We start from the raw sequence: 72,089 nt of genomic DNA on the forward strand, positions 1-72,089 counted from the left end.
CGCAGTATATTAGCAGTTGTGAACATGTGAGGACGTTCGCTCAAACCGAAATTCGGACAGGGTAAGCAGTAGCAATAAAAGAAGGTAGAGCCTGCATTTACGCCACGCAGTAAAAATGATATAATGATTAATAAAAACTTTTTTCTGGAAATTTTTGCACGTTTTTTCCTGCCGCACCTAAGCACATCATTGTTCGCGGATGGCCCAGCAGAAGCATATACCGTGCACCGGACAACGGAACGTCCAAAAAGGAAACAGTGTCATGAGAGCTGCGATATGTGGTCAAACATTTGCCTATTCATATTTTTGCATCAGTGCACTTATTTGGAATGTGACAGGACATAACTATCTGCACACTAAAGTCCACATTTTCCAGCATAAAGTAACCATGAGAAAAATTAACACGATTAAAGTTGCATACAACGAAAACGGCCAGGGGATCCAATAAGAGACTATGGGGGAACGCAGAGTTGTGAGCAAACGGCACAACAAAAATGCAGACTTGCTTCCCTTTCCATCCCCTAAGGTAGTAGCAGAGCTACTGGTTTTATTCGAGGAACACGTTGTCCAGAGACTTTTGTCCCCAACTGTATACTCACCGTAGTGAGCTCCTTGAACGTATACGCAGGACGGACGGGGCACATTGTAAGGCGGGAAATCAGGGGCAAAATGGGAGCACAAAATGGCGTTCTCCGAAAGTGGCAGTAAATAAATAAATGATGTGGGAAGGAAGACAAAAAGAGAAGGAAGCGAAGATGCGAAAAAAAAGTGAAGGAAAGGAAAACAAATGAAGGAAAAAAGATGCGGTGGGGACTATAGTGTGAAGGAAGTGGGCACAAAAGGCTGCCAAAGACGAAGGAAAGTCAGGGCAGCATCTGGAAATTACAGCATGCATACAGGAAGAGGCAGCCGGAATACGGGAAAAAGGGGTAACGGGAGAAACGCCAGAAGCGGAAAGCCAGGAAGCGATGCTGTAGCAAAATGAAAAGTCATGTGTGACGAGGCTTGACGGCAAAAGCAGAGAAAGAAAAAAAGTTGACGCCGAGAGGAAATTAACAAGAACGAAAGATAACCCGCTGTAGGATGGTGTACAGGGGAGCTGGAGTCAATGTAAAACGCAAAGCGCTGTCGTTTTCCGGCGCGCATACTAAAAAATAGAAGAAAGTAGTGCAGAAGCACAAGCGAATAGGAAACACCGGCGTTCCTTCCTGAATTAACAGACGACTATGTAAACCAGGCACGGGCGAAACGAAAGAAACGATGGAAATAAACGAGTTATAGGACAGAGGCATCAAGTACCGCTCAGTAGAGAAGGCTAAAGGCACCGAAACAAAGCGAAAACATCAGGTAGGACAGAGTGGACGAAGAAAGGCAAACGAAGAGAACACAATCGCAACGGAGTGAAGAAATGATGCCAAGAGAAATGGGGAAGGGGAGCCGGCGCGGATTGGGAGGGAGGGAGCGAGCGAGCGGAGAAGAAAGGGAATTCAGTGGGGAAGCGGGGAAGAGGGAGGCAGCGGCGGGCAGCAAAGGAAAAATAGAGCGAGCGGGGAGCCTTCTCATCCGTCGGGGCGCTGTTTGCCGGGTGGCCTGGCGCTGTGTTCCGAGCGACCGGAGCATGAAACCCCAATTGTTTCCACGCACGATACTACCAGGAGGAAAGAGTCGTTGTGCAGGGCCACGCCATGCCCGCGTTTTCGCGACGCCATTGTTTGTTATTGTTGGCACCGCTGCGTATCCTGTACGGAGGAGGTCGCCTCTGCGGAACGTTGGTGCGTGTCTGTCCCATCCCCCCCCCCTCCCCTCATCATCCTCCTTTCCCGCGCGCTGCGCGGGTACTCGTGCTTTCGTGCCGCAGACGCTCGGAAGCGGTGCCAGCCGTCGAGTACCGGATCACAACTTCCTTCTCCCGCTCGGAGCACCTTGCTGCGGCTGCTGCTGCTTTTCTAACGGCGCTCTGGTTTGCTGGTCGCCCCCCCCCCCCTTTCTTCCAACCACCCCCCACCCCCTTGCCGGGAAGAAATGCTTTTGCTGCACGCCAGCACGAGCCCTCTCCGAGCGTCACATTATTGGGAAGAAGGCCTCCGACCTGGTTTTCTCTTATAGCTTTGCTTTGAATTGAATTCTGCTCCTTGTTGAATGCAGCGATGGTGTAATACGACATTCTTACATTTATTTTCTGCAATAGGTGACCGTGAAACCTATTTTGCGCCTCGTAAATATTTTTCAGTATCTTCAGAGGAAAACAATGCCAATATCGGGGCCTAAGCGCCGTAAGTGAATGAAACCAGCGTGCTCTTAACGCGAACTTGCTACTCCCTTGTCTTGAAAGCCTAACCCCATCGCTCAAATAGCTAATATAAAGTCGTGAGATAATGAGGACTTATTGAGCACAGAATCATATTAAGGTTTGGTAGGACGTACCCGATGAGCCGATATTTTTTTTTTCATCTGCATAGCAAACATATATTGGCATTCTCTCAGAACACTCCCCCCCCCCCTCCGCCCCACACCCCCATTGTTCCTCATCAAATCCAAGTGGTCTGTTTAGAAGACCTTTTTAAGACGAACAGCAGAGAGTGGATTTTGAGTTTTTGTAATTTGCACGATTAGGCTGCATTCCATTTAAATGACAAAGAGAATACATACATCTGCAGCCAAGGAGTTTCTTGCGAAGTTGTAATTTACTGTTATATCTAGAAATACCGCGAATGTTTACACGGAAGTGACGAAGATGATGTCAAAGCGACCGCGGAATTCTGAAGAAAGCGAAGGAAGAAAACATGGACCAGCTCGCAACGCGTTGCAGTTGTCTTCAGAACTACTCTCAGCAAATCGAAATTCTCCCTTCAAGCGTGCTGCTGTGAGATTGAACTAAGGCATGCTATGAACACTGTTTTGAATTGGACCACATGGGAACTAAACGTTATCTGGAACAGTAGCATGACATTAACCGGAAAAGTTGTTGGTACAACAAATGTTTATACTAATGGGTGTTTTACTTCGGGTATATTTACTGCTATCTTGTTTTTATTTACTTATTTGCACAATCAAGCATTGCGCTTTATACAGAGTTCTAAAATGGAAAAAAAATCTGGAAAAGTAAAAGATGTGCGGTGTTCATCTGGCACCTTGTTTCGTGTTTCCAGAAAACAAATAAGTGCTGTTGCATTACAGCAGGTGTGTATGCGCCCGTGTGTGTGCGTTGTCTGTGTTTGTGTGTGCGTGCTCGCGTAAACAGAAATAACCGACAAAATGAAAGGTCTTGACAAAGACCGGTCCCCGGTGTAAACATGGAATAAATGCACTAAGGTATTCTGTTGCGTTTTTCCCTCTTCAGTGATTTCTCTTTACATATATTAAAATATACTACATACTCTATATAACAGTTGATCCAGAGTTATATACTTATGAAGTAAAATGACACACGCTTCAAAACGTGACAAGGGTCTACTGCCGTTTCGGCTGGTCCCCAGGTAAACACTTGTGCTTTTGAGTGTGTGTCAGTCTACTTCATAAGGATATATATGTATATAAAGAAGAGGATGGTGATGGATTTTTATGGCGCAAGGGCATCTATGGCCAAAGAGCGCCATGACACAAGGCATTTTCGACTTCTCAAGGTGGGGTCAAAGACCCATTTCCTAAGCATTTCACCCTAAATAAGCCGAGCAGCAGGCTAGGGGAAGCTTTTACCCATTGTATCACAGGAGGGTGGCCGGCGGCACTGGGGATCGAACCCCGCACCTCCCGCGTGCTCAACCACTCGGCCACCGCTGCGGTGCATATAAATAAGAAGCGCTTCGAAACAACAACGCGTACGAAGAGAATGACCTATAACCCGCTTTGCAAACCGTGATGAACAAAGCAAAGTAGTGACAAGACAGATGCTTTAAAGTTTCTCCGTCATTCCGTGCACATACATCACCCAGAATTTTCAAGCGGTCTAGCTGAGTTTCTTTTTTATTGCGGGCCCGATTTCAATCGCGTGGGATTTATATTCATCCCTTAAACGACTGACTCCCGCGGGAAACGAACCTCTCCCTGAACAACGCTTGAAGCGCGCATGCAAGAATCACACGACCTAAAGAGACGTGTGAGACACACTGCACCAGAGGCGCGTGTTTGTCCAAACGAGAAAGCGCCCGAACTCCAGCCTGATGTTTCCCAGCCTTCAACTCTCATTAAACGAAACAAAGGTGCGACAGCCGGGCCTTAGATCCCTGGCTGTATAATCCCCCAAAATCCTCGCCTGTGTACGCCAGTCACTGTAAGGCTAATAACAACTTCGAACTCAAAACCAGATGGCAAGAAAACAGAAAGCAGGGAGAAGGAAGGTAAAATGGGAAAGGAGGACAACAGTCGTAAGCGGGGGAAGAAGAGGGCTGGATTCGGGAAGCGCAAGGCAGGAAAGGAAACAAAGCGCAGAGTGCGCCGGGATTTCTGGGTAAGCGCTTTTGTGAGGCCGCGTGGGAGGAAGGCGACGGGAACAATTTATCTGGCCGGATGAAGGAAAATCTCATTTAGCGCCGGCGCCCAGCGAGAGCACAGCGGAACCCGTGTCTTGATCCCCTCGTCGCGTCGTTTACCGCGGCGGCGACAGCGCGACGCCGAGGAGCGCTTCTCGACAGGCCGCAAGCCGCCGACACCGGCGCCGCAGGGCGCGGAGCCAGCAAGCCGTTGTCAAATGTTTTCGCCCTCTGCTAAAGGCCAACTGGGAACAACAAGCACGAAGACACAAAGAATTTCTCTGGGTTTATGTCCCGACTTTTTGTCTCCATCGCGTTATACTTCTGGCATCGCTTTGATGGCTCCTGTGTTATTGTTCGAGCTTCAGCGGTGACGCCTCCAAGGCGGTCGGCTGTTAAACGCAATTGATTCTTTGATCCGTGTCACTACGGAATCATATAACGCTGATGCTGATTGTGCAATGCGTGCGACGTGCTTTGTAATCTGAGAAAAAAAAGGAAGAGAGTGAGAAAAAATAAAAACCTCACGAGCAAATGTAAAATATTAATGTAAAAACAAGTCGCTTCGTGTTCGACATTTGAATTAAATATTTTTTAAGTCAAAGGTATTTAATCTCACGTTCGTACTTATTTTTGAATGAATATGATAAATTTTAATACAATATATTTGTATAAATATATGCTTTAAACTGGTGAGGCCCTATAGCGATGGCTTAGTGGCTTCCGCGTTCGGCTGCTGCAGTGGTGCCAACGTCGCGGGAATCGATGGAAGCAAACGCAAGCCCGTGTGTTGTGCGAAGCCACCACATGTTAACGTATGCCAGATATTCAAAGCTAATCCGTAGCCCTCCAGCTCATATGTCCCTTTGGGGCTCCATCTACGCAAAGTAGCACGCGAACGGGAATGGGACGGATGCAAGCTACGAGCGGAGCCGTCGCTCGTAGCTTGCATCCGTCTCATTCCCGAAGTCTTTCGCCCGTGTCGTGTTCCTCGTCACTCGGTTCTGCATCCACAGAAAATTTCGCTCGTCACCTTGAAGTCCCCCCGTGATTAGCCACTCAGAATAATAATAATAATAATAATAATAATAATAATAATAATAATAATAATAATAATAATAATAATAATAATAATAATAATAATAATAATAATAATAATAATATAAAATAATAATACTAATAATAATAATAATAATAATAATAATTGGATTTTGGGGAAAGGAAATGGCGCAGTATCTGTCTCATATATCGGCGGACAACTGAGCCGCGCCGTAAGGGAAGGGATAAAGGAGGGAGTGAAAGACGAAAGAAAGCGAGAGAGGTGCCGTAGTGGAGGGCTCCGGAATAATTTCGACCACCTGGGGATCTTTAACGTGCGCTGACATCACACAGCACACGGCGCCTTCGCGTTTTTCCTCCATAAAAACGCAGCCGCCGCGGTCGGGTTCGAACCCGGGAACTCCGGATCAGTAGCCGAGCACTCTAACCACTGAGCCACCGCGGCGGGTCCACTCAGAACACCGCTGACCTTTCCTGGTTGGTCGCATAGCAACTCCGCCGAGATCTGCCTTCGCCTCAACAACCCCGTTGTCTTGGTCATTGCCACTGCTGCAACACCACCGCCGTAGAAAAATATTTATTCATGAATGTATGAATGAATGAATGAAAAACATTTATTAAAACCCAGCAACGGAAAGCCTACAGCAAATGAAGCGGGCTACGCGCAGGCGTACTGCAAGACGAGATGCGTGTAGAACCGCGGTACGAGAGCTCGGTACCCAGTCCCTCCGCGCTCTAACCGTAGGTGCAGAACAACTCGCGTCGCATATACTCACCTGCATAGTTTACTCACTTACAAACAGGTTGAGGTGACAGTTTTGAGAGGCCTGAGTGTGCAGGCATCGAACGAAAGCACACTTCCCCCTCGAATCCGTGATCAGCATAGTCGCCGGCCTGGTCATCGTCGCTGCATCTGAACTGACGCCGTAGAGAAAATGTTTATCTTGCCCTGACATGCCCGCGAAATTTTGAATGAGAATTTGGAGAATAGGTTACGGGCGTGAACAGTAGACAGGGCGAGTTGGAATGTATTCATCTTTAAGCAGCGCAAAACACAGGACAAGAGGAAGAAACACGAAACGATACATAGTGCTCGTGTCGTCTCATGTTTCTTCCTCTGTCCTGTGTTTCGCGCTGCTTAAAGATGAGTTACGGGCGTGTTTACTAAGCTGGAGTCCACAAGCACCGAAATCCCTGTGCACGTCGCTGGAGCACGTCGCCTGCCGCCCTCGCTTGCTTGGAGGTTGCCCACTAAGCGACGGAGCGAACGACGGCGGTCTTCACAGCGTCGTCTTTTTCACGCACATAAAGCTTACTTTTAGAACCTACATTCCACATAGCATGTACCTGAAGTGGCGAAGAGAAAATTGTGCTGAAGTCGACTTCATAACACCATCGGCACTGCGTGAACACCTTCCGCTGATTCGTTCACCCTATTCACCATATATACGGTTAATGGATTTTTGTGTGTCAAAGAAACTCTGTGGGCTATTAGGCATGTCATATTGTGGAGCTCTCTGGGTTAGTTCCGGCCCCCTGGTGTTCCTCAACCGAAATATTTGAGTGCAACAGCTCCCTTTCATTTCGTGTCCATCAAAATGCAGCCGCGGGACCAAGATCGAACTCTCGAACTCGTTCTCAGCAACCGAACGCCACAACCACGGGGCCCTCAGAGCAGGTAGCCAGCACACAGTGCCGTGTTAACGGTGAACTGTTCACAGCGTGGCATTTCCGCTCTTAGCGCGAGTGTTACTAAATACTCTACTTTCAAGAAAAAGAGAACAAGATATTCACTATGGCATGCCTTGTATGCAAAGCTTTTCGGACTCCTCTGCATTGTGCCCCTCTGTGTCCGCCTCTGTTTGCTGCAGTTCCCGCTAGCTTGCCCTTCTGTTATCGTTCACTCGTTCTTGTAGATCGGCATATTCCTTCTAAGAATATACATATTGCCCCACAACACTAAAGAATAGATGGGATCTTTTATCCGGCTTTGTATTAAATATTCAAGTCACTGTAAGAAGAAGCGCCAGTACGTTTTCTAAGGACAAGAAGAAATGTTTTAAAGGGTCAGAAGAAGAACAACCAGAACTGTGATTTTGTGTGTTTGATCGTGATTTAGTTCTGAACTTTTCCCCCACTTGCCCTTTACTGGTTACTGGGAATACCACCGACTGTTTAGCATTCTGGAGCATAAGTTTCTCAACTATCATTTGCACCCACTGCTATCTTTAGTTGTTTTTTTTCCTGTCGGCTGGCTGGAACGAAGAAAAAACTAAACACTTACGAATGATTCCCGTACGTGCCCCGAAAACCAATTCTTTATCGCTCAGCGTAGTGAGGAGCATGAGACGTATAGTGAAATATGGCGCCTCAAAGTTTGCTCGCGTTCTCCACCTGAAACACGAAAGAAAAAAAAAGGCAGTTCTAACAAAGAGCAATGTTAATGTGCTAAGGAAAACTGGCAACGCCGTGTCGTCTGACAGAGATAGATATCCGCTGTAGCACGTGTTTCTGCTATGGCCCATCAAAAACAGTTTGAGGTTTTCGGCAATTTCTGAGTGAAAGCTTGCCTACAGTGGTAGAAAATACAACCGTTTTCTGTCTAAGTAGGCAGGGAAGTTGTGAAGCACCGAAACAATGGGCTATTTTTTTGCTGTTAACTCGCCGCGCATTTTCGCACCGTGAAGTGGCCGGTTGCGACTGGTGTGCAATTTAGGTTAAAAGGTATGCGCAATGTTTAAGAAACGTATGCAAAAGCGAGAACAAGTATGGTATAGTGAGGAACCTGAAGTTTTGAATGAAAAACGAAAAATATTAGGGGAAAAGAAGACGTGCTGTGTTAGTATTTTTTTCTCCCTAATTTGAGTGGAGAGAAATTGAAACGAAAATAAATAAATCACTGCACACTTTTTCTGCTCACGTATTTCGCTTTTCAACCAGTTTCGCAGCGAATAGCTGTCTTCAACAGTGTACACGGCTGATCAGCGCACTTAGCACATGATTCCTTATTCTTGCCCACATGATAAATAAAAAAAACCTGGTAATTTCAACGCCATCTTCAGAAATTTTGTTCTCCTGTAGCACAGTTTTTATTATTAACGCGAAAGCACTAACTCACAGATCGTGCAGAAAATCCCAGTCGTGGCAAGAAAAATATGGTGACGTCATCAAGCGGCCGTATGACGCACACAGCAAGCCGGGCACCATCACTTCAGACAATCTTATAGATATCTTTCGTCTATGTATGTATGCTCGCCACTCGCCAATCTCCAAGTATTGACGGCTTTCCCGACATTCGTACCAACACTGGGACGCAACTGTTTGCCGTGCAGCGTTCTGGGTGGTGTAGTACGATTTCTCGCTTTTTATAGCTGACATGTGCAAATCAACTTGGGGGCTAGCTTGCGACGTGGATTCGAACCGACGACATATGCACCTTCAATTGTATGCCTTCCCAGACTTTCATATCAAAATTGTGACGCAACCGTTTGTCGTACAGGGGTGGTGTCATACGACTTCTCGTCATATATAGCTTACAAGTAGCTAGTCAAGTTGGAGGCTAGCTTGCGACAGGGCTCGAACCGACGACATATGCACCTTCAGTTGTATGCCTTCCCAGACTTTCATATCAAAATTGTGACGCAACCGTTTGTCGTACAGGGGTGGTGTCATACGACTTCTCGTCGTATATAGCTTACAAGTAGCTAGTCAAGTTGGAGGCTAGCTTGCGACAGGGCTCGAACCGACGACATATGCACCTTCAGTTGTAGGCCTTCACATACTTTCGTACCAAAACTGTGACGCAACAGTTTGTCGTACAGCGTTTCCGGGTGGTATCATACGCGCGCGTTTGTGTGTGTGTGTGGGGGGGGGGGGGGGGGGCAGGAGGGGGAAGGAGTATCGGTGTACCCAAGAATAGTAATGTTTTCGCATTTCCACACGTAAGCACTCTTAATTGCCTCTGCCGAATTATTTTTTTTTGCACTGAAATCTCACAAGCTCGTCAGATTTGGAGGCTCTGTATTGTGACAAATACTGCGTCGAAGAGTACACCGTCACATTTTTATGCAATCCTGTACTTGCCTATTGTGTACTGTCTGCAATGTCTAGAATGCCAATGCGCCTGTATTCGGCCCCGCAAGGTCGATCGTGTCGCCGAAATGTTCGCGGACGCACCGGGCCGGAAAGTCACTCCTCAACTCGTTAAGACCGTTCGCGAGGACAGCCTCCGTAAGAAGACAGCAGCGCCAGGAACGGGCCGCAGTTCTTTCCAATCAGGACCCGTTCCGCAGAGCGCGGCCAACTAAGTGTCCGCTATAATGAGGCTCCCAACGGAAAAGGGAACGCGCGCGCCATCAATCGGGGATTGCCGCCGCCGCCATCGACCGACTCGGGCCGGACTGTCGGCCGGTAGCCTTCTACGGCCGGACTAACGCCCATGCTTCGCACACTGAGAGCAATTAGGCGCCACTGCATCCTAATTTGCCGGCGCTCCTGTCTGAGACGTCGCTCGAAAAAGGAAACTTCTTTTCGAAAGCTGTTCTCACTGTTCGCTCTTCTTTTTGTCTCAGGCCCTGCTTGCCTTCACGTGGTTTCCAACCCCTCCCTACTTCTGTCTTCGATCGTTTAATCAATTCGGCAATCAGTTCTTCCACTTGGGTTTCCGGTCAATCATTCATTCAATCGGTCAGTCAATCAGTGGTTGTATTACGGTGATTATAGAGGGATGTACAGCGTCCGCGTCATATGTCGTAACGAAAAACTCCCGCGTTGACGTGATGACCAATGAATACATCAACCAAGTGAGCCATCTTGGTGACGCCGGGGATGGAGAACGCAAGAGTGCGCACTCCACTAAGGTCTACAATGTATCTAACGTTGGCCCTTCTTCGGCCTGAGATGGCGAGGATTCTCGGTGTCTTCTAGCATTGCAACTGCAACAATTAATCGGATAATTTATGTACGAAGAGCTTCTTAGTACATCCCTGTTTTGACTGTTCTTACTGGTTTTACCTGTTTCTTCTGCAAGGATATCAATAAAGCGCAGAACGTTGTGCTTCAACAAAACGCTGTCTTTCAGAAACTACCCGGGAGTAGGAATTCCTTGTTTATACTCGAAGGAATATTACGTACAGCGACCTCTGTCCCTGCTCCGAACAGGTGCGATGAGTGAATCGTAAAGTCTGCGTTTTTATTTTTGTATGAGCTCGAAGCCACAGAGTTCTCGTCGCTATTCATACGGACGGGTCTCAATTGCTTTGAAGCTTTGGTACAAAGTTCACTTACCCGGAGATTAGACGGGAAAAGCGCTCAGCGACGGCACAGAATAAGATGGCGTCAATGGCACCCTTTCATTCAATGTCACGTCAAATGTCACGTGACACACCTCCGTTCACTACTTTCGCTCCTTCATCGAAAAGTGAGACCTGAAGTGGCTTTTCCCTCCGAGTCTCGCACATATATTGTTTCAGCCTACCTCACCCCGAGTGTTATTTCCTTTTGTATAGCAAAAAGGCCCTTAGCTAACCCTTCTGGCCCTGACGTTTTCTATTTCTTTTTTCTTCTCACGGGAGCCCAGCCCGCTGGTATTATTCCGTTTCTCCAACGAAAAGACGTTCTCGCAGCAGCTTATCGATTGTTTGCTGCTGTTCGTTTGAAGCTTACATCTGTCCTTTTGCTTCTCTTGACTGTTTCTCCTTTTCGTTCACTCTTTCGTTTTTATTCTTTCTTCGTTTTAGCGCCAGCAATATCCTCTCTCTCTCTCTCTATCTTCCTCCCTCGTTTCGGGATGCGTTAGCGCCACACTCGCCAGCACTTATTTCGGCTAGCGCGAACGGATTGTTAAAATGGAAGCGTAAAACAAGGATATGCCAGCTGGAATAGCAAAAGAAGCAGCGCGGAATCGACCTCTCTTTTGCTCTCTTTTTTTTATGCTTAAAATCGAGACTGAGAACGCAAGAAAGCCAAGCTCTCTCTCTTTCTCTCACTTGAGCAAAATAATGGCCCCCGAAATGCGAGGCGCCATTAGTGATAAAACGTGTCTGCCGGTCTGTTCTCCTGTTCTCATCTGCTATTCTCCGGTTTGGTGTACTATTCTCTCGTCTGGGCCACCGTCAAGTTTTATTCATGTTCTCAATAAAAAAAAAAGAAAGCTTATGTACCCCTGGCTTTTGTTAGAATTGCGTTTTAAACGCTATCTCACGCCGACTTGAGAGCAGTAGAAACAATAGCAATTTTTCTCTTCGCAGATTTTTGTGTGTGTGTGTGTGTGTGAATACGTTTCTCTTTTTTTCTCTCAAAGTAACAGTGATATACGCTAATTCGGACTCCAAAACAGACTCCGTCTAAAAGCGAGCCTTGGAAAACCTAATTTCTCAAAACTCACTGCCCCAAAGGCCCGCGCGCGGGTGAGCCAAGCACCTTTTCTGACTTCTTTCTCTCTAAAGTGTGGACTCATATCAGTACGGTGCCGTTACGTTAACGAAAAAAAAAACGCGAATGTAATTGCGTTCGTTTATGACCGCTCATTTCGGTCTCGTTGCAGCTACCTTCGCAATAGCTCTTGGTTCAGCTAAATAAACGCGGATTTTTGGAATGGCCGTATGCCTTAATGACACAAGTTTTCTCTTACCGCTTCTATTAGTTAAAGAAACTCCCGGGTGCACAAACGCGAAAATTATCAAGAATTTTAGAAATATAAAAACAAAGAAACATTTTCTGACTTTTCACGCACCCTTCTGTGCCGACTGCCCAGGACTACTTGTTCCATGTGGCTCCAGCTCTCCTAGCCACGTTATCATTGACCAGCTCAGACATTTTCTTTTGGGTAGGTTAGGTTTTGGGTTGGTTAGGCTAGTTTAGATTAGGTTAGGTTAGGTTAATGTTTGGTAGGGTATGGTAGCGTAGGGTAAGTTAGGTTTGGTTAGGTTAGGTCAGCTTAGGGTAGGTTAGGTTAGGTTAGGAGGGTGGGAATTTTCGGTTTGACTTACTACGACAGAGCATCACCATTCTCCCCACAGAAGGTCCGACATCAAAGCATTCGCGTGAAAATTGCGTACAGTGCCACATTTCTCGATATTCCGCGTAGAGAACGCGCATTATTCTGCACCACGCTGCAAAGCTCGTTTCTTGGTATTTTACTCGCGGCGGCTGCGTTTTTTTTGGAGGAAAAACGCTAAGGCGCCCGTGTGGTGTGCGATGTCAGTGCACGTTAAAGATCCCCAGGTGGTCGAAATTATTCCGGAGCCCTCCACTACGGCACCTCTCTCTTCCTTTCTTCTTTCATTCCATCCTTTACCGTTCTCTTACGGCGCGGTTCAGGTGTCCAACGATATATGAGACAGATACTGCGCCATTTCCTTTCCCCCCAAAACCAATTATTATTATTATTATTGGTATTTTACTCACTCACCCACTCTCCGAACCACTCTTTCGCGGTTTTACTGGCTTGGTTTCAGAACCCAATTTCGTGCCCTCATTATCACGCTAGCCACATGCAGAAACGAAAAAGTAAGCGAAAACAAAACAAAAAACATCTGACTTCGCTTGCATTCAAAAGCGAACAAAACAGAACTACAACCCGGGCAAAAGCCAACGAAGCAAAAAGCGTGGGCTATAGTCAAAGCGAAGCATCGACGAGGAGACCTATACGACACGAGCCGCCATAATGAATATCAACCCGGCCATGCATTCAATCTTTCTCAATATCCGCTTACGTGAGAGGAGGAAGCGAATGAAGGGGGAGAGGGGGCGTGGGCACACGAAGAAGAAAGGGCGAACGACGCACGGCTACACAGGAAGACAGAGCGGCAGCGGCGCCGGTGTGTGCGTTCGGGTCATTAGTCATCGCTTCGGCAGGCATAATGACGGAGCCCCCGAAGAAGCTCGGCAGCATGACGCCATATAGGTGCTGCGAAGCCGACTTATATGGGCCTCCCCAGCCCCGGCATGGCCTCCCCCTGTGTGGCTGGAGATGCGGTAATTAAAGGACACGGCGTTAATTGCAAAGGCGCACGCCGGCAAGAACCTGCTTTGTGCGCGCTATATACGGCTTCTTCGGTTGCCGCGGCAACCGAAGCTACCCCGCGCAACGTAGCTGCGTTTCTCATCATCGACGCACAAAAGACGTTCACCCATCCAGCCCACCCCATGCACTCAACCCAGTGCAGGTTGACGGAGTAATCACTACTTCCTTTGCACTCCGTCTGTGTGCATGTTCCTATACGTCTGTTTCATGCGTGATTGATTCAGCTCGCCGCCGGCACTATTCCCGCCGCGGCATCGCTATAGTTTCGCTTTTTGTTTTATTCCCTCATTTCTGGGCCCAAGCACAAATGTCCAATCAACCCCTTTTTTCATAATGCTCCTGCCGTGTGCCCTGTTTCTGTAGTTCGCTAGAGCATTTCCTGCAGTTTTACTATTACGCTTGATTAGTTTCTGGTTAATGTCGCTTGTTCTCTTTGTAATCGGCAAATCATGCCTGTTGTTGCCGGGGGCGTTTCACGAAAACATAAGTCGCGATGCGAGCTTGCAATTGCTATAGCAGTGCGCGTAATTGGACGCTGAGAACAGTCTGAAGCGCGCGAATTCCACGCTTCAGTGAGCATAGCTTTTGGCACTTCCAGTAATGAATGCCAAATGCGCCGCTTGAAACCGAGACGGAGCGCTATTTTCTTTTTTATTCCACGCAACTCTGGTTTCGCTAGCGCCGCACACTTACTTCGTGCGCACGTGCATGCAGTCCTGTGTGTCTCACGAATCTAGTGCAACAATCGCTACCTCTCACTATGACTCCTGTTTGCCCTCTTGCCCTTCTGCCAATTAGCGCGAAAAAACCCGAATTTTACAACATTGCCGAACAGCCACCTTGGAACTGTTGCTTATATCAATGAAACGTCGATTTTAATTCGCTGCCTATATTGCTGTCACGACATCGCAATTGCAATACTTCTCAGAACACGATCATGAGGCGTCCCAAACTTCGAGCCCTTCGACGATGACTCCACATTAAAGAGACAGCCAGTGTTAAGCTTCGCTACTTAGCGCATTAATTTCCGGCGATGGCCGTTTTACGGCGTTCTGCGTTGCTTTCATTATACAGTGTTCATCCGACTGTGATGTTCAGTCAGGTTCCTGCGCCGATCACCTTCTCGTTCTGCAACATGCAAGGCACGGCGGACGAGAGCTTCTTTTTCTCTCATACACTAACAGTAGTACAGCTCGCGCTCATAGAATGGCTGTGACGACATGCTGAGCGCGGTGCAATCATCTGCTCCCCTTTGCTTCAACACTTGCCGCGGCGATGGCTCTGGCTCTAACCATCTGCTTCTCCTTAGTCGCATCGTAGGTCGCGCGATGGCTCTAGCGTCGCGCCAGATGTGTCGTCGTATTACAGTAAAGCTTGGCTCAAGGGGAGGCTCTGCAAAACGGCTGTCGCCATAATATGTGTACAAAGAAACCCATAGCCAATTCTTTTCCAAGAAATTTCGCCAGAAAGACAACTGCGCACAAAACGGAAATAACACCCCGTAAGAGGACGAAAAAGAAGATGTGTGCATTACTCAAGCGTTCCAGTTTATGTATACGCAGATGATATAGCTTTTTTCGCATCAGCAAAGGATATTCATGTGCTCTACGGGTATTTGCAGGCATATCTAAATGCTCTTGAAGTCTGGTTGGACCAAATCAATTTATCACCTAATGTCAGCAAATGTGGCGTGCTGGTATTTCCGCCCGACGCTCCTATGTACATCTCGCTAGCCTACCGCTCCACTCCAATTCCGCAGGTGGAGTCGGTTAAATACCTAGGTGTTACTTATGACCAAAATTTGGACTGGCGACACCATATTAAGAATAATGTTATTAAAGGGGAACGTGCACTGGGCCGTTTGACCCGAGTTGGCAATAAAAAGTTTGGCATGCGTCGTGACACGCTACTGTTGCTTTGTAAGGCTTATATGAGACCGATTTTGGAATTTGATTGCCCCTTGTTCTCTGGTAGCGCGAACTACAAGCTGCAGCCATTAGCCTTACTGGAAAGGCGTGCCCTACGGCTATGCCTCGGGCTCCCAAAATCAGCTTCCAACGCTGTCCTTTATCTGGAAGCCCGTATCCCCAACCTCTATTCCCGCTTCCAACTTCTAACAGTGCGTACTTTCCTCAAGTCTTTTGACCCGGCCCCAGGCGTTAGTATTCCAATTTTTGTATCCCAACCACACCTTTTTTTGACTAATCACTGGCCACGTTATCAGCTTCCGCAAGTTAGGTTCACGCAGAATCTGTTAGCTCCGCTTCAGGTTGATCTGATCTCCTTGCAACGAGTTGCTGACACGCAGGCTGATCCCGTCTTCTATTACGACTTTATTTTCCCGTCCCATGCGAAGCATATACCCGCACATACCCTAAATGGTCTTCTTTCTGAACACCTACAGAATTTTCCACATCATACTGTTCTCTCCACTGATGCCTCCGGCAGCTGTGAGAAGGCGGCGATTGGCATATATTCGCAGGATCTAGCTTGGAGCTACTCCGTTCGTATCCCTGATTATACTCCTATATTCTTCGCAGAGTTTCTGGCCATTGGTTTGGCTCTTCTCAAAATTCCCAGACATGTCGCACGGGTTCTTATTCTTACAGACTGCCTTTCAGTTATTGTCTCTCTCCAAAATTCGGAAAAATCTTTCTTGACTCGTTCACTTAGGTTTTTTGTTCCGAGCACAGTGCGCGAGATCCGTTTGGTCTGGGTACCTGGGCATTCAGGCGTCTATTTTAACGAGGTGGCTGATTTATTGGCAAGGTCAGCTCTCAACGCACCTGTAATATATCCCGTCCCTCACCTCATTCTGTTAGCAGCTTCACGTTTCCAGCGGTTCCAACATATTTCAGCCACTTTGAGTGATCCGTTGCTCAATACCGTGGACTTTCAACGCCTAAAGTACCCATGGAATATCCGGTGGTGTACGTCAAGGCTTTGTGAAGTGTCCATGACGCTCCTGCGATCTAGAATCCCTCACTTAAACTTGTACTTATGCAGGTGCGGGTTCGCTGCGACAAACCTTTGTGTATCATGTGGGCAAGTTGAATCAATCGATCATTTTCTCCTCTCTTGCCGGCGGTTCGCGGTTCAGAGAAAGCAATATCTGGAGGTTCCTCTTTCGAGACTAGGACTGCCTCTGTCTCTTACAGTTCTTCTATCGTTCGGTGCGAGCACCAAGGGATTCCCGTTAAGCAGTGTATGCGGCTACCTTCACGATTACATAAGTGCAACTAATCGATTATCTTGTTAGCTATATACAAAATTCTTTCGCATGTCCAAAAAAGGCTAGATTGATTCTATTCCGGATGACTCATACCTCTTGAATTCATTTTATTTTTCCAATTTTTTATCTTGATTCAGTCTTCTGACGTTTCCTTCCCGCGCAAATGCTTCATTGACATTCTACTCTATACCTTGGCCAATCCCCTCCACGTGGGTATGTGCCATATTACTTGAGGAGAAGAAGAAGAAGTTGCATCACACGTTGTGTCATTCGACTGTCAGCACTACCCTAGCATAAGAATAGCGGAAGTTGTACTCGTTATAGCGCTGTTCTACTGGGGCGCGCCGAGTTTTTCGGTCGCTATGGTTTGACCTGCTGGGATCGTAAACGGTAGCACCTGCAGGTGAGGAGTACGCTATTTCCACCTTGGCGCGCAGTCGGGGGTAAGGACAACATTTACCCTGCACGTTCTGAAAACGTGGCCACCACGTGGTCCGAAAGTGGTCAAGAATTGCCCATGAGCTGCTCTCCGGCTGATCACAATGGAGCCAGGCGACTGGCAGTACCTATGTGCAGGCCCAATGACAACACAACCCAAAAATTAACTAGCGCTCGCATCGCACAGCACACGGAATAAGTCCCGAAAGAGGGATTAAAGTGAAAGTTGAAATCGACAGGGAACGAAGGAATGCCTTCTTAGTAGCCCCCCCCCCCCCCCCTTCCCGAAAAATATGCACTCCGAGTTCAACGTCGAACGCAGGGCCAAGAGAGCCGAGGCTCTAGAGCTGAGGTTCGGCAATATGGAGAAAGCGGACGTGGCGTATGTTGATGCGGCGGGTGGCTGGACGGGAGCGGCACTAGCTTCGGTGGCCAATGGCCGAGGGGCTCCAGTCTCCGCGGCAGCCATCCGAGGCCGCAACATAGCGACAGCGGAGGAAGTTGCTATAGCGTTCGCCTGCGTAGGAACAAAAGCAAAATTCGCAGTAAGCGACAGTAAAACTGCCATTCAAAATTTTGGAAGCGGCAGGATCTCGCCGGAAGCGGCCAAGATCCTTAGCCAACAACCGCTGGATAGGAAAATTCATTTAATTTGGACACCCGCACACGCCGCCGTCCCCGGTAACGAGGCGGCTCACGAGCTAGTCTGAGTTCTCTATTCCCGGGTAGCCCTAGAGACCCCCGAGCGCTGGGGGAAAGAGGAGCGCCTGCAAAATTACGGGGAAATTGTCGACCATTACGAATTGGGACGTAGGCTGGTACCTCCACCAGACCCGAAATTATACAATAGAGAAGCTGTCGCATGGAGGCGGCTACAAACCAATACATCTATGCACCCGGTATGGGCTTACCAGGTGTACCCAGAGCTGAGGTCGCATGATCGATGCACACACTGTGGGACAACAGGGACCATCGACCCCATAATTTGGGAGTGCCCAAAATCTCCCGGGGCGGGCAAAAATATTTATAGTAGAGAAGCCTGGGAGACCGTGCTAAGAAGCCGGACCCTGAGCTCCAGCGAAACACCATCCGTCTGGAGGAAGAGGCCGCTACCAGTCAAGGACTGCCAGCCAGCCTCTCCAAAACCGGGGAGCTCGGTTTATCTTTAATGACTATTCTTCCTTGACCAGCGACACAGCTCTAAAACCTAATGCAAATCTTCGCAATCTAGAAACTCGACGTAAAATAGCCAGGCTCGTTCTCTACCATAAGTTCTATCATTTTCCAATTGATAACAGCGTTATATCTCCCGCTCACCGCCATTCATTCCGTACCAGTAATTCCAAGTCTGTATACCCGGCGCACGAGCGCACATCATCGCACCATCACTCGTTTTTTCCACAAACAGCGAAAGACTGGAATGATCTGCCTGAAGAAGTGATTAACCACTCCAGTGCGACAAATTTCAGGACAGCCATTGCAAGTTTTCTTTTGTGAAGCCACTCACCCTTGAAATCGACTGTGAAGCCGCCCACCCCTCATGTAAAACCCCTGTCCAAGGGGCATTTGAGGACTAAATAAATAAATAAACCGCGGACGTGCAACTCCCCGTCTCCCAGGCCTGCTTGCCGGGGGTGGGGAGAAACGTCTTTTCCAGTGGAAATTAAATTTACTCTATCTCTCTTTCTCTCTCTCCCACGGGCTCCTTAGCGTTTCGCCTCCATTCAAAACGCGGCCGCCTGGAGAGGGTTCGAAGCCGGGTACTACAGCTCAGTTGCCGAGAGCTCTAACCACTCAGCCACCGCGGCCCATCCAGATAGTCTGGGTACTGGCCCATTGAATAATAATAGTAATGAATAATACTGTGATTTTGCGGAAAGGAAATGGCGCAGTATTTGTCTCATATATCGGCGGACACAATGAACCGCGCCGTAATGGAAGGGATAAAGGAGGGGGTGAAAGAAGAAAGGAAGAAAGAGGTGCCGTAGTGGAGGGCTCCGGAATAATTTCGACCACCTGGAGATCTTCAACGTGTACTGGCATCGCACAGCACACGGGCGCCTTAGCGTTTTGCCTCCAATCCCGGTAACGAAGCGGCCCATTCCGCTGCAGGAGCGTACGTCAATCGAACGGCGTGTATCGAAGAACCAGGCAACGCGAAAGACCGGCTGATCAGATATCACGACAATACGCTACACTACAGCGAAGACCGTCTATTATACTTCCGCCACACTAATCACTGACAAAACAACAACCGACGACCTGGCGACAACTCCAGGCTGGCAGCTTTCCCTCCCAAGCGATACTTGCGCTTTTCTTTCCCTCTACTCACACCCCCCGAATGTTCCCTGTGCGGGGCCCCGAGAGCCACATTCGACCACATTATGTTCATCTGCCGACAACTGCAACCACTGGCCCAATGGGCCCTCGCGGACTCTGAGGGGTGGCAAGTCACGGTCTCTAGCTCCGACCCGACCTCGCAACTGACGCTGGTGCAGTGGGCGGAGAAGGTCGCCGTCAGACCCGGGCTGCCGGCCACCACCAACGACCAATAGCCAGCCCACCCCTGAAATTTTGAGTCATTAAGGGCTCCGCTTATAAAGTTTTTCGCCACCACCACCACCCCCACCGTGGCAGGTGATGCCGTTGGCTTCCCCTAATGTGTCTGTTTCTCCGTTATTTCACTCCCTTCTTCATCCCTTCCCTCACAGCCCAGTTGAGGTGTCCACCAAACAGTGAGGGAGTGAATTTTTCAATTTCCTGAAAACAGATTTTCACAGCAATTTTGGTTTGAAGTCTTGTGCTCGCAAATATGCATCATGTTGGCATCATGCGATCTGTTTTGCCGTCTCGAAGCTCTTTAGATAAGCAAAATCGCGCTACATTTCGAGTTCATATATTTGCATCATATATTACAAAATTTTTACCCAAATATGTTGTATTAAATTTTATCGATTTGGTCTGATAACTTGAATAGGTCATGTGGTCCTCCGGTACATGTTCAGAGGACGTTCGCTGGATCAGGCGTATGTTTTCATCAGTACGTATCGCCATGAATTTCAGATTGATGTTATGCGAGGGAAAAAGTAATATATGCTTGTGAACAGTACGAGATTTTATACGATGCGCTATTGCACGTAATGAAACAAAACGTTCCTCCTCCTCCGCTATGTAGCGTCGAATTCAACTGCTCGCATCGCGTCTCCGCACCGAAATACGTGTATACAGCCAAACGGCACCTGGCTATTAGAGAGTTTTAGTTTCACGTACGTAGAGGGTTCACGTACGCAAACGTGAGAAGTCTACGTAGCCTGCACGCAGGTGGTTTGAAACCCTTATAGTTACACGAACGCGAAACACGCCGCGCGTTACGCCTAGCGCCATCTACTAAGAAACACAGACACTGGTTGTAGCCAAAATCATCCAAGACAAGTCATTAAGCGAAGCCATTCATAGCGAGACCGTTGCTATGACGACGACCAACGCTACTTCGTCCGGCTTAGCAGCTGAAAAATCGCCCTTCTGTCTGAAAAACAAAAGCTATTTGTCGCTTGAAACCTTATGCGAGGGTAAGGTGGTGGTGTTAGTGGTTTTATTAAAAATAATAGTAAAAAGGAAGGAAAAGATTTTTGCTAGCCCCGGCATCTGCCATCGATACTGAAGCACCTGAGCTGGGGCAGCGGAAATAAAGGACAGCAGGCAGAATGGAGAAATGAAATGAAAGAGGTGAGGGGACAGGAATAGAGGACGAGGGTAAGAATGGGCAAATCGAAGGCGAATACAACAGCTTAGAACACCATATCGCCTCGAGGGATTAGCGACAAAGCTGTTATCGCCGTGAAGCGGCGGGCAGGGCGCCGCCATGTTTGTCAATGCTACGTACGCAAACAACGCAAAGACCGCAACGTAAAAATCCGAATCTCACGTACGTACGTGAGACTCGGCCCCGCCGCGGTGGCTCAGTGGTTAGGGCGCTCGACTACTGATCCGGAGTTCCCGGGTTCGAACCCGACCGCGGCGGCTGCGTTTTTATGGAGAAAAAACGCCAAGGCGCCCGTGTGCTGTGCGATGTCAGTGCACGGTAAAGATCCCCAGGTGGTCGAAATTATTCTGGAGCCCTCCACTACGGCACCTATTCTTCCATTCTTTCACTCCCTCCTTTATCCCTTCCCTTACGGTGCGGTTCAGGTGTCCAAAGATATATGTGACAGATACTGCGCCATTTTCTTACCCCAAAAAACCAATTGTTATTATTATTACGTGAGACTCGCTCATACCCTTTGCGTTCTGCGCATGCGCACTGGTCACCCGTAAGAGCTCTACGTACGTGAAGCCTCTACGTACGTGAAACTAAAACTCTCTACTAGAAGCCTCTACGTACGTGGAACTAAAACTCTCTACTAGAAGCCTCTACGTACGTGAAACTGAAACTCTCTAGTAGAAGCCTCTACGTACGTGAAACTAAAGCTCTCTAGTAGAGAGTTTTAGTTTCACGTACGTAGAGGCTTCACGTACGTAGAGCTCTTACGGGTGACCAGTGCGCATGCGCAGAACGCAAAGGGTATGCACGAGTAGAGAGTTTTAGTTTCACGTACGTAGTGCTCTTACGGGTGACCAGTGCGCATGCGCAGAACGCAAAGGGTATGAGCGAGTCTCACGTACGTACGTGAGATTCGGATTTTTACGTTGCGGTCTTTGCGTTGCTTGCGTACGTAGCGTTGACAAACATGGCGGCGCCCTGCCCGCCGCTTCACGGCGATAACAGCTTCGTCGCTAATCCCTCGAGGCGATTTCGTGTTCTAAACGGTTGTATTCGCCTTCGATTCGCCCATTCTTACCCTCGCATAAGGTTTCAAGCGACAAATAGCTTTTATTTTTCAGACAGAAGGGCGATTTTTCAGCTGTTAAGCCTGACGAAGTAGCGTTGGTCGTCGTCATAGCAATCGTCTCGCTATGAATGGCTTCGCTTAATGACTTGTCTTGGATGATTTTGGCTACAACCAGTGTCTGTGTTTCTTAGTAGATGGCGCTAGGCGTAATGCGCGGCGTGTTTCGTGTACGTGTAACTATAAGGGTTTCAAACCACCTGCGTGCAGGCTACGTAGAAGCGTACGTGAAGCCTCTACGTACGTGAAACTAAAACTCTCTATTGTCATATCCCGCAAGCGTTTGTCAACGCCCGGTGTACTGGGCAATGTCAGAGCACGTTAAAGAACCCCAGGTGGTCGAAATTTCCGGAGCCCTTCACTGCGGCGTCCCTAATAGCCTGAGTCGCCTTGGAACGTTAAACCTCATTATAATTAATAATAATAATAATAATAATAATAATAATAATAATAATAATAATAATATTTGCTGTTTGTGGAAAGGAAATGGCGCAGTATCTATGTCTCACATATCGTTGGACACCTGAACCGCGCCGTAAGGGAAGGGATAAAGGAAGGGGTGAAAGAAGCAAGGAAGAAAGAGGCGCCGTGGCGGAGGGCTTGGGAATAATTTAGACTACCGATCTTTAACGTGCACTGACATCGCACAACACACGGAACGGACGCCTTAGCGCTTCGCGTCCTTAGAAATGCGGCCGCCTCGGTCGGGTTCGAACCCGGGAACTGCGAATCAGTAGCCGAGCTCTCTAACCACTGAGCCACCGCGGCGGGAGCTACACTGTTGAAAAACCAATTTTCACAGCAATTTTCTTTCCTCAAAAACCAACCATATCCGAATGCGCCATGAATGGTTTGCCGTCTTGTGCTCGCAAATAGGCATCTTGCAGGCATCATGCGATCTGTTTTTCCTTCTCGAAGCTCTTTGGATAAGCAAAATCTCACTGCTCTACGAGTTCAGATATTTGCATCATACTTTACAAAACGTGTTCTACTAAATTTTATCGATTTGGTCTGATAACACGGATAGGTCATGTGGTCCTCCGGTATAAGTTCAGAGGACGTTCGCTGGGTGAGGCATAAGGTTTGATCAGCACGTATGGCCAGTACATGCTTAGCGTCATGTCTAATTGTGAATGTCAATGTATCCGGTAACCTTGGCATGTGTACATATGTAAATAAATTTTTTTCCAATCAGTAGTATATCCTTAAGAATAGTACAAAATTTTTATATGGCGGGCCATTGCACGTAATGCAACAAATCTGAGACAGCGGTGTCAACCGTCGCTCCTCCACTTTGTTGCGTCGAATTCACCTTCTCGAATCGCTACTCTACACAGAATCACGTGTATACAGCCAAACAGCACCACGCAGTTATGTCACAACGGGAACCCCAGGAAAGGCCGCCATCGTCTGGAAAACGTTGAAGTAACGAGTGTTAGCGGGGCGATCGACACCTAGCGGCATCTATCAGAGAAATTACATTTAAAAGACAAAGGCGGGCTATTTGGTGGTTAACAGGGGAGTGCATATTGCAACCGCGCAAAACGACGATGGACGAAGAGAAGAATGCACAAGACACAACGCGGAACTTCAACTGAGGTTTACTACAAGGAAAACCGCATATATACAAGATTCGTAATCACACCTGATAGGCAGCAGACACCATCACGTGACACTGGCATGCGGGCGCGCGTGGCACAAGTTAGCATCAAGATAGTTGAATTCCTTTTTGGATAAGGGTACGGAAGTGGTGCTTATGCAACGTTCATTTTCGTTTCTAATGTTGTAGGCTTCCCTGTTAAGCCTACAGCTAAGCCCTGCTAAGCCTACAGGCTTAGCAGGGAAGTCTAAAGCATTAGAAATGAAAATGACCGTTGCATAAGCACCACTTCCGTATCCTTATCCAAGAAGGAATTCAACTATCTTGATGCTAACTGTGCCACGTGGGCCCGCTTGCCAGTGTCACGTGATGGTGTCTGCGGTCTATCAGGTGTGATTACGAATCTTGTATATATGTGGTTTTCCTTGTAGTAAACCTCAGTTGAAGTTCCACGTTGTTTCTTGTGCATTCTTCTCTTCGTCCCTCGTCGTTTTGCGCGGTTGCAATATGCACTTCCCAGAGAAATTACGATGCACGTCTACCCGTTGTCGAGTTTCACCTCCTCAAAATACGTCCCAAACGGAATTAGCTTCGTTTGTGGGATCAAGGTAGGCCTAGAATTCGGCTTGCGGTGCGATATGGTAACGGTGCAATTAGTAATTGCATGCACAGAATGTTTACCTATTATTTAATTGTGGTTTCATTTATATGCCACAACCCATCGGGTTTTATTCGCCTACCAAATTTGGTACACAGCTGTCTCCGGATGGGTGCCCCTTGTTGTCGGAGTGTATATAGCGGAACGAATGTATACATGTAAAGAGGTCCTGTTACGCGGCTCTTTTGCTACCCGTTATAGGGTATTTGTTGGGGCGGGTAGGCGTTCGGGGAAAGAGATGGGAGGGCGCAACAAATTTTAATGGCCGCCATCTTGGATTCGAGCAATATTAACTGTGCCGCCATTCGTTAAAGTCCCCTGACGTCATACTCGCATAGTTCCACCTCTATCCGCCATATTGGACCATGATGTTATCATTGACACGCGGAAGGTTGTTTCTACAATGCTATTGTAGATGGCGCTACGAGTCTCAATGCGAGATGTGCTGTTTTCTGGCTGTCACAGATGGCGCTGTGATCTCAGAGTGGTAGCAACCCCACGAAATCTCGAAACGTCAGAGTAGTTGCTGCCACATATGGCGCTGGGATCTCAGGGTGGTAGCAGACCCCACGAAATCTCGAAACGTGATGTGTAAGAGCTAACGCTCTTAAAAATACCTCTTCCATTACAGCTGTCTTGGGGGCTTTCTCTGAGACGAGAAACACTGTTCCAGCGTATACTTTGTTGCTCATGTGAGAATGACATAACGGCCTCAGTGAGTTGCGCTCAAGAATTCGCTGTGTGATCACGTGGAGTGACCGCCCTCAAGGGATGGTGAAGGGAGGCGCGGTGCGAATGCCCTCCATCTCACTGCTTTGTCTACCTCAATACTGGTAAGTTTGGCAGCTTGTTTTTGTTGTTATATGCGTTAGTTTGGCAGCTTGTTGTCATTGTTGTTCTCACGATGTGGAGTTCCTCCTAGGTGGCATAGCCACTGAAAGAAAGTTCTCAAGTGCGATTATCTTCATTTGGAGTGCGAGCACGCGCCATTACCACCGACCTCGTCCTCATATTGGCAGCGCGCATCCATGATTGCTCGCATTTATGCGAGTCACGATCTCCACTGCGTGGTGGTACATGCAGCTTCGGGAAAGGCGGAAATCGAATGCACAGTAAATCGATGCAGCGAGGCGAAGAACATAACATACAGGCAGTGGTTGTCGACGACTTCCGTGGTGGATGGCAACCCATTCGTCGAGTACCGTCGGCGGCGCTGTAGCTCTCTCAACTCCCGTAAGTAACACGCGCGCAAACACCAGGTAAAGTAGGCGCCATCTAGTGCGGAGGTCCCGAAGGGCGAACCGAAGTCACCCTCCTATGCAATTCGCCTCCGGTAGAACACGAGCACAGCCGTGCCGGGGCACTGGATGTGTTTCCTCAGTCCGTGTGCCGATGCAGATCGATAACCCAGCTTTAAACCTTACAGGGACCCCCTTCCGTCCGCACTCTCTCTGTTATTCAGCAATCTAGGGCATTGTTTTGAAGGGTGAGACTTCGGCTTGTCCAGGCATAAAGCAAAGAACGCGTCCGAGCTTTTCATTGTTCCGCAATTCAGCTATGCATCAGTCCATGTCTCTATAACATATAACAGCGACGCCAACGTTATACACGCTACGTCCTCCACACTGTCCCTCTCGAGCTCTTAGCTCTGATGTTATACAGACCGTGTGTGGTTATACAGACATCTCTAGTCTGTATAACATCAGAGGAAAAAGCTCGAGAGGGACAGTATGGAGTGCGTAACGTGTATGATAGAGGCGTCGCTGTTGATGTCGCCGAGCAGTCATAGCAGATATCATCTTTAATTGCATAATAATAATAATAATAATTGGTTTTGGGGGGAAAGTAAATGGCGCAGTATCTGGCTCATATATCGTTGGACACCTGAACCGCGCCGTAAGGGAAGGGATAAAGGAGGGAGTGAAAGAAGAAAGGAAGAGAGAGGTGCCGTAGTGAAGGGCTCCGGAATAATTTCGACCACCTGGGGATCTTTAACGTGCACTGACATCGCACAGCACACGGGCGCCTTAGCGTTTTTCCTCCATAAAAACGCAGCCGCCGCGGTCGGGTTCGAACCCGGGAGAATTGCATAGTTGCATTTTCCTATTCAAGACGCGGTTTCCAGCCGCCTCGGATGTTCTAGAACGGTCGCAGTACATACGAGATGGTACCGCGGAGTTCCCTGGATGGTCGCCGAATCGCGCCCGTTGAGATCGCATAGGACGCCCACGCGCAGTGCTCAATCTCCGCGATGATCTCTGCGATAGTCATGCGGCGGGACAAATTACCATTGACGTAATGCGCATCATGCGCTATCGTTTTCATGACGACTGGGAGAGAGCACGGTGAGATTTCAGCCTCTCCCGCTGCTAATAACTATCACCACTGACAGCTAACGAGAACTGCTAACAGCTCTTGCTCTAAAACGTGAACATAGCGGAGAGAGATGAAGGAACCCCTCTCGGTCGCCACGCGTGGCTTCGGGAGTCGCTAGAACAGGTGTCGCTAATAAATAACGCAGCACCTAGACAGATGTGGCCTTTAGGAAAAGAAAACTGAGAATATGTTTTTTTGTCTTATCATCTTATCATCCAGCCCCGGGACGATGTGATAACGATAGTCAAGCTGCTGAACACTAGTTGTTGATGGTGACAAAGGTGATAACATAAAACTCGCCCCCCCCCCCTCTCCTTTAAGCTTCCTTTTGTAACTTCTGCTCACAGATACTCGCCTTTAAACAAAGTTAGCGCAGAAGTTTCTCTGTATTGTTCTCAACAACTATTTCTCTAATATCCCCCCCTTCATACTGATTCCGTCTCCGATTTACACTCATAATCATATTTCTCTTTAGGCAAGCAAAACAAAGAATTTATCATATCCCTGCAATAATTACGTCCTGGTCCTCATTTCCTATATCCCATCGTATATGGGTCTTAGTTTTCTGGGTGCTGGGAGAAATGAATTAGAGTCGCTCCATATTCATAAGCAGCAGATGCCGCACAAATCTGTCTACATATCCTCTTCACAAACATTGACAATTCATTTCGCAGTTGTCCTCTGCCGTGGCCTACCGAGCGTATGCATAAGCTCGCCGATAAGGCTCCGTTATTAATAGTTCGCTGCCTCGACCGAAAGAAATCTCCGAAACAAAAGTGAATGCGCACCCGGAAAGATTATTGCTCGGTTTCTATATTAATCTCGGATTCACAAAGAGCTAAATCAAGTCATCAAAGCAAACTAACCCAACGCCGAAAGCATGGCTAATCACTATTATTAGTTGGCCGCATATCTTGCTTCGTATTGTATTAAAATTCATTTATTTTCCTGCTTTCTCTCTCACTCACTCTATTCTCGCTAATGAGATGACGCGCCATCGCGTGAAGCCCGGAAAGTGCCGCTCAAAAATTTAAACCGAGAACCCAATTTGAAGCTCGAAAATTTCTCCCTTATGCATACATTATCCCGGGGTAGGAAGCAGCGAGGAGAAGGGAAGGCCAGGCGACAGAGATTCGAATCATTTATCTCCGTAAGGCGTCGCATAAGACGAGCGACGCGTTCGCAGAGCGAAGGGCGCGCTTAGCCCCGATGCCTTTGTGCGCTGCGGAGAAGCCGCCTCCCGCGTCACTGTGCCCCATACAACTTCTTATGGGTCGCTTGTATTAGAGAGCGACGGGGAGAGGGGAGGAGAGGAGTCGTTTCTTAATCAAGATTGGAAATTGGGAAGATGATGTATGACTCCCCAGGGCGAAAGTAGGAGAGGGGGGCGAACACCCTTTCCGATGAGTAAGCCCGGAGACAATGAAATGAACGGAATTTCAAAGAAAGAACAGAAATGAAAACGAACATAAGCAAAATGCAAAAAGTTAAGAAAGAATTTTTAAGTGCGCAAGCTCTTTCTTGTAGGAAGAAGCGCCACCGTGAACGCTTACAATGATAACCCGGTATTATTTTTGTTTGTTTCGCCCTCCAGACGCAGAACTCTCACCAGCTCCTGTGTGCCACCACAATAGTGTACACTAAGAAGGGTTATCAAACAATTCTTTCAGCTGGCTGGTGTCAGTGACCTATGCTGTGAGCTGCTAACAGTGGTGACAAAGGCCGAATGTACTGAGCAGTGCTCGGCAATAAGCGAAGTGTTTTGATTCTCAATGCTCGGAAAGTAATGCGAGGAAGATGGTTAAGTTATCGAACATCTTAATCAATGGTCTGCATCACTACACCAGCTAGAATAACTGATGAAAACTTTCTTCTGCGTTGTATCCACATGGACCAAGCCGTAAATGCCTTAACGTGTCTACGTGATATATACTATTCATTTATAAGCGGAAGCGATTGAGAAGCCCCGTGGACGTCTCGGGAGAAAGCGGCTAATACTTCGACCGGAAATGGAAATGAGCATGAGTATTCAGCATGGTGGCCTAGTTTTTAACAGAGTTTTTTTCATTACGCCTTAGAGCACGCCGGAAAACATCTAGATATATTGCGCTGGCTTGTCTAAAAAAGTTGATTAGAAAAGTAAGCATAATTTGCGCCAATGTCTGGTACTCTGTAAGCTCAGTAACTTGCTTTAATTATTAATCTTTCATCTGAAGTCAAGGTTAACTACAAGAGCTTGTCGCAACTTATTGCGTAGTCGAGTAACCACATGAAAAACAGTTGCCAACCCAAATCGAAAAGAAAGGACACACAATACCGATAAAAGCACGTGCGAAACTTGAGGCTTTATGAACAGACGCGTTCCCCACCAGAAGTATCTAAATCCGCCCGTGAAACGTAATCACTGAGCCGAACCTGCATCCGATCGCACTCGGATTAGCGTAGCCTGTTTTACGTAAGCAACTTCGTCTAAGCTTAGCGCACGATTTCAGTAGCCAACACAACCAATCACATTCGCCAACAGTGCGATTACCTGACCAATGCGGATTGGGTTCAAAACCCGGTTGGAAGCGTTGGAATATGGTAGCGCACGAGCACTGTCATGTGCTTATTTTTTGAATATTTCACGGGCCTTCTTTAAATGCCGGAAAAAAGGACCACATATAACATACGTTACCACACACACGCACAAAAAAAATCGGTTGTTTCTTAATCCCTTGTTCAACTTAACAAAACGCACGACACTAACAAACTAACAAAGTGGAATTTATAAACTACTCCAAGGAGCGCCACGCGACGAAAAACAATATGTCGTTGATCCCACCCAACTCCGGTGTGCCGTTTTTTATCTTTTTTTTTTCAATATTTGTGAAACACCCTGCATTCGGTGCTGAGCGTTGTAGCTCAGTTGTTTTGTGTGTTTGTGCCATCAGTTCTTTTGCGCCGTAATTCGCCTATACCACAATGAATAACCAGAGCCAATAGCAGGCACGCATTTTTCCTTGTGTTAGAAAAAATATTTAAGTGCTTGAAGTACAGTAATTCTTGAAACGCCAGCGTTCCTTAATACTCTCCAAACAAATCAAATTTGGCTGATTTTGAGGGACGGCCTGAACGTCCTGACAGATTAATTTTTGTCCTTTTCAGAGCTTTGCTTTCGTGCCGGTCATTAATGCACCGCGCCAATAAAGTCTGCACTTGTTACGTCACAGACAATGTTCGGTTTTACAGTGTGGCTCTTAGGCGCCCTTTCCTGGCTTCCTCGTCGTAGATGTCGGCGTTGTCGACGTATCACGCCATTTAACAACCATGACAGGTAGTTGCAGAGCGAAGCGCCACCTCCCACAACGAGAGCGGATGAATCGACAACCAGAAGGTGGCTGCCATGAGAAGAACACGAATGAATATATCGCAAAACCAAAATACGTGAAGAGCTGCGCTCAAATTTCGCATTAGCGGCTATCGTAGTCATCATTCAATTTTTTATCTCTACTGTTCTCTTTTTTGTTCTTTGCCTGTGATTAACAAAACATCGTAAAGTAAGCTAATGACCCTGCAAATAATCACAATCGCAAGGCCGGTAGCTACAAAGAGTGCTTTGCGCCACGTAACCAGCAACAAAGTTTCGGAAGCGCACGAACGTCCACGGTGAATGCACGTTCTGTTCATTGATCAGGCGCTTCCTGGCGCTCCACAACGAGAACAATACGCAGATAAACATCGCGCCGGGGCCTCGTGCCGTTCCATATCGAGGCGGACTCGAGAGAGTGCCCTCGGGCTAAGAGAGGGGGAAAGACGGGTGGCACGGGAGAGGAGGCCGGGGAAACGCGGCGCCATGCCCCGTCCTTAGCGGCGGCCGCCTTGTTTCCTCGCTCCAAGCAACAATGGCGCCTTGCTTTGTTCCGTGCGCGCGGGTAATTAATTATCAACATCTGAGACAGAGGGGGAAAGGACCGCGACGAGTTCATTAACTACACCGGCCGAGATCACGGTCCCGCGAACGAACGCTAACGCTGCCCCGAGGGCCGAGCGCCTGGCGCCGGTGGCAGTGGCAACACAAGTGCAGCGCCAAGAGCAGTATGTATATATACGTGGCAGTAAAATAAAAAGACGGCCATGAAAATAAGGAGCGAGCGCATTTATTTGCCAGCGTGCCCCGCCTACTGTGTGTACGTGTTTATGTGAGCATAGCGCGGCCCTGTATAGTGGTACGTGCCGGACGCGACCCTGAGAGCACTCGGGAAAAGTTGGTGGTAGACCGCTTTCATAGGGGGGTGGGAGCCGGCCTCCAGGGCTACCGTTGTTGTTCTTACTTCTGCTGTGCTTTCTCTGTTGTCCCTTCTGTCGAGGTTTTGACAGCTCCCCGCCCGCACAATTCACTGCCTTCAATGGGATTTGCTTTTTTTTTCGTGTCTTTTGTTTTTCATTTTCCACCCACAATAAGTGCGTGCTACGCAAAGTTTAATGGGCGGCTGCCATGGCAACGCCTTTGCGTTCGCCAGAGACAGAACGACGAAAGGACGTTCCTTTTGAGACTTAACTGAGGTCTAAAATTAAAATAGCCAAAACAAAAACGTACATAGATGAGAGAAAGTGCTCATGATGAATGAATGCGCCATGTTTTATATATGCTTTCTTTTTGTGCAAATGCGTGCTATCTCTTTTTATAACTTGCTCACTACGTTAAACTCCAGCATCGTGTCAATAGTGGTAATGTCGTGCCAGCAGAACGAGAATATCATTGCAAGAACAGCAAACCAATCAGGAACAGTCACCTTCTCAGGGAAAAAAAAATGTTTCAAGAGGAACATTACACAGATGTTAACGCTAAGGAAAGCTTGCAACTTTATTTTCAGAACTGTTAACAGGGACATCTAGTTATGCCAAACAAATCCTGCTCTCGCTTCACTTTTCTCTCGCTCTTTTTTTTTGCTTCATTCTTTTCTATGCACCCTATTTCGCTTTTTTCCTTCGTGGAAGTCGTTCTGCCACTGCATATCCGCTTGTGCTTACGAACCTATAAGATTCACCGTACGAAACTTCAGGTATGCGCGCAGGAATATATTATTATTAGCGTACCTTCCATATTGGCGATATACAAAACTATTAAAAACCCCGCAGGAAGCATATGGAGAGAATAAGGCTATGAAAAGAAATGCAGATACGTCGGACTGACTGGGAATTTTTCACAAAGAAGTCGTGAACATATGACCGCTATTACATGACAGTATGCCATCTACATGGCTCCTAGGTACCTTATTCCAGGCCACTGATGAATTAGTCCCAAATTGCGGTTGTCACAAAAAGCAGGAGAACCTACATTCTCTCAGCAACTTAACTTCCTCATACACTTATTTTTAACTAAATTGTTTTTCTTCCTCCCCCCTCTAATCCCCTTGCCATGAAAGTATGTAAGTGCGCCGTAGAGGTGGGCTTTACAATCAGTATATTGCTTTGACGCGTTAAAAATATCAATATGTGAGCTGCACACAGGATATAGTTCAAGTGAAGACGTCAGCAGCGGGGACCGTGAGCTGCATGCAAATTATGAGACATGTTTGTTGTTGCTCTTAAACCCTTTTTTTCTGTTCCCAAGAGTCGGAATTCCTGTCCTCAGTTGTGAACTAAGTGGGCCCGTCGTGCAGCAAGACATCAAGTCCACAAAGACCCGCTATCAGGCACCCAGGATCGAGGGAGTGGAGGTTAGTGACAATATTGAAGCATCTCGTCTCTGCATTTGCATACTGATACAGGATATTTACCCTATATAGCAAGCAGAGACCAGTATACATGCACCTGGAAACACGAATAGCATAAGTACAAAAAATGCTAGCAACAACCTATCGGCCAGAGAACACGAGGTCTATATCGCTGTTGCCACCCTTGCTGCGTACAGTGCACTGGCTTTGTTCCCGGTCTCCAAGAAACAGTGGACTAGAGGTGTGCGGAACCTGTGGGCTGCGGACACACAAATGCAAGGCGCGGCCCTGCGTCTTGGTCCGCTTCCCGCGGGTGGACCAATATTTGTTCAACGTGGCCCGCAGGCGGGCCGAGTTGCTTCGTGATGGAGCCACGGAGACAATCAATAGAAGGCCGGGAGAGAGTCCGGCGCGGGCTACGTACGGTACACACACGATGACGCCCACTGAGGTCCCCAGAGGCAGGCACTGGCTACACGGACACAGCGCCCACGCCGAGCCACCGCCGAGGAAACGCAAAAATGGAAGAGACAAGACATGGAAACGGGAAGCGCAAACGGTGGGCTTCAATCAGGGGGCAGCTGCGGAAATGCCAACATATGCGGAAGGCTATATATACACAACAGGACGTATATATACGAGTATACGCCGTTCCACATAGCGGAGGTTTCTTTTTTTCTCTCCCTTTCGCATATACGACATGCTTTCATCTCTGTTCCTTTCTGAGGCTTCTCTTTGACCACACCGTGTACACAGAGGAATGCATCGGTAGCAACATGCTCTGGGGCTGTTCGCCGGACGCTCGCTGGACACGTTGTGAGCGAGAGGAAATAATTACGTCGCTGCGATATCGCAGAGCGGTGTGGGATGTGAAATGAGCATGAATAGGGGACACCTCCTTACTTTCCTACCCCCTAAGGCGGATGCAGTGATTTGTGTGATTCTTCAGCAGCGCATCTACACTTAAAACACAAAGGAGTAAAAATGGAGTAAGCTGTAATCTAGCACACTCCCTTTCCTGAAAGGTAGTTTGCTATAGGACAGTTTACTTTCTTTTTACTCACGCAGGCGTATTTGGGTTTAGGGTGTATGCTTGGGATGATGCGTCCTTGGATGAAGATAACAAGCAGGTGCTGCTCTGATAGTTATTCGAGCTACTTGATACCGCTGTGTCTTTTTTTAAGTACAGGGAGGGAGACACGAGTTTAAGGCTGACGCAAATCCCCTACAAAAGAAATAGGTTAGGCAGAAATACGAAGCAGGGCCAATTAAGGTAAACGGTGCAAGGTAATAAAACTCGCTGCACAGAACGAATAAACGCGAAGGTTCCGTTCTCCGCGCGTGGATGCACGTGTCCGTGAAGAATTAGAGGGCTTCTAAAGATCCCTTAGCAATCTTGATGAGACGTGTAAATAGTCCGGATCCCACGCAGCGTACGAGAGCACTGCGTTGGATCCGGAGCCACACAGAAAAGATTGCGCGCTACAGTACGAGCAGAAGAGACAGAATTTGTGTTGCTTTCTTCGCATCTAGGCCACGTTTTGGTAAGCACGAAGAATCGGATGGAAAGTAATTGCTAATTATCGAAAACTAACGAATAAAAACAAACACCACTGAGCAGCTGTTACCAAGTACGTTGGCTCCAAAGAAATGGGATGGATGGATGGAAGCAATGTTTGTTAGACGAAAACAAAAATCTTACAGGGCGGTCCCCTACTGGTTCAGGAGTCCACGGGCTTGTGCTTCACACAAATTCCGATCCACCAGCCATTTCTGACCGGCGAACTGAGCGGTCCGTAAAGCAGCCTCCCAAGAAGAATGAGTGGGATAGAGGATGGGGGTACTGCCAGTGGGGAAGAACATTCCCACAGGTAGTGAAAAAGTGTGGATATAGGCACGCCACAGGTGTTACAATGAGAGGGGGGGGGGGGGGGGGGCGGGGTGAGCTGGGGTGAAAGGATGAGAGACGATAGGGTGAAATGAAGCAGCCCGTTTGCAATTGTCGCCATGTGGCGCTGGATAAATGCGACAAGGTACTGTTGGGTGGTGGCAATGTCATGCGGCTGAGTTTGTAGAGTGTGGTTTTCTACAAATCATGGAAGGTTTTCTTCATTTCCTTGATATTCTCTTCAGTACTATGACCGCTCTATTTCTTCCTCCTATTCCTCTTCCTTCTCCTCTTCGAACACGTCTTGATTAGTTTGGATATGCTCAGGGGTCGGGAAATGCATTTCGCATCATAAATCTTGTCTTCTTTTTAAGCGCGAATACCGAGCAAAGGACGAAGAAAGAAAGTACAGGAATTATGCTCCTTTCCTGAGTTCATGTGTGTATGTTACGTGCGTACATTGGCATGCTTCATAAGGAAACCCATAGTACTTACAACAATTTTCTGGTATTTGGTTCCGCCAACTTGCTCTCAGCTTCTATATGAAAGAAAAGTCGAGTTTAGAGGGACAACGTCTAAAAATGATGCAACACTCGAATCATCCGTGTACGCAGCAGCACTCTTCTTTTCGGGAGCAGAACAAATCGTGTAAATAAAAAAAGGAATAAGGCGTGCAGTAAACGCAAAAAGAGGCTGCTCCAATTAAGGCAGATTGAAGAAAATGTCAAGTAACGGCAGTAGGAAAGATTTAGAGAATTGATCGAGGCAACAAGACTAAAGGCTTCATAGAGCTGCACGTTACAGACACATCATCATTCTGTTCCCGCTTGTAGCCGGTGCCCTCAGCCGTGTCGGATAATCATCATCGGCGCCGCACGCGAGAATGCCAGCATACCCGTTAGAGCGTGCTGTGCAGTGGGCCTCGTGCCAGGGTTCTCCGGAATAGCCCCCTGACCCTCGCAAGCACCGCCTTCACTGCTAAGCCCGCCCCGCCACCTTTCAACGAGGCGAGCGGGTAGACGCCTACGCCCCGACCGCGAAGTCTACCCTCCTGTCGCCCAACAAAACCCGGCCTCCAAGGAAAGGTAACCGACCCCAAGGCCTACCGCCGCGGCCTAGTAGATAAGTCGGTCCCTTCCGCAGTGCCGCCCCCGTCATCCTGTGACCCGCCTGGGATTTCCGTGTCGGACAATGGCAGCTGTCATCAAGTCGTAAGGCACTTCGTTTCCCGTGACCGAGTCGGTGCGCTGTAGAAGCACAAGCAGCCTCCACGGCGGCCTGAGTAGCAGCGCTAGTCTTCGGACCGTCCTCGCTTCGGAGACAGTTCGTTACCTGGACGTACGCGTGACCCCAGTTCTGTTTATCGTGATCAGCTGCTAAACTTGACCCAGCCGACAAGATGATGGCCAGTCCCACTCCGCCGGCCAAGAAGGTGGTGATCAAGGCCACCGACATACCCGAGCACATGCAACAGGAGGCCATCAACGTGGCCATGGCGGCCATCGAGAAGCACAAGATCCTACGCGACGTGGCGGCTGCCATCAAGACCGAGTTCGACCGCAAGTTCGGCCCGACCTGGCACTGTGTTGTGGGGCGCTCCTTCGGCTCCTACGTCACGTACGAGACCAAGCGGTTCACCTACTTCTACGTTGGACACATCGCCGTGCTGCTCTTTAAGGCCGGCTAAGGGAAGCCTGCGCCAGGCTTTCCGGACAGCAACGCACAAAAGCTCGAGATGCCTGCAGGCATTCAACGAAGCAGCCACTCGTAACCTTCCGCGGTATTGATATGGCTCCTTCTCCATCTCTTCTCTTGTGCTGCTGTCTTCTCAGTACATGTACCCTTGTGTGTGAACAGTGGTCTTCCATTAAATGAGTGCCGAATATCGCTGCCGACTTCTCTAACACATTGGCATGCTTCATTTGGAAACGAATAGTCCTTACAATAATTTTCTTGTCTTGGGTTACTGGTTCAGAAATATGCGCTTTACATTGGAGGAGCTTCATTCGAAACTTTGAGGTTCTTGCTCGAGTGATTTACTGCAACATGGCCGGTGCTGGTATTTGTGAACACAGTTACAAACTGAGCCAAGTGACCGAATACGTATGTTCGTAGAAACCGGCAAAAATCACGCTTATATAGTGTCAGAAGCAGTAAGTTAAGATTAAATGAACCGTTTTGTTTGGTTTACGGGGGCTTAACGTCCCGAAGCGAGTCAGGCTATGAGCGACGCCGTAGTGAAGGGCTCCGAAAATTTCCACCACCTGGGGTTCTTTAACCCGCACTGACATCGCACAGTACACGGGCCTCCAGAATTCCCTCATCAAAATTCGAGCGTCGCGGCGGGGATTGAACCCGCAGCTTTCGGGTCAGCAGCCGAGCGCAATAACCACCGAGCCACCGCGACTCACAAATCGAACGTACGCAGCCATTGCCGAAATTGCGTAGCCTACTGCGCGCCTCCCAATCAGTTTCCACGCCATGCTACGCGATACCTGTGGTGTTTGTGTTTCAGAGACATACACTGATATTAATACGGCTCATATTTCTGTAACTTCATAGTTGCTCAATCGGCACAGTTGTGTCTTTTGCAAAGCCCGGAAACTACAGGCCAGTCGCGCAGCAGGTGCCCCATTTTTCTGCACAGGGTACATGCCGGGGAAACACTTAACAGAGAAGTGCATAAAGCCAAAATCGAACATAACGAACATTTATTTATTATACTCCAGCTCGGCGGCTTATCCAAAAAAGTCGCTAGTCCTCGCACAGCCGTCGCGGCCTCTCCATCCACTTAGCGACGAATCAGAGGTGAGCGGAGCATTGACGTATGCATGGCCGCGTGAAGAGGGTGGTGTGCTCCGAACATTCCAGCTCCGCCGTAAGCCAAGCTGCCGCCACCAAACCCGAGTCCGCTGTGCATGTCGTACGCCGTGTGTCCAAGGCCGCTATGCATGCCATGGTAAAGGCCTCCTATGCCATAAACGGAGCCACTGCCTAGGCCTGAGGTGCCGTAGCCGAGGCCCCCGTGAAGCCCGGTCGCGCCATATCCGAGGCCTTCATGAACTCCATTGTAGAGTCCTCCGAGAGCGCCATATCCACCGTGAAGTCCTGCAAGGCCACTGCCAAGGCCTCCATGAAGGCCTGCCACGCCAAGACTTCCAGTTCCGAAAATTGGGCTGCTTCTATATGCACCATTTACGCCATAGCCACCGAATCCTTGCCCAAAGCCCATGGGAGCGCTCATGCCGTACGGAAAGGCGCCTCCATATCCGATGCCATTTGCCATGCCGTACGGCATTGGGTACACACCACCGCCTCCATTGGTGTAACGCACCGATTCGCAGTGCTTTCTGATGATGGTGTGCAAAGGATTCTCAGTGTAACCCGCATTGCCTGCAAAAGGCATCCCTCCTGCTGGTAGACCCATGGGCATCCCAGCGTACGGGGCATTGTTCATACCGTTGTGGTACATGGACATTACACTAGCTTGCGCTGCCTGCGCTTGCATCAAGCGCTGGTGGGCGTTGTGAGCCATCATCTGTGCCTGGTGCGCGTAGTTCTGGTGTGCCATGGCTTTGTGGAGGAGGTGCCTTCGGGCCAACGTCGCCTGGAGTTGGGCATCCTCAACAGCGTCCGCGGCAGCCAGTGCCTGGCTGGCCAAGAGGCTGTGCTGGTGGGCCTGGTTCGAGAGGTGCTGGTGTTCGGCCGCGGCGAGACCCACGTCGCCTGACGAGCCATATTGGACGGTATGACTGAGAACAGAAACGCCAGCTGGTGCCATGCCTGACAGGCCGTTCAGACCGGAAGAAAGCGCTGAGGGCAACGAAGAGAAGCCTCCAAGCATACCGCCGCTGGCAAGGCTACCCACGTGGTGTCCCACACCGCCGAAGGTTCCCGACAGCAAGTGGCTTGCGGCGTTCAGCGGCGCGTGGAAGCCCGAGACACCTCCCAACATGTCGCCGTGCAGTGTTGAGTGAAGGCCACCCAGCGCCGATCCGACGCCCCCCAGGACTCCGGATGACATGAACGGCGTCGCGTGGACGGTGGCTGTGTACGGGCCGTGGTCAACTGCGTGTGAAGCGCGTGAGGAGAAATTCTTAGTATTGTGGTGCGTCAACTTCAGCTGTGCGCTACCCAACGCCCCTCCTAACAGACCTGAGCTGATTTGACGAACGGGTCTCGGTGCTCCCTGGACATTCTGTCTGCCGAGCAGAGTCGCGCACAGCCAGAGGGCCGCCAGCGGAAACATTCGGGCCATGCTGAGGGCGGCAGCCTGAAGAAAAAAAAGTGGCGGTGATGAGGCACAGGTTACCCATACCACTGTTAAGCTGAATCTGTATCTTAGCCTCACGTTCGGAAGCAGAGCATTGAAAGAAACGCATTCTTTTGGAGGAACACTGTTGTTGTGAGCCCAAAAGTGATGACCAAGATAGTGGATACCTGCATATTACAGCCTGCGTAATAAATTTCACTGTGCAGTTGAAGGACCTGGAAAGGAAACTTCAATTCTCCTGGAGATATTTGGGTATACATTTCCCAGTAAGGTTGGGATCCTGTGTTCAGTTAACGAACGCACTGCTTCTGAAATTTTGTAGTGTGTGGGACCAATGAATAACTGGACTATTCTTCTTGCAAGAAGGTTTCTGTGGCGCCCATGCTGCTGAGAAATTTTCGTCCGTAAATATGGCAAAAATAAACAGAACAAAACGCATACTTACGGTTGCCTAAGCCGTGCACGGCGGGCTTCGATTCCGGTCGGCTACTGACCTCCGGCTGCGAACGCTTACCCAGGGTCTCACGATCTGAGTTAGGCCGGCTATGTTCGCTTTTAAAGGACTATCTCTCGGAACCCGCAGCGGCAGTTCATCTCGGTGCATCACGAATCTCACGTACATCAGCTCCCCGCGCCATGGACACTCACAGCAGATGATGTATGACGACTCCAACTATCACGGACAACCCATTACAGCAGACAAGCCGCTGCGCCGCCGTGCTGGCGCTCGCGAGCACTGCGTATTCCTTTAACAAGTGCTAATTACTATATCGTCGTGATAACAGGCGCGCCGCTGGACTGTGCCCGCTGCCTCACGCGTGCGCTGCTCTCAACGAGGCGGGAGCGCGCGCACAAGGTTACTTCTCAGTGACGGGTGTTAGAATTTGCGAACCAAGTGTCTGTCTAGCAGTTGGTGTCGTTTCATTGCCGAGCTATGCTCACGAGCCTGCTCCCGTACGGAGCTCGGTAGTGCGTTTAATTAGTGTTGCTTCAGCCTGGGGCAAGTGGCCGTAACATTGTCTCTCTATACGTTCCGGGAAGACTATCCGCACGACAGCTCTGGAACCAAATGAGTGAAAATGCGATTAATCTTATTTATGCTCGATACGAGGCAGCTGCGAATTGTGGGATCGCTCCGTGCGAGTTTCCTTGTCGCTGTCTTATGGGTTCAGCTCGCAAGTGCTGTATGTAAGCAAATGTCTGTGCTGAGTGCGACTTATGCTGCTGTTGTTGCCTGAAAATGCGATGAATATCTGTCGATAGAAAAAAAGAAGAAAAATGGTAGGGTAGGAGTGGTCGTTGGCACGTCTGGCGACGATATTAGAGTCAGGTTGATGTCTGTTCGAGGTTTGGCAGATCTGATCTGTTCGCGCCGCAGATGGAAGTTTAGGAAGACAATTACGTGTGATGCACAGCGCGAACGTGTGTTGCAGTTTAACACAAACGACATGAGGCGTGATCGGCACGGATTAAATATTCTCTCAGCTGAAAACAGCGCATCGGCCACTGGCAAAGGTCTTGCCACTTCCGGATCTTACATGGACGACTATAGGATTGTGCTGCCCCGCCTCCCAACCGGTAACGTTGTCTTCAAAACCATGTATTTTGCATGCAGACCTCAAGGGCCGTCTGTACAGAGCTCCCGACTTCCAGGATGCCCTTGCTACCATTATGTACCTTCGGGATGTTGTGTGTATAGGACAGTATCAGATGAGACACTTGTGAATGGTGACATATGACTAGCCTTTCAAAGCAGAAGCTGGTTGACAGGCTGAGCTTTGCGTCAGGGGCCTTAAATGTATGGTGTTAGGTCCCGAAACCAGGAACATCAAGTTAAAGCTTCTATGGCTTCCATGCCACATGGAAAACCGCCGGATAGTGGAAGCTCTGGAGCTTTATGGCTTTGTCCAGTCAGTCGGTGGAACAAGAAAAGTGGCGGTTTTGGGGCATGGAACACATGGAAACGGCGAATCGTGAGGTCTCCCTGACGCTGAAGGATAGCATTTCAACTTCTAGTATCCCCCATGCGCTGTCTGTATTTGGCATGCAGTCGTTGGTTGTAATCACGGCAGACCTCCTTTGTGCCTTCGGTGCAGCAGGGTTGGTCATGTACGAAGACAGTACATCACAACGTACACAATGCTGTTGCTTTGGCCACTCTGTCGACAACTGTGTCAGGACGTACGCCGATAGGTTGCGACAGGAACATTGGTCAAAAAAGGAAGATGCAGCCACTGGTCACATAGATATTAAGGCGATAGCCTTTAATGGCTCATACTCGCGGTGACCGTCCGTCCGTTACATCGCCACCTAGGTCACGTGACCTGTGATGTTACGTGACCTTGTGATGCCACGTGATCTTAAGTGAAAGCCTTGTCATTACAAAATAAAAGCTACAAATAAATTGGAACGCTGCCAAAATGCTACCAATTCATGGACAGTATTCCTGTTATGGTTGGATCTTTTTCATAATTACAAAACGACCCACAATAATTAGAAGTATAAACGCATATCCTATCACATACCGTGATATTACATTGCCAGAGGCACCATTCGACGACTCACTTGCGAATACGGTTGAGACAGGATATTAATGAAGAAGTGCATTTCACGGCCATGTTTGCAAAACGGGCTTATTTTAACATTTCCTGCGAAGTAAACGATTTAACGAACTATTAAAGATACAAAACGCAGAATACTGCGCGCCTCAGAACAGAAACACGACGATACAGTACCTAAGCACAAAAAGTAAACGTTATACAGAGATGCACAGATGATTGCAACATGTGAGATAATTATACATTCAATATAGAAAACTCAACTTCATCTGAAAACTTAGCTTCCTCGAGAAGCGCTCTAATGGCGGAAAAGTAGCTCCCCAACGACTACTTCAGGCGAGAGCCTCATAGCGATTGCGCCAAGGCAGAAATGCACCCGGAACGATTACGAGCAGCGTAAGGTGCCCTTGACTGATACGACCAGTCATGCCACTCAAGGAGGACCACAGAAACCCGCATCGACTGCCGTCCAAACTTTGGCATGTAGTGCCATCATAACTCTAAGACGCTGCATACGCAAGAGACGAGAGCGTTATTGGGCTTATGCAGGCTCACAGTGTCCTGTAGAAAGTTCGTGGAAAAAAAAAATAGAAAACCTTCAGAAACCCAGGCGGGATGGTGTGGCCCCAGCGCCCCATTCAAAATGGTACAAAGACAGTTAACATTCGATTCAGTGCGGAATCACGGGCTTTTTTTTTTTCGGCAACGACTGTTGCAGCGACCCGCGCGGCTGGCAGTACGCGTGATGCCAAAAAGGACGAAGTGTTACCAGCACGCGCTGAATAGAACGCTCGGGACGTTGGCAATCACTTAGGTAATGCACTGTCGTGCGTAAAGGATCTAAACTGCTCATCTTTTGGGTCTCTTCCGGTAAACAGCTTCATTCCGTCTCATCTGGCCTGTATAAAAGGTTTGGTTCGCGGTGTGGACTATTGCTTGTCTCCAGTTGATACCCTCGACCTTCTCTCAGCAGCGGTTGTTGTTGCTGTGTATCGATGTAGCCGGGAGGTGAACAATGGGCGGGTGCCAACGGAAACGGTTATTGCCACTTTTGCGGGTACTGTCTGCCCCCCCCCCCCCCCCCCCCCCAGAAATAAAGCATGACCCTTAATCTTCCGTGTAGGTCCCCTTCCGTCTAAGCCACTGCAGTGCAGCAATTGCTCTATCGTCATATAGCTGGTGGTTGCAAGTCCACCTTGTGGTGTTGCAAATGTAGCACTTACCCCCCCCCCCCCCCCCCACCCCCCACCCCCATCCATCCAATTTACGCTCTGATCAAAACGACAAGTGTTGACTTTGTGGTGGATCTCGCGCGGAAAAATCCATGGAATGTCCTTCTCGGTTTCATGAATTACAAATTCTAGAAATTATCGACCGCAAACGCTGTTTGCGGCGTGAGGCAATATCAGAAATTAAAGAGAGAACTCATGGCTATGCAGGTGTGTGAGCCCGTTCAGGAGTGACGCTAGATTCATCTCTCAGGCTATAGTGACTGCTGTGGAAGCCTCTGTGGCTAAGATGGTTTACAGGATATTTTCCACTGTCACATAGGGGATATCCAACGCTCTGGCAGCGCAGATTACCCAGGCCATGCAAATTGGAACGACTTCTTCCGTGTCAGCCATGACTTCGTTAATGACCCAACATTCCTTGCCGGCTCTGTTGCAGCCCCAGGAACAAATTAGTGCCGTTTCTCCTCTTGTTCGGTCCGCTAATTCAGATAATGTTCAAATCATTCATGATGCAGAGAAGGTGGATTCTGATGCGCGAATTCTCAAACGCAGTTTATCTCTCATATCTAACCCTTCTTCTCCACATCCTCAGCCGAAATCAAAGAAGCAACAGATTGTCTCTAAGCCAAAAGAAAATAGTTTGAGGCAGGCAGTTGCTGCTGCCCGGATTTCTCAACCATAGGGGTGTTAAGAGTTCTCCATTGGAACTGCCGGCCACTTCTTTCAGCTTCAACAGACTTACTGTACCTTATATCCCAAATTAGTCGAGATATATAATTATTTTACAAGAAAGTTGGCGTACAACTGAAAAACAATTCCATCTGCAAAATTATTCTTTATTTCGAAAAGATCGACAGTCAAGAGGAGGAGGGGTACTCATACTAATTTCTTATAAATTTTGTCACAGGGCTAAGATTGCTTTTCAGTCCTCTACTATAGACTGTATTGGCTATAGACTTTGAAATTCCAGAGTGCTGTCCCTTTTCATTGGTGAATGTTTATTTCCTTGCGATGTACAGGATATCAGGCCGCTAGATCTCCTGCTAATTAATTGTCAGATCTTTGTGGCAAGCGACTTTGGGCTTGGGTTACTGATAAAAACCTTTCGTGCATGAATTCGCGTTCGGCCACATTTCTCCGCGCACAAACCCTACCTGTGCTAGATTTAACTTTCACCAGCCCTTGTTTTCCTGCGTGCTAAATTGGTCGACTGTCGATTGTGGTACATCTAGTGATCACATACCTATCGTTTATTATGTTAATTGCCGCTTAACTCCGGCGTGCTCTCAGTTGCGGTCATATATTAATTATGACCAGTTTCAGTCCACTTTGGGCTATACTCTTGCTTCAGCGGTTAATTCTGCTGCAGGGCATACATCAAAAAGCACATGCTTGGCTATTGAGGAATGCCGTAAGAAGTTCGAATTTCTGGTACGTACATCAAGACGGAACATTCCCGCTAGATGGTGGAATGCAGATTGTTCGCGGTATTACAGACGTAGAAAGGCTGCATGGAAGAAGCTCCTACACAGTCAGTGCGTGAAAAATTGGCACGATTATAAGTTCATTGCGGCTTCTTTTAAACGCACAATTTTGCAACCAAAAGAAAATTATTAACCTGATCACTTCGATTTCCTAACAAAATCAGGAAATCGACGAGCACTTTTCGGATTCTTAAGATGGCGGAAAAAGATACCGGCTTCAGAAAATTTACCCTCATGTGTTTTGACCCCGCAAGAAGCAGTCGAAACAATTGAGACAATTGCCAAAGGATTACAGCAGCGTTTCTAGTCTCTACTTCTGCGCACCGCGTTTGTTGCGTCAGCGAACCAGATTCAGCATGTCCCCAATATAACCCTTTCCTAGCTTTCTCTGATAATGATGAGGTTACCAACTGCTGCTCCTGGCTCTGATGGGGTAACATCAAAAATTTTAAAGATCCTCTTTGAGGAGTCTCTTAACACCTCATTACAGCTGGTTAATTAATCCTTCTAACACGCATGAATTCCTCCTGAGTGGAAACTCGCCAAAGTGAGCCCTTTAATTAAAAATAATGGTGGTGGCTATTCTCTGGATAATATTCGAGCTATTTCATTGACATTAAACATCGTTAAATTAATTAAAGGGTCATAATCCTACGTGTTTCAAAGTTTGTGGACCACGAAAATATCCTCAGCACCTGTCAAATTGGTTTCCGTCCAAAATGTTCCATATGGAATGCACACGGCGACCCTGAGAGTCGAATTCTCCTTGCGCGGCACCAAAAAATGCATGCTGCTTTGGTGACATTAGATGCAGCCAGAGCTTATGACAGCGTGGAACACTGCATATTATTGCAAATATTGCAGACTTTGCAGTTTCCACATTATTTAATTGCATGGATATCTGTGTTCCTCGAAAACAGACATTTTTTGTTTGTATACTAAATTGTGTCAATTCTAGGAGATATAAACAAACCACAGGGGCTCCTCGATGGGCAGCCCTGTCGCCTGTGTTCTTTAATATTCTAATGATCTATATTCCCAGCCATCAACGAATTCGCACGTACGTCTATGCGGACGACATTGCATTTTTCACGGCTGCCGCTGACATTCAATATCTGTATGTTCGCCTGCAATCGTACCCGAATTTGCTAGAAAGTTGTTTGTGTGGCTTGCGACTCACCCTAAATGTTAGCAAGTGCGCTGTCCTTGTTTTCAAAAAAAATAAAGATCCTCTTGATCTGTCTTTCACTTACCAGCAAGAAAATATTCCTCAAGTTAAGTCATTAAAATACCTTGGTGGCATTTATGACTACAACTTCGCATGGCGCTCTCACACTGACCATGTTGCAGCGAAAGGGGCTCGTGCTATGGGCTTGTTGCGCAAATTAAGTAATCCTTGGTCTGGAATGCGGATAGATGCACTTTTGCTGATTTATGTCTTGTACGTCCAACCAATATTAGAATTTGAATATGTGCTGCTTTCTGGTACATGCTTACAAAATTCGCCCGCTCGTTCTTTTCGAGCGGGAGGCGCTTCGGTTGTGTCCTGGCCTCCCCAAATTTGTGGCTAGCAACGTGCTTTACCTTGAAGCCCGAATTCCACCTTTGTCATCTAGATTAAAATTTCTAGCTGTTCAGACCCACCTTAGGATATATCAATCAAGGTTCTACCACTCCTTGTCTGTTTTTTGTTGCCAGCCGACCTCCTTTTTTGGAGTCCACTCGCCTATATTTCATACCCCACAGGTAGTTGTGGTACAAAATCTGATTTAACCTTTAAATTTACTCCTGTATAACATCCTTCCGACACAAAACAGTGGATCTTCTGTAAAATTGTCTATGATGACATTTTCCTGAGAAACGCTGAGCACTTACCACCCCGCATTTTAAATGGAATATTAGAAGACCATTTGCAAAGCCTACCTATTAGCTTAACGATAGCTACTGACGCCTCCCAACGTGATGAAAGGCAGGGGTGGGAATATATTGCCACACCGCTGGCTAGGGAACCTCGATACCAGTGCCGCCGGGGTGGAGACAACTTCAGCGGCGCCGCCATATTAAATCACACGGGATCAGCGGCGCTAGCGTCTGTAACGGCGCCGTTCATGCTCTAGGCGCGCTTCAAAGTGCTTCAACTTGAACGGCCTTTTGCAGCGACAGCTACACAGGGCTACCAATCGAGAATTTCGCGGTACACGGGAGAGGAAAGTTGTGATTCAATATGGCGGCGTCGCTTAAGTTGTCTCCACCCGGCGCTGGCATCGAAGCACCCTACCGCTGGTCACTTCGTGGCGCCCCATGCGGTCATATAAGATCGCTTGTGCGCCGCGTGGTCGTCTTCGTCTTCGGCTGCGCCGTGCCTGCCGCGCTTTGTACATATTTGCCTACTAAAGCGCTTCCTACACTCACCTCTCGGGGACAATATGGCCCGCTTCTAGATTGGTCTTGTTCTGTGCGGCTTCCGAACTACACACCAATTTTCCAAGCGGAGTTTCTGGCGGTGGTGCTTGCTCTTCGCAAACTATAGACCCATCTTCCTCTGCAGTGGCTGTCATTACAGACTCTCTTTCTTTATGCTCGTTCCTTGCTTCGACTATGAATGCTCCAACCTTGAATACCTTCCTATCATTACTCCGTCCACATTTGAGCCTTGTTCATAAGATGTGAGTAACAAGTCATAGCAGTGTGGCAGTCAATGAAGTTGCTAATAGCATGGCAAAGGCTCCCCTCAGTAACCCCGCGCTACCTATCGTTCCGGCTACAGCTTACATCACAGCAGCGAGGTTTCGAAGACAGAATTTGTTAAGAATGACAACTGGATCTCTTCTAAGATCTGATGATTACCTGCACCTCAGGTATTCGTGGAGCAGCAAATCATGTCATTCACGGCAGCTTGAGGTCTCTCTAACAAGGCTCAACCGCCGGATCCCACCCTTAAATTTTTATTTGAACAGGTCTGGTTTGGCGCTTTCTTCTCCATGAACTGTGTTCCCGGATGGCGGGCTGGCAGGACCCAGCTTTGAACATGCCGCTTCCGGCGTTCCGGCCTCTAGGCATCGGCGGGTGGTTCGCTCAGTTCGAGGTTATGCTGTACCTGAACGGTCATTATAAAGCCGTTCGAACACGCAATCCTCTGCGATATCCTCCCGCCCGACCTGCTGCACCGACTCGCCTGCCTTGCTTTGGGCTGCCGGCCATATGACGAGCTTATAATAAACTGCACATCTCGAACCAAAAATTGGTTGGAGATGTGTAGTTTATTATAAGTCTTCAAACCCAACCAGTCAGGCAAATCTGTCAAAATGTTTAGTTTTCAATCTATGACGAGCTACGCGTGGCTGTCTTGGCGGACTTCGGCGCCTGCTACGTGCCGCTGCCACTCTACGACGCTGCAGACCCGCTTTCGCCGCCGCAAGCAGCTGGCCTAGCACCAGCCTCGCTCTCACCCACGCAGCCTTCGTGAGAACCCTGCCCGCCTTCGCAGCCCCTGGTCTTCTCCCCGCCACACTTGCCCAGCGTCTCCGGCCCAGCCATCCCTCTTCACGACACACGAGGTAGGCTCAACACCAGCTCAACACACAGTCCTTCACCGACGTCGCCACCGCCTCCTGACGACAAGGCGCGCTCTGCAGCAGCATGCGTATCGCGATTTTCGGCATTCCCGTCTGCCTCGTCACAGCGGTCAACAGCTCAACAGGCATCTGCAGTGACGTCGACGCCGCGGCCAGCGGATGCTAAAGAGCTCTCGGCAAAACACAAGCCTGCTCGCCGCACCTACAGCGCCTCCAAAGGTCCGACATGCCGTAAACGTCACACGAAGTAGGATGAGAAGGCCAAACCCCTGACCGCAGTGCCAAGCACGGCGAGTGTCACCCGCCCTACTTTGCCTGACAAGGACCCTGAACCAGTGCCAGATTCGTACACACTGTCGTATGCACCCGATTCGGGTTAAACCCGCGCGAGCATTTGTTCGAGGTCCCCATCAAATTGTCGACAAATCCTTCATATTTCGGCTGTCATTCTCAATGTTAAATTGTTGTAAATAAACTTTAACTCTTTTTCTCTCCCGATCAACCGCCATCCGGCATCGTCATCGCCTCCATTCGTGCAAGGAAAGCCGCCTCGCATCTCGAGCCGTGACTATGGCCAAAGACGGCAGAAGCCGCGGTTCGAAGGCCAGGAGGCGTCAAGGCGCACCTCTGGAAGTAACAAGCCTCTTTACCAAAGTACCAAAGGTAAGCGCTGAAACTTGTCATAGTTTCTTAGAGCAGAAGTCCTTTCCCCTGGTAGGGAAGCTCTGAATCGTTGGCGGTTAAACGCTTAACTCTCAGGGTGTTTTCAGGTAATATCACGCAAAGGGAGGGCGGATGACATTTTTACATCACTGCTTCATAACTAGGAATCGCATATCTGCTTAAATTTTTGTTCGAGTAAAAATATAGAAGCGCAAAATATTTGTCATGAAGATGTGGACTCTCCATGCCACTTGCGTTTAACTTTGCTTTCGTTTCATTATTTCCTCGATTGACGGCTCGCAGCCCCGCCGCGGTGGCTCAGTGGTTAGGGCGCTCGACTACTGATCCGGAGTTCCCGGGTTCGAACCCGACCGCGGCGGCTGCGTTTTTATGGAGGAAAACGCTAAGGCGCCCGTGTGCTGTGCGATGTCAGTGCACGTTAAAGATCCCCAGGTGGTCGAAATTATGCCGGAGCCCTCCACTACGGCACCTATTCTACCTTTCTTCTTTCACTCCCTCCTTATCCCTTCCCTTACGGCGCGGTTCAGGTGTCCAAAGATATATGAGACAGATACTGCGCCATTTCCTTTCCCCAAAAAACCAATTAAATTAATTAAGACGGCTCGCAGCGGTGCTGCCGTATCCTCGGGGCTGCAGTCTTGATATAGGTTACGTTTCATTTACTGGGGTTTAACGTCCCAAAGCGACTCAGGCTACGAGGGACACCGTAGTGAAGGGCTCCGGAAATTTCGACCACCTGGAGTTATCTAACGCGCACTGACATCGCACAGTACACGGGGCCTCTAGAATTTCGCCTCCTTCGAAATTCGGCCACCGCGACCAAGATCGAACCCACGTCTTTCGGGTCAGCAACCGAGCGCCACAACCACTCCGCCGCCACGGCGGCCCAGGCAAGATAAACGAATCTTTCGAGTAGCTAAACTCATCTATTCGTCGTGGTATTATTGCGAAAATAAACCGTTCGAGCCGTTTAATCATGATAGGCTAAGCCCTACGAGATGTTGAAATCACGTTACACTGCACAGTATTGACCGCAAGCAAGTGCTTGGACAAACCCTTTATGTCCGGGCTCCTTCTTCAATCATCAGCAGCAGCGGTAGCAGTTGCAGACGCCGATACAAGACTGCTAGAACCGAGGCCCTCGTTAAAGGGGCTCTGAAACACATTCCGAAGAGAGCACATCAACTCGTTCAATCACTGCATTGCGTTGTCATGAACATCTGAGCCAAATAATACACTTCTACGCACTGCAGAGAACCCGCAATCACGCCCGAAAGTTGGCGTGAACTTTCCGGCAACTTTTACATGCTCGCACCTTCCTCCGTCGCACCGCTCCTGCGTATGCGAGTTCAGGGATGGCTACTGGGTAAATTCTTTCAGACGTCAGGCAACTACTGCGGCCGCGGCCGTTAAAGGGCGTAGCTTCGGCAGTTCAGGAAGCTCCGCCCTCGGCGGTGGGGCCGGTGGAATAGCGCCGATCTTTCAACGTGCAAAAAGTGACGAGAAGAGAGGTAAAGGCGTGAAGCTTGCGCTGAAATTTAAAGTTTGGCTACAGATAACTCAGCTTCTACAAAGTGCATCAAAAAGATTCCTTCCAGAGGATATTCATGAAGCGGCGTCCTTTAATATCACGGACATGCCGTAACTTTATTAGAACCCCTTTCAGAGCCACTTTAAGCTACTGATCAGGCAAGGGAAGGGTATATAGAGGCTGGTCATGACATACATGAAGAAAGCCAAAGGTCAAGGATCATAGGGAATTTTTTTTAATTTGCGGTGCTGATCAAGGAGAGAATTATAATTTAACTATTTCATCGCTTAAAGATAATTGATTAGACAGCAGAAGAAAAAACAACCACATGCAAGAGGCGGGATCCGAACCCCCCGACCTCCGCATTTCGCGTCCAGTGTTCTGCCTACTGAGCTACGGCGACGACTGTCCAATGTTTTGATATCGCTGGTATTTATGTGTAGTGTAACCGAACCTTGAGAGCGTTCACCAGCGCCACCCTCGTAGCAACGGGCGTAGACGTCCTGTATTACTGCTAGTGCCACGTGAAACGAGATCGAACGGTGAGGGCGGAAGCTGTGCGAGAACCTTGTTATGTTAATTATGGTACCAAGACTGCCAGAACCAAGGACCTCTTTGTATAGGCCCTCGCTGTCTAGACTGACGACGTATAAATTGCGAGACGAATCTTCAGCCATACTGGGGATGAAGTCTTCTTGAACGGCTTCTATGAAAGCATGAAAGGCGGGACTTGGGAAACCGAACTACAGAGAACGAAGCTGCAAAACTTCCGGCCCCGAAATGTTTACATAACGACCATTAACTATAGTGTATAGCTTGAGAAGCCCTTCGAAACCAAAACCTTCAGCAAGTCACGTTCAAAGGGAAGCCAAAAAAGGTTGATGAGTATCCGCAGGAAAAGTGATAAAACAAACCAAAAACAGGCACTGCAGAAGGGCGCACTTTCTCGACTTCGGTCAGTGCCAAGTCCGTGATCACCTGTTATATCACTTGGTTAATTCTTTTATAACTTTAATTGTACCCCGACCATAATGTCAGTGAGACCCATCCTGTCATTTAAAAACGTATTAAAATGTTGAAATACATCTGTACCATGGGGCGCCTGTCATTAGTTATTGCACAGCAAAATAATCTCAATGCTTGTATATTGTTTTTCCCAAGCTGATGAACAGAATGATGCGTAGTTCACGCTGCATAGCTCTAATGCGGTTTTGCATTGATTTAAACCTCTTACGTTTCGAAACTGGGGCAACTTCTTGCAGATATTGCTTCCATCAACGATTGGTACCTGTTCTGTATCTCTTTGTTTGCTTTGTTTTCACTGTAAGCTTACTCTATAATAATAATAATAATAATAATAATAATAATAATAAATGTGCAGAATTTCTTTTCAACAAATGTTTCTGATATTTACTGCTGGAATTTTGTGAAGCGTCAGATAGGCACTGTAATTTCTGGTATACAGTCCGCACCTGCTGCACGGTCCGCAGGCCTCAATTTCGGCTGCAATAATAATTTATTTTACTTGACGCTACACACACGGTAAACAGTCCGCAGGGACGAGGTGTCTAAAAATGTATGTGCACGCAATTTTATTCAGGCGCTTTTAGGCACCATGCACTTTTAGAAGGGGGCTAAAAATCTATGTGCATGCACAGCACGAGTATCACGAAACGTCGTAATAGAATATTGGAATTTCATGCCATATTTTCGGTGGTACCGCGACAAAAATTCAGGCGGGCACTTTGTTGACCTAAAGTGCGGTGATTCGAAAGGCTTTTAGCGCGGTGTTCCTGCTTGTGTCACTGATATGTGGTTCACATGTTGATTAAGTACATGATTGTTTGTGAATCTTAAATGGTGGAGACACTGGACGGCGTTTGGGAGGCATCCGTCTGATTCGAGGCCATTCCGCAAACACTCTCCGGCGTCCTTATGCTAGACAAAAAAAAAAAATATTGTGAGACTGTAAAAAGAATTAAAAATAAAGTGTCCCTGCCCGTGCCTTACGCGAGCAAAAATTATTGTAAGCCAATAAAAATAACGAAAAATAAGGTGTCCCTAACAAGAACTACATATGAGTTCGCAGGAAGTAGCGAGTTCATTGGCCCGCTCGGCTACGGAACGGAAGAATGGTGGTTCGAATTTCGCCGTGCACAAGGATTTCTTTTCTTATCGAGTCATCGGTGCCACATGACTTGAGACCGGTCATGGCCGCAAGTATGAGCCAGTAAAGGCTTTCGCCTTAGAAATACTGTAGTGTCTGCACGTATAGATATTCCGCAACGTGCATAAGCTTGACTTTTAAACATGAATAATCCGCAGAATGTACAACGGAAACAATGGTATATTGCCAGTTTAGTTAGTTGTTTAGTTGATCACATCCTTATGAATATGCTCGCATTCTTCGCTGTTTTCGGTCCACTGCATGACCTGCCATTTTTTATGTCACCTTTTCTCTACATTACGCGGTGGTTTGAGTTCCGCGAAACCAAATAAATGAATAAATAAATTAGAATAGATGGTCTTTGCGCGAACTAGGCTACAAGCAGCCTCCATGGCGTCCTGAGGCGCAGCACTAGTCTTCGTGCCGTCATTCTTGTCGAAGATAGTTCGTTTCCTGAACGTACGCGGGACCACAGACTTGTTTTTCGTGATCCGCTTTTAAATGTGACCCGGAACGCTAAGGCGCCCGTGTGATGTGCGATGTCAGTGCACGTTAAAGATCCCCAGGTGGTCAAAATTATTCCGGAGCCCTCCTCTACGGCGCCTCTTCTTCCTTTCTTCTTTCACTCCCTCCTTTATCCCTTCTCTTACGGCGTGGTTCAGGTGTCCAACGATATATGAACAGATACTGCGCCATTTCCTCCCCCCCCAAAAAAAAACAATTATTGTTATTATTAAGATGATAACCAGTCCCACTCTTCCGGCCAGACCGGCCCGCTAAGTTACATACGGGACCAAGAAGTTCACCTACTTCTACGCTGGGCACATCGCCGTGCTGCTCTTTAGAGCTGGCTGAGCAAAGATAGCGCCTGACTTTCCTGGCAGCAACGCACAATAAACGCAAAATTCCTGCAGGCACTGAATTAAGTAGCTGCTCGTAACCTTCTGCGGTGTTGATCCATCTTCTTTCCATCTCCTTTCTTGTGTTGCTCTGTCTATTTCAAAGTATGTACCTTTGTGAGTAAACAGAGGCTTTGATTTGAATCGGTGACGAATATCGCTGCCAATTTATCGAAAACACGGGCACGTTTCGCTTGCAAACACAGACCTCGCAGCCATTTTGTGGACTTGGGTTACTCGTTCGGAAGAATGCAGTGCAGTTTAGAGAATCTACATTCGAAATTAGAGGTTTTAGCTGTAGTTATTTATCTTCTGCAACATGGTTGGCGCTAGTACTTATGACGACAATTACAAACGGAGCCAAGTGACCAAAATACGTATTCTCGTGGGAGCCGGCAGAAATCATGCTTATATAGTATGAGCAGTATTAAGTTGAAGTGAAGTGTTCAGTAAGAAATGTGGCACGTATCAAGCTCTTGTCGTAAATACGTAGCCTAATGCGCGATTCCCGACCAGTTTCCGCGCCGTATACTTTGTGACACCTGTGGCGTTGATTGTATTCCAAAAACATATAATGCTATTAATACGGTCATAATTCTGCAACCTCGGAGCAGCGACATCCGCGCAAGTCTGTCTCTTGCAACGCCCGGAAAATACGGGCCAGTCGCGCAGCCGGTGCCGCATTTTTCTGCAGAAGCTGCAAATTGAGGAAATACACTTTTAATAGAGAATCCGATGAAGCCAAAATTATACATAACAAACATTTATTTATAATACTTCCGCTCGTGTGTTTATGAAAACAGTCGCTAGTCCACGCACAGCCGCCGCAGCGTCTGCATCCTCTCCGTTAGCGACGAATCAGAGGTGAGTGAGACATTGAAGACATTCCTGACCGGTAACCGTAGCTGGAGAAGCTAGCTGTCATTGGGGACATTGACGAATGCATGGCAGCGTGTAGAGGGTGATGGACTCCGAACATTCCTGCTGCGCCGTAACCCAAGCTGCCACCGCCAAACCCGAGTCCGCTGTGCATGCCGTACGCCGCATGTCCAAAGCCGCTATGCATACCGTGGTAAAGTCCTCCTACTCCATAACCGAAGCCGCTGTGTAGGCTTGAGGCGCCATAGCCGAGGCCACCGTGAAGTCCATGGTACAGCCCTGACGCTCCGTAACCAAGACCACCATGCAGGCCATGGGCGAGACCTGCCATTCCGTAGCCGAGACCACCGTGCAGGCCATGGGCGAGGCCTGCCATTCCGTAACCGAGACCACCGTGCAGGCCATGGGCGAGGCCTGCCATTCCATAACCGAGACCACCGTGCAGGCCATGGGCGAGACCTCCCAATCCGTAGCCTAGACCACTATGCAGACCATGTGCGAGGCCTGCCATTCCATAGCCGAGACCGCCGTGCAAGCCGTGGTAGAGACCAGACGCACCATAACTCAGACCACTGTGAAGGCCGCGGTAAAGGCCTGCTGCGCCGTATCCGAGGCCTCCGTGAAGCCCGTGGTATAAACCACCTGCGCCGTATCCAAGACCTCCGTGAAGACCGTGATAAAGTCCGCTCGCGCCATATCCGAGGCCTTCATGAATTCCATGGTAGAGTCCTCCGAGAGCGCCATGGACGCCGCCGTGGTAGAGCCCTAAGCTCCCGTATCCACCGTGAAACCCTGCAAGGCCACTGCCAAGACCTCCGTGAAGGCCTACCATGCCAAGGCTTCCAGTGCCAAAAAACGGACTGCTTCCATACGCACTATGAACGCCATAGGCACCGAATCCGTGCAAGCCCATGGGAGCGCTCATGCCGTACGGCAAGGCGCCTCCATATCCGATGCCATTTGCCATACCATACGGCATTGGGTACATACCACTGCCTCCATTGGTGTAACGCACCGATTCGCAGTGCTTTCTGATGATGCTGTGCAAAGGATTTTCAGTGTAACCCACATTTCCGATTAAAGGCATCACTCCGGCTGGTTGACCCATGGGCATCCCAGCGTACGGCGCCATGTTCATACCGTTGTGGTACATGGACATTACGGTAGCTTGCGCGGCTTGCGCTTGCATTAAGTGCTGGTGGGCATTGTGCGCCATCATCTGTGCCTGGTGCGCATAGTTCTGGTGTGCCATGGCTTTGTGGAGGAGGTGCCTTCGGGCCAATGTCGCCTGGAGTTGGGCATCCTCAACAGCGTCTGCGGCAGCCAATGCCTGGCTGGCCAAGAGGCTGTGCTGGTGGGCCTGGTTCGAGAGGTGCTGGTGTTCGGCTGCTGCGAGACCCACGTCGCCTGACGAGCCATAATGGACGGTATGACTGAGAACAGACACGCCAGCTGGTGCCATGCCAGACAGGCCGGCCAGACCGGGCGAGAGCGCTGAGGGTAACGAAGAGAGGCCTCCAAGCATGCCTCCGCTGGCAAGGCCAGCCACGTGGTGTCCCACAGCGCCGAAGGTTCCCGAGAGCAAGTGGCTTGCGGCGGTCAGAGGCGCGTGGAAGCCCGAGACACCTCCCAACATGTCGCCGTGCAGTGCACCGTGAAGGCCCTCCATTACGGTGCTGTGGATGCCGCCCAGCGCCGATCCGACGCCACCCAGGACTCCGGATGACATGAACGGCGTCGCGTGGACGGTGGCTGTGTACGGGCCGTGGTCAACTGCGTGTGAGGCGTGTGGGGACAAGGTCTTAGTCTCGTGGTGCGTCAACTTCTGCTGTGTGCTACCCAACGCCCCTCCTAACCGACCTGAGCTGATTTGACGAACGGGTCTCGGTGCTCCCTGGACATTGTGTCTGCCGAGCAGCGTCGCGCACAGCCAGAGGGCCGCCAGCGGAAACATTCGGGCCATGCTGAGGGCAGCAGCCTGAAGAAAAAAAAGTGGCGGTGATGAAGCACCAGGTCACCCATACCACTGTTAAGCTGAGTTTGTATCTTAGCCCCACTTTCGGACGCAGAGCACTGGAAGAAATGCATTGTTTCCAAGGAGCAATGTTGTAAGCCCAAAAGCGACGGCCATGAGGGGGCATACCTCCATATCACAGCTTGCATGACAACTCTCACTATGCAGCTGACCTGGAAGGGGAACTTCAATTCTCCTGGAGATATCTGGGTAGGTTACCCAGTGAGGTGGAGATCCTGTGTTCAGTTAACAAACGCACTGGTTCGAAAATTTTGCGGTGTGTGGGATCAATGAATTGCAGGAGTATTCTTCTTAAAAAAAGGTTTCTGGTGCGCCCACGATGCTGACACATTTCCGTGCTTAAACATGGCAACAAAAAGAACAAAACGCATCACTTACGCTTGCCTACACCGTTCACGCCGTGCACAGCGTGCTTCGATTCCGGTCGGCTACTCACCTCCGGCGGCGAACGCTTAAGCAGGGTCTCACGGTCCGAGTCCGGCCGGCTATGTTCGCTTTTAAAGGGCTATCTCTCGGGGTCCACAGCGGCACTTCATCTCGGCGCATCACGAGTGGCACGTCCATCAGCTCCCCGCGCCATGGACACGCGCAACAGTTGATGTACGACGACTCCAACAATCACGGACAACCCATTACCTGAGACAAGCAGCTGCGCCGCCGTGCCGGCGCTCGCGAGCACTGCGCGTTCCTTTAACAAGCGCTAATTACTATCGCGCCGTGATAACAGCCTCGCTGCTGGACTGTGCCTGCGGTCGCACCCGTACACGACTGTAAGCAAGACGCAAGCGCGCGCACAAGGTCACTGCTGCTCAGTGATGGGCGCTAGAATTTGCGAACCACGTGTCTGTCCAGCAGTTGGTGTCGTTTCACTGTCGAGCTATGCTCAAGAGCCTGCCCCCGCACGGAGCCCGGAAGTGCGTCTAATTAGTGTTGCTTCAGCCTGGGGCAAGTGGCCGTAACATTGTCTCTCTATATGCTCCACCAAGACGCTCTGCGTGTTATCTCTGGGATCAAAGCAGTGAAAACGCGATTGTTTATGCTCGGTCCGAGGCAGCTGTGAATTGTGGGATCGCTTCGTGTGAGTTTTCTCTCAGCTGTCATTTGGGTTCAGCTAGGAAGTGCTATAGGTAAACAAATGCCTCTGTTGAGTACGACTTATGTGAAAATACGATGAATGTTTGTGGGCAGAAAAAAAAAGAATAATGCAGCAATCACCGCCGAATACGCGAGAGAATTCATGACAGGCTTTCTTGTATTCTTTGTTATTTAGTCTTAGCATAAAACCCAAAACCATACTGTAATTTTTTTACGTAAACCGAGCCTATCTTGCTCTGTGTTCGCTTACACTACATCCCCGAAAGCAGAATACTGAACAACCGTCGCCGTAGCTCGGTTGGTAGAGCACCGGACGCGAATTTCGGAGGTCGTGGGTTCGGATCGCACCGGCGGCGTTTGGTCATTTTTCTACTGTTTTGTAATTCTGAATAATTACCCTATTCTTCTCCAATTGATGACCATCACAATTTTTTTTAATTCTCTGTGCTTCTTAGTTCCGATTACTGTTAATTGGCTTCATTCATTCACACACACACACACACACACACACACACACACACACACACACACACACACACACACACACACACACACACACACACACACACACACACACACACACACACACACACACACACGCGCGCCCGCGCACGCACGCACGCACGCATATACACCCATGTGTGCACTGTCTAGACTGAAGACGTATGAAGTGCGAGATGAATCTTCATCCATACTGTGGATGAAGTCTTCTTGGACGGCTTCTATGAAAGCATGAAGGGCGGAACTTGGGAAACCGAACCACAGAGAACGAAGCTGCATAACTTCCGGCCCCGAAAATGTTTACTGAACGACCATTCACTAGTAAAGCCTGCGAAGCCCTTCGAGACCGGAACATTCAGCAAGTCACGTTCAAAGGGAAGCCAAAAAAGGTTGATGAGCATCCGCAGGAAAAAAATGATAAAACAAACAGAAAACAGGCACTGTAGAAGGGCGCACTCTCTCCACTTCGGTTAGTGTAAAGTCCGTGATCACCTGTTATATAACTGAGTTCATTCTTTGCAGCATTATTGCACCTCGATGATGATATCAGTATAACCTATTATGTCATTGCAGACCTTATTATTAAGTTGGAAAGCGTCCTTGTCATAGGGTGCCCATCAATATGAAATTTGCCCAGGGAAATTATCTGAATGCTCCTGTACCGTCTTTCTCACGATAATCCCCAGAATAAAGCTTTGTGCACGCTACATTGCGCGAATGCGATTTTGCATTGATTAATATACCACTTGCGTTTCGAAACTGGAGCAACTTTCCTGAACATGTTGCTTCCATCAGCGATTGCTTCTTGTTCCGTAAACCATCGTTTGCTTCGCTTTCCCTGTAATGTTACTCTAGACGTGTAAAAATTGTTTTCAGCAAATGGTTCTGATGTTTACTGCTATTTAAATTGTACGAATCAGCGCCGTAATTTCCGGTATACAGCCCGCACCTGCTGTATATACCCAGGGCTCAATTTCGGCAGAAAAGAAAAATATTTCACTACATTCTACACACTCGGTACACGGCCCACAGGAACAAAGTGTGCAACCCGCAGCTAAAAATGTAAGTGCATGCCCTGCGCCAGTATCCCAAAACCTGGTAACATAACAAAGATTGGGAATATCTCAGCACTGCCATACTCGGCAATACTGAAACAAGAAAATACTGTATTGTCCACATATATAGGTAGTTCTCAAAGTGCATAATTTTTACTTTGAAATATATGTATAGTGCGCTGAATGTCTAGCGGAAATTACGGTATATTTCTTGTATATCTTTATGAATAGGTTTGCATTCGTCATTGTTCTCGTCCAATTTCGTGGCCTGCCCTTTCTTCATATCACCTATTCTTTATATTACCTGCACATTTGAGCTTCGAGAGAAAAATAAATGAATAAATAAATTGAACCAGATGGACATCACTTGACAGAAAGTAGCGAAAGGAATTTGCGTGAGCAATATGCTACGCTCAGTAAGTGTAGACGATTTACCGGGAAGCTCGAGGTGGTTGTGTAAGCGTCTGAATAGCATGCACTACAGGGAGAAGCTCGAGGACGATGAAACTGGGAGAACTGAGCTAAGAGCCACAAGCGTCGGTTTGTGGAGTAGATGAGTAGGCTAACGCGATTCACATTTCAAGAAATCCAGGCATTCTCGAGATTTTCAGCGGACAAATCGAAACGGAGCGGAGAGAGTGCCAAAAGCGTTGCCCACGGGGTTCTTGCATCAATGACGGTCTCATGACGTTAAAAGTTGCGATTAAAACGAGCCCTTAAGGTTTGATAAATCCATGCACAAAGCGCGATTGCAAAGGACTGCGTACTACACAGCGACAGAGACAGCGGCGAGAGATGACGACCAGGTAACGTCACTCTGGAGGAATAGTCCCAATATGCTGGCGCGATCCGAGAGATGACTCCGCTTACCAAGACCGGGTAACCCTCATTGCAAGTGGGTGTGTTTTTCTTCTTTTAACCGTGCACATGTTTGGGAGATCGACGCTTGAATGCATTTCAAAGACTGGTGTGTTCACGGGCAGTAACATACCGACATTCAAATACTGTTTTGAAAGACGTAACCAATATTGGGGATTTGTGATAGGTGGCCGCCGTACCGAGCGCACTAGACCACGCACAAGTCAGTCAACAAACTTTATTATCGGTACTCAGAGTGATGGGTTCTGTTGACCCCACCATGCGGATGGCCCTCAGTCGGTGCTGAAGGCGACCACTTGGGCTCTTGCTGTGACCCGGACTTGTACTTCCCCATCAGAGCTGGCCAGCAGGGTCTCCCACTTTTGCGAGCCTACAAGCTTCTAGAGTTCTTCGGGCGGTGGGGCTGCGGGGCAGTCTCAAAAGATGTGTTCCATCGTGGCTCTTTGGCCGCATTTTAAGCAATAGGGTTTGAATTCGTCTGGGTTAATGTGGAGCGTTCTGATCAGGTTTGGGTGAGTACTGGTTTGGAGTTGCCTGCATCTGCCCTCTTGACCTATGGTAAGACTTCCGTGAGGTGGCGGTAGTGTTTGTCCAGCTAGTTTAGACTATTGGGTAATTTCGTGGTAGCTGATGAGACGTGCCTCTGTGCGTCCGGAAGCTTGAGTCGTTGCTTACGGCTCGGCCGATACATCCTCGACATCCTCGAACCATATTGTGAGCTGCCTCGTTCCCAGGGTTCCCAGAGTGAGCCGATACCCAGGCCAGTTACACGTCTCTCCTTTTTTTTTTTCTGCGGCAGTTTCGGAGGATTTTGAGAGAGATTTTGGAAATTATTCCTATCGAGTATTTATTAATGGCAAACCGTTTGTCCCGTACTATATTTTTTCCTCGTTCATCGAGCTATTTTTTTTATCATGGGTTACACGTCTCTCCTTTTTTTTTTCTGCGGCAGTTTCGGAGGATTTTGAGAGAGATTTTGGAAATTATTCCTATCGAGTATTTATTAATGGCAAACCGTTTGTCCCGTACTATATTTTTTCCTCGTTCATCGTGCTATTTTTTTTACCATGGGCTGCGCCTGTGGCCGTTGCACCGACCGCTCCATGTACTTTCGATTGTAAATTTCATCCGAGCAGGTGCTCAAGCACAGCCTACGACATTCGGCTGCTGGACTTGATCCCACAGGATCGAATCCCGGAAGCGGTGCCTCCTTATTGCAAAACAGGGGTCATTCAACGTGCACGGACGTTGCACAGCGCATGCTCATTTAAGAACTCCCAGACGGTAGAAAACAATACGGAACCCTCCCCTACGGCGCCTCTCATAGCTCATGTGCAGCCTTGGGACGCTAAACCGTATACATATTATCCTTTACCACTACTAACGCCTCGCTACCTCCCGTAAACTGCTGTTCCCTTCCCACACTGTTGAGCATTACTCTAGATTTCTGAATATTAATTTTTGGCCGCGCCGTTTTATTTCGCCTCTCTAGGTTATTGATTATGCTTTGCAATCGCAGATTACTAAGGTATTCTCTATTAACTCTTATCCTCAGCTGTTCCCAGTTCACGTCGTCTCTGAATGCCTCCTGTTAACAGGCGATGAATAGCATTTGCGAGGTTGTGTCTCCCTGCCCTGACGATCTTCCTTGCTAGAATCTTATTCTTCTCTTTATGGAGGTCACTGCTGTGCAGCCGTTAAAGATATCTTCCAGTAATTTTATATAAGGCTCTACACCCCGATTCCTTATTGCCTGCATGACTGCTGAGGCTTCGACTAAGTCAAATGCTTTCTCGTAATATATGAAGGCTGCATACAGGGGTTGGTTATATTCTGCGCATTTCTCTATCATCTGATTGATAGTGTGAATACGATCTGCTGTCAAGTACCGTTTACGAAAGCAAAAGTTGGGAAACGCCGACACCAACGAATAATTGTTTCGCAAAAATCTCACAGGCGGACTTCCATCGCAGCTGTTCTCGTTGAAATCGTTGAAACCTTTACGAAAGCTTGACTGGCCCTTGGTGGATTGAAGTCAAGGTTGTCCTGATATTATTAGGGATTACCTTAGTAGATACCTTGTAGGAAGCGGACACTAAGCTGATTGGCCTGTAATCTCTAAAGCCCTTGACGCTCTCTTTCCTATGGAGTAAGAGTACATTAGCGTTCTTCCCAGATTCCGGTACGCTCGAGGTCATATAGTATTGCGTATACAGGGTGGCCAGTTTTTCTATCGCGATCTTCCCTTCGTCCTTCAATACATCTGCCGTTACTTTATCTTCACCAGCTGTTTTCCCGCTTCACCCCGCACCTCCCGCATGCGAGCAGCCAGCCGCCTTGCATGCGGGAGGTGCGGGGTTCGATCCCCTGTGCCGCTGTGTACCCACTGGTGATACAATGGGTACAAGCTGTCCCCTGCCTGGTTCTCGGCTTATGAGGGGTGAAATGCTTGGGAATAAGTCTTTGACCGCACCTTGAGTAATCGAAATATACCTTGTGCCATGGCGCTCTTTGGCCACAGATGCCTTTGCGCCATAAAAATTTATCATCGTCGTCGTGCTTTCCCGCATTGCAGTGCTTCGAAGGCTTTCTTTACTTCATTTGTTTCCGCTGGAATGTGCAATTTCTCTGCACTACTGCTTCGCTCGTTGTCATCCCGATTACTTCAGCTACTGTATGAATCTATGTACTGGTCGGGCTACATTAACTGTTATCCATATTGGCAATGATATTACCCTACTAATCTCTTAGCGCATACATTTGATTTTTGCCTATGCCTCGTTTCTTCTTGACCGCCTTCACAGCATGCCTTGGCGAAAATAACGAAGCGCCGACCAAAAGGTGTTGTCAAGATGGAAGGACGTTTCGACTTCCACACGGAAGTCTTGTTCACTGAAGGAAAAATTTTTCGCACACAAAGCTTAAGTACGTTGTGCTAATCGTCGCAGGCATCTAGCGTACGAGGGCGGTAGATTGCCGATGTTACGGTTGAGCGTCTGATCTGTTGTCTGGATAAAGAAAGACTCCAGATATTGGCGTGACATCCAGTTTTTCTCACGGCCGATAATTGCCGCTTCTTCCCAAGCGATATCATGCTTCGTGTTTTCAACGTGTTCAGCCAGTGCGTTGGAACAAGCCTTCTTTTTATTACAGAAAGGACACGCACACAGGCCAGTACCTTCACTTTAATTCAGTCCATCCTACGTGCCATAAGCGCTCCGTCGTTTCTACCCTCGTCCGTCGTGCGGAAAGAATATGCTCGAAACCCGAAGAAAAAGACTCTGACATACGCCAAGTGCGACGCGAGCTCAACAATTGTGGCTACCCACAGCACTTCGTGAACGCTGTAATACAGCAGACAACGAGACCAGCTCAGCCCGTTCGCCTACCTTGCCGTGCCCGAGCTGCAATACCCTATGTGCCAGGCGTGAGCGAGTCATTGGCCCGCGTTTTTCGCACCTACGATGTGCATATAGCTCCCGTGCCTGCGTGCAAGCTTCGTCACGAGTTGGTGTCCGTAAAGGACAAGCTAAAAAAGGAAAAGTTTTCCGGAGTAATTTATAAAATCCCCTGCTCAGACTGCGATCACTCCTACATAGGTGAAAGCGGAAACTTTGAAAGACGGCTGAATGAGCACGAGAATGATGTCAAGAAAAAGAAGGCTTGTTCCAACGCACTGGCTGAACACGTTGAAAACACGAAGCATGATATCGCTTGGGAAGAAGCGGCAATTATCGGCCGTGAGAAAAACTGGATGTCACGCCAATATCTGGAGTCTTTGTTTATCCAGACAACAGATCAGACGCTCAACCGTAACATCGGCAATCTACCGCCCTCGTACGCTAGATGCCTGCGACGATTAGCACAACGTACTTAAGCTTTGTGTGCGAAAATTTTTCCTTCAGTGAACAAGACTTCCGTGTGGAAATCGAAACGTCCTTCCATCTTGACAACACCTTTTGGTCGGCGCTTCGTTATTTTCGCCAATGTATTCACCCGACCAGACGAGATTTCGTCGAACCTTAGATTTCTTCACAGCATGCCGTTCTTTACAGCATGCTCGATTCTTTCCATTTTCCGCGATAGCGTATACAGCTCGTTCAGTCGAAAAGCCGTCGGCGTAGTAGTAATCGGCACCACGTGACGGAAATAATCGGGGGCTGAGTAAAAAAATATCATGTCTCATGGTAATTTGTGGTTCTAGTGATTGATGATTGACTGGTGTGTGATAGGCGATGACGAGTTAATAAAATCATTGTAATTAATTGATGAAATGAATGATGATGAATTGATGAGCCACAATCTGACAAATCTTAGGAAAACAGTCAAAGAAGAAATAAGCGGAGCATTGAGAATTTTCTTTTCCGCGAAAACACACAAAGAAGGTGTTGCCTTTAGAGCCATTGTTTCTGAGTACGATACGTGGCAGGGGGCTTTCTCCAAGTTTCTACAAAACATTTGCATATACTCCGAATAGCGGACCCATTCATGATAAAGAACTCTGAAGAGGTTATCGCATTTCTTCGTGACCATGAAAGCTCGAATCAATCTTTGTTCCCTTTTTCAATAGACGTAACCAACCTGTTTTATTCCATACCTCAGGACAAACTCTTTTGCGCTCTTAAAGATACAATTGATGACTATGGCCCTGTGGCCTTCCAGAATGCATGCGGATTAAGTGTAGATAACTTCTTAGAAATGTTTAGGTTTTATCTTTCATCGACCATTGTCAATTTTGAAGGAAAGAACTTCATTCAAAAGCATGGCGTTTGTATTGGTTCTTGCAAAGCCCCCTTTTTGAGCGACATATTTTTATCATACTGTGGCAAGCGAATTGCTGAACGCCTTGACACAGCCTACTCGGATCAGGTTTTTAGATACGTGGATGATTACGCTATTTTTCTGAAAGGGGTTACGCACGAGGGGGGTATGACTGAGGAGCACCGGGTTCTAGAAATCCTCTCCGAATGCTCTTTTGGTCTTCAATTCACCCATGAGGTGCCAGCGCAAGGAATTGCAAGGATCCTTGCAATTCCTGGATGTCTGTATTGTGGTCCGCGAAACCCATGGTATCAGCCTCGCTCAAAAAAAGCTATGTTAAGCCACCAGTCCGCTCATTCCAAGCTTGTTAAAAGGGGTATTGCAAAAAAAAAATGTTGCGTGCTGCTCTCGACAATTACTGCAATCATGAAATATCTCACAGCGTGGCTTTCCAGCTACAAAGGCTCACCATACAGTGCTGGTTTTCCCTAGGAGTTAATCGCCTCTGTGCTAGAAGTCGTTGCCAGGAGAAAGGTGACGCGCCGGTGGTCTTCACCACACCCCAAGAACCGGCCGGCCTATGCAACAAGGTGCAGGGAAAACACAAAGAAGAATGTAGTATCAAGCACGCAGACAGATTTGTCCCGTGCAGAAGTGGAGTCGTTTACTGAATGCCCCTGTCCTGCGGCAAAAGCTACATTGGACAAACTGGACGTTGTATAAACGTCAGACTTCAGGAGCACCACGCAGGAGTAGGCGCATTGGCGAGGGGAGGGCATGTGGCCGACCATTGTTGCCACTGCCGTGGTTGCACGCCTCGGTTCCGCGAGACCACAATCTTGAAAAAGTTTGCGTCAAAACTAAGCATAGAAGTGTACGAGGCCTACTGTATTAAGGAGTCCGGCTCGTGTGTCAGCAAAACCTCGGTAAACTTGTTTGATAGAGTTTTCATATCCGGATAGCATGATGTCCCGTACACGCCTGCGCACCAGTGTTACGTGATGATCGTTTGTCAGGTTACAAGGTGATTGCGATGATTGCATAAATGTGACGCACCGTTGTAAAAACCAGTTGAAGTTCCGCGCTTTGTCCTGTAGGTTTCTTCCTCGTCCCTTGTCTTTTTTGCGCGGTTTCAAGATGCATTCCACTATACTACTCAACAACTAGCCCGCCTCTCTCTATTATAATCGCTTCAGGAACAAACCGATAACCGCAGCGGACGTCATTTACTCTTAAATAATTCTTATTGCATAGTTAATTAACTAACATTTATTAACTTTTCAATTAGCACAGTCTGGTGGCACAGTCTATGGAAAGGCGAAGCCATGCCATAACAGATTTTGAATGAGAAAAAAAATTTGTAAAGTCCTACAGCGCGAAGAAATCTGGTGCTTTTGCGCAAAAAACAAATACTGATCGCATACGTGAGGACACAACACGGGAAATCCATTGGACGCCAGCGGCCAGATAAAGTACCACTGACGCAGCTTCAACCGGGCCTGCGATCACAGCGTCATCTATCAGTCAAGCGGTGAAACTTCACCAGCAGAAACAAGAACATACATTAACTACTACGTTGCCATAAAAACCGGATGCTATCGCATGGCGCTTTTTCTTGGCGTTTAGCCGTTTGGCCACCCTGCCCATCGTTCAGCGTTAGAAAGGCATGTGCAAGTGGCGACCGCCGTCACACCTGACGCATATTGCGTGACCTTGCGACATCATCACAACCTGCTCATTAGATTGTTAGCAAACTGCCCACCGAGGCTGGTGGCAGTTAAATTTATGGCTGGTCACGAGAAGTCACTCGGGAAGAGCAACCTGTGTCTTGGAAGCCCCACAAATGGCTGTATTTGAAACAGCCACCTGCTGGGGCGGTGACGCATCGCTTAGCCGCTGCACTACTGCACCAGGAGTGGCATGAGGACTCCCAGCAATTTATGAATGTAAAGTAGAGAATCAGTTCCGCATATAGGGGCAACCCGCCGCGATGGCTCAGTGGTTAGGGCGCTCAGCTACTGACCCGGAGTTCCTGGGTTCGAACCAGACCGCAGCGGCTCCATCGAAACGCGCTAAGGCGCCCGTGTGCTGTGCGATGCGAGTGCTCGTTAATGATCCTCAGGTGGTCAAACTATTCTGGAGCCCTCCACTACAGCACCTTTCTTCCTTTCTTCTTTAACTCCCTCCTTTATCCCCTCCCTTACGGCCGGCACGGCACGGTTCGGGTGTCCACCGATATGTGAGACAGATATGCTGCGCCAACAGACAATACTAACGCATTCAAACGGTCCACAGAGGCAAAGGCCTAACGCGAAGTGACATATGCGAAGGGGCGACCCATAAATTATAAACGCTTCGTGCAGCCAAGAGGGACAGGTTTTACAGCGTTGTCATAGAGCGCCAGCGCTCACACGTGTAACAAGTTCAAATCACGCGCGAAAGCGGGCCATTTAACGTAGCGTTATCTGGTGACTTCTAGAGTAAACAGGGGGCCTTCAGCCTCTACACGCCATGTAGAGCGTACGGCGCCGAATTCAAACGCCACATTCTTTTCTTGGCCGCTTGGTCGTGGGAAAAACTTCAAACTGCATGGTTTTGTGAGCGACGAAGCAAGAGAGTACACGCCATGGGACAAATGGTGCAGGCAGGTCGAACTTGTCGCAGGCAGATGAAACTTGGCAAGTAGTCATTGCAACGCGTCACCGGCGGGCATTCCGTTTGCACCGAGCTTCCTGTGCACTTCATGCCTTCAATTTCGGTTTTGCGTGAAAAAAAAAAAAAGCACTGTATTTCCTCGCGCTGCATGGGTTTAGAAAATGACGTTTTATTATTTCAATAGCTCTTACGTCATCGTTTCGTGCATGGCTTCGAACTTCCCATTGGCACTAACCCCAACACGGTACTAATTAAGCAATTGCCCACTTGAGCCTGGGGGGTCACGCGGATTGCGTTTGTTGTATCCGAAATTCGCAGTAAACGGACTTGCACTGTTACGGTCAAAAAATAGTCAGACAAAACTGACTTTTATTTCTTTAAAAAGTCTTGTTTATGTCTGTTCCTTCCAAGCAGAGCCTATCAGGCAGCTTTCTAAGCTCTCCATCGCGTTCACGTGTCCCTGACCGAAACACGCTGCCAAAACACTTCCTGCGGACGAGTCGCTTCAAGGACGCTTTATACCATCATCGACTGAGGCGTTCACGGCAACTGGTGGTAGGTCAGCATCCTCGTATTCGGTCCTCAACGGGGATACAGCGGCGAAGCGACCGCATCGCATGTGCGCGCAAGACGAACATGTATGCGTAACCCTTGTGTAAAAAGCATCGGGCTCCAAATAAAGCGGCACCTCGCCGAAGCTGTTTGGCTCTTGAAGCAACCTTGGCGCGGCCTTACAGCCGCATAGAGCTACATACCAGACAGGAACTAGCCCTTTACCCGAAAACTATCGGGCAATCGGCTACAGGCCGAGTTCAATATTCAATGGTTGGTGTACGCTGCTCGACCGCTTTACACAAGGGTGACGCAAGGCTCTGCACGCGGAAGCAGTGGATAAGGCAGAGATCAAATTAGGCAGGAGATGCACTCCACGTGATCAGCATACTTCGCTGCTAGTATCCAAACTTCCCAAATCGTTGTCACTGCTTGCTCAACGGCCAGGGGCTGTAGTTTCGCTTTGAAAGTTGCCCTTTAGGTGCTTCAGTTGCCCTTTAGGTACTTTGCCCAGCCGGCACGCACACACGTGCACACCCCGTTTGACTTTGTAGCTTATCAGATTGCGCTCTAATGGCAATTAGCTGCAATTTCCATGTTGACACTTTCATTTTTTTTTTTGGTAAGGACCACGGGAGCTGCAAGATTGTTTGGTCCACCCACTGTAGGGCAGCGTGCGTTTCTCGACAGAGGGACGATTTTACAGTCTCACTGTTCGTTATAACCGAGTGGTGAGGACACGGTTGTTCGTTTTATCTGAGACGAAGTGCCAGAGCCCTAATGCATATTTTGATGGCAACTCCACCCTCGTTTGTAATAAGCGAGCGTTTGTTATAGCAGCGGCTGTTATAGGCTTGACTGTAGATGTTATAATATTAACTACGTAACAAAATGATGTCCACCCCAAGGGGCAGTTTGTTCCTGAACACATTTTCTATTTCGCACTCCATACGAGAGAACTGCGATTCTGTAAAGACACAGCGACTAGCTAAGAGAAATTCTGGAACCGTCTGAAATTGTGCACTTGTGTTTTGAGTGGCGGGTTGGGGATAGGGAGGACTGACGAGTTGGCAGGTAAAGGGAAGGGTATTCGTTACAATGTGGGCATGTGTAAAGGTAGAGTATGGGTTGTAGTTTGTGTAGGAAGCTCCAATGAGTCTATGTATTGGATTGTAGCTGTCGCCAGACAACGGTCTCGTCTCGGGTGAGTCGTTTGTAGGGTGGATGATATCTGTACCTGTCCAGGCGCTGCTGCTGGAGCAGACTTGCGTACTGGTTTGGTACTGGCTCCGGTGAGGGACTGCGGTCGATGACGGTTCCTGGTGCCTGGGTGGTGCTTGCGCTAGCGGCAGCGTGTGCACGTTGGTTCTCAGGAAGAGACTCGTGGCCAGGGGGCCTAGTAGTACAAATTTGGATGAGGCGATGGCGTATACAGGACATCTGAGGATTTTGGCCACATACGAGGATACGAGGCCTTTGATACAATTTCGAAATGCAGCTTACGAGTCTGCAGTTACATATGTGGTTTTAGTCGGGGGGCTAGAGAATGGCTAGTGCTAAGGCTACCTGCTCTGTTCCTAGGTGGTGGTGTTGGCTGGGACGGATGCCATTGCAACTGTACCCAGCACTTGGTCGATTAAGCTGACGGTGGTGGCTTTGCTGTGAGCTGCGTCTGTGTAGCAGACTTGCGACAATTTATTTGCTGCAGATGCGACCTGTTGACTTGGTTCGCACTTTCCTTCACCCAGTTTTATAGACAGGGTGCACATTTCCGGGAATGGGGCGACTTGTAGGTGATCCTCGATGACTGACGAAATTGTTGTCAGGGGGTTGTTGTTGCTGACATCATGCATATAAAGTGTGTCTTTTTAATCTGTACACGTTTTTCTCTAAAAAGCCGTGAAAGATACAACGCGGTCTGTGAAGGTGCACTGTACAACATGGCGGACACTATGCTAGCGGCAGTAGGTGGTTAAAGTACGATTACTTATTAATTGTTAACTAAATAAGTTTTTATTTTAGGGCACAATATCATACTGCGAAATGGAAGGCATTTCACATCACAGTCGAACCCAGAATTTAAAATTTTCAAACTGACTTTGTGGTTCGAGGTATCGAGTGCAAGCATGCTCACATTCTGAATTTTGAGAGATGCTTCGCCAACAGAGTTCCAGAATAAGGACCCTGCCTGCCAAGACCTGCTAGAAGTGTCAATAAAGCATTCTTACCACCACCATCAGACGCATTCCAGACTCGCAGCATTTCGCGTTAGACACCCCCTGACTCGGCAACTTGACACGGCGTATTCGTGCAGCCATGCTTCATGAATGTTCGTTCCTGGTGATGTGAGAAGACAGTAACAGCTGCCAGTTGCGCTTCTAGCTCCATCTAGTCAACCATTGTGATGTATTTCGACCTGCTATGCTGTCACGCTGAACCCTGCATTAGACCCGTAATTCAGAACTGAAACTAAGCAGGGTTTCTTCGCCGTTGCAGCTCTGCACTCGAAAAGTCACCTCCCTGCTTTGGCTGACTATTTGTCTCTTGTTGCACAGAGAGGAAACAACGAATGTATTTTGTAGCCTTTAAACCGGTGCCAAGTGCCGCTATACTATTTCCGGCGCATCTTGCGTGCAGGTTTCCATATCGGCTCGTTTTGCACGCATATTCCACGTTCGATATCTCAAAGCACAGTACCGATTAAGAAATTTCAGAAACTGAATTCACCTACGATGATCAATGTCTCCAATTCCACCACATACTATTACAGTGACCTAAAACCAAGAATAAAAAGTTAATCGATGGACATAATGTCTGCCATGCTACATAATTTACCTGCACAGACTGCATTGTCTATCTTTAACAATTTTTTAAAAGAAAAATGTATGCAAATTAGAAAAAGCACCCGTTGTCTATGCTCCCATGCGATAAACTGTCAGATGAAAGCACGCGTCCTCATCTATGACCCACCTTCGTTTGTGCGCTATGTTTCATGTTAAACACTGCCAAGTGGCTGAAGGTGTTCCTTTCAGGGATGCAGCATGCTCACATGCTCCACTCTTTACACATCTGCTCAACTACCTTATGTAGCAGACCCTGCATGAGAGGAGAATGTGGCAAACAACATGACCAGCTCACACTATGAACACCTCATCTTGGGGTGGTTCTTGGGATACATGTGTGGCCGTCTTTTGATGCATTGACACAGCGGAATATATAGTAAGACGCCTTCAGTGAAGCACAGCATGCAACTTTTGGCACCACCGACCGCTGCTATCTTCACAGCTCCATGTGCAATCACATGGATGCAATACATGTCAGCAACGTTCTTTTCTCTGCCATCATCCTTGCTCGTCGTTTTAACTTTAGTGTCTTTCCATTTGCTCATTAACTGTGGCGCAATATTTTTTAATGTGGCAGCAGTTAAAGTCGTTGGACACTTGGCATCCTGCAGCTGAGTAATTTGTTTTTTGAAGCTTTCTTCTGCTTGTGTAGCGACATGACGCGATTAAAGCAGGTGTGCTGATTGTTGTAGGCAATATGTGCTCATCATTCTTTGAACGACCGAAGTTATATGACAGAAAAGCTTTTTGTGATTAAGTCTCACGCTATCAGTAGACATGGTTCTCCTCAAATATCGCATTGAGAATCCTGATCAGCCAATTCACAGCGGCTTCGAAGTCAAAGCACTGCTGCTTATTTCAAATGCCTTGAAGGCATTATTCATGCAGACATTACACTCACGCTAAATCAAAAAGTCAAGTCTGCACTACAAGCACCGCTGAAGATAGGCCTAGTCATCTAACGATGAGTGCAGTACAGTGAAAGCTCGTTAATTCGACCCCCGTTAATTCGGACAATCGGATAATTCGACCTGCACGCATGGTCCCTACAATTATATATAGGAGTCTATGGGGCAAAACTCTCGTTAATTCGGACAAATTTTACCGCCCATCAGTTAATTCGACCTAGTTCCACGGCCCGCCAAGAGCGGCGCTACTGTAAAGTTGGAAAAAAAGAATGTAGCGTAGGCCATCCGTACGGTCATCGTCATCAGCAGTGCGAGAGAGGGCGAGGGAAGCAAGGTTAGCAGTGGCCGAAGCGCTCGGTTTTTTTCTTTGTGCTTCGTTGCCTCTTGCAGTCGTGCTCAGTCGTCGTGTTAACCCTATCTTCAGCAAGTCTCGTTTTGGCGTGTGTCGTCGTTGCCCCGTGTTTCTTGCTGCTACGATCGCGGTTATTGAGCCCTAACACGCCTTTTCTGGATATTGCGTGCTTTGCCAGCGTGTTTACTGTGCTGTTTTCGAGTGCGTAGCGTGCTGTGCCTGCGCGCCTCGCCATCGCGTCCTGCTCCGATGGAAGCTGGGAAGAAGTACGACCTTACGCTCCTCAGCGCTTTGAACATTCTGGCGCACGAATGGGCCAACACGCCTACAGCAGTTATTGCGAACTGCTTTCGGCACAGCGGTTTTGTGCAACCGAACTGCGGTGTGGGGGAACTGCCGACAGAAGCAGCTGACGCAACCATAGAAGACGACAGCTGTTTCGACAGCGTTTTGCCTCCTGCCGTGCGGCTCGCGGATTACGTGTCCATCGATGATGGTGTCGCCATTGCCGGTCAGCTGACCGAGGACGAAATCATCCAAGAAGTGATAGGCGCCGACAACGACGATTCGTAGGAAGATGACGTTTGTGAGCACCTGCCCCAAACGCCGAAGCGCACGGTGAAAGAAGCCGCAGAAGCCTTGTCCGTGCTGGAAGACTTCTGTGAACAAATTCCGGATGGTTCGCGTGCCGCGGAGCATCTGGCAGCTGTTAGAGCTATTGTAGCCGCTCAAATTCGCCCGAAAAAGCAGACGACGATAACAAACTTCTTTGCCAAATAAAGGTATGTCATGCTGGGGCAAATTTCATGTTTTTTGTGGTTCATTCGATATTTCGACAAT

The 72,089-nt window shown here is 48.4% G+C and overlaps 1 protein-coding gene and 1 pseudogene across 4 annotated transcripts; one reads left to right on the plus strand and one right to left on the minus strand.

Annotated features, from left to right (window-relative positions):
• The first annotated feature begins 35,189 nt into the window (after positions 1-35,189).
• Positions 35,190-36,218, plus strand: LOC144097109 (uncharacterized; annotated as a pseudogene).
• Positions 36,219-37,025: 807 nt separating this feature from the next.
• Positions 37,026-56,194, minus strand: LOC144099120 (uncharacterized). 4 transcript variants are annotated; one of them, XM_077632211.1, is made up of 3 exons: positions 56,027-56,115; positions 38,487-38,604; positions 37,026-38,399 (listed from the first exon to the last, which is right to left on the minus strand). In XM_077632211.1, the coding sequence occupies exons 2-3, from the start codon at positions 38,587-38,589 to the stop codon at positions 37,123-37,125; spliced, it is 1,380 nt and encodes a 459-aa protein (XP_077488337.1). In that variant the 5' UTR covers positions 38,590-38,604; positions 56,027-56,115; the 3' UTR covers positions 37,026-37,122. The 4 variants fall into 4 exon arrangements, with proteins under 4 accessions (XP_077488337.1, XP_077488336.1, XP_077488334.1 ...); XM_077632210.1 differs by lacking the exon at positions 56,027-56,115 and adding an exon at positions 39,050-39,144; XM_077632208.1 differs by lacking the exons at positions 37,026-38,399; positions 38,487-38,604 and adding exons at positions 53,482-55,386; positions 55,474-55,591 and having other exon boundaries at positions 56,085-56,194.
• Positions 56,195-72,089: the final 15,895 nt, after the last annotated feature.

Source organism: Amblyomma americanum, chromosome 7 (assembly GCF_052857255.1).
Source record: "Amblyomma americanum isolate KBUSLIRL-KWMA chromosome 7, ASM5285725v1, whole genome shotgun sequence".
Taxonomy (NCBI): domain Eukaryota; kingdom Metazoa; phylum Arthropoda; class Arachnida; order Ixodida; family Ixodidae; genus Amblyomma; species Amblyomma americanum.

Coding starts and splice junctions, on each gene's coding strand:
- LOC144099120 (XM_077632208.1), bottom strand. CDS start 55,576: ATGGCCCGAATGTTTCCGCTGGCGGCCCTCTGGCTGTGCGCGACGCTG. Junction 55,387..55,473: donor CGTTCGTCAAATCAGCTCAG/GTCGGTTAGGAG, acceptor CCTCACACGCAG/TTGACCACGGCCCGTACACA.